The sequence below is a fragment of the Chinchilla lanigera genome, unplaced genomic scaffold (genome assembly GCF_000276665.1).
Source record: "Chinchilla lanigera isolate Chin_1 unplaced genomic scaffold, ChiLan1.0 scaffold00005, whole genome shotgun sequence".
Classification (NCBI taxonomy): domain Eukaryota; kingdom Metazoa; phylum Chordata; class Mammalia; order Rodentia; family Chinchillidae; genus Chinchilla; species Chinchilla lanigera.
In genome coordinates, this window is record NW_004955406.1 from 41,489,569 (window position 1) to 41,556,039 (window position 66,471).

A 66,471-nucleotide genomic window follows, 5' to 3' on the forward strand; every position below is an offset into this window, starting at 1 on the left:
AATACATGTATGAAACGCCCCCAGGACCCCTGGCCCTGGTGCTGGCATGGGTCTGAAATCAGTACTTAGCCTCTCCTCTGTAAGATCACATGTTAGGACAAACTGTTCATACTAAATGATTAAGAGCATAGAAAAACATCCTTGCACATCTGCAAAATGACCACTGTTCCTTGCAGTTCTACCCTAGAGTCCACCCAAGCCACTCCTGGTGGCCTCAGTCTCACTCAGTTCCAAGTAGAGTCCCCAGCTGATGCCCGAGAGCAGTGCCAAGGTGATGAGGTCGCCCAGGCTGGCAGCAATGGGTGTGGCCACATTGTCTGGGTTGATCCCAATCTTCCGAGAGCCAATGATGACTCCAATCATGATCATACCTGGTGAGAAGAGAAGCGATCAAGGGGCACCTACAAACAAAAGCAGAGAGCAAAGGGGCCAGGCACGGCCCACACCTTCGGGGTATCCCTCCTTACTGTAGTGCCCTTTCCCTCCTTACCCAGCACCAGGGAGGCAATGAAGGCTGTGGCCACACTGCTGGCACACAGCAGGAAGGCATGTGGGATACTGAAGTGGCCATCGGGTATCCAGCCAAAGATGACGGCGGCAATGGATGCCAAGAAGCCCACAACCGTGGCCTGCACCTGAGGAGAGGCGTGGTGATGTGCAGAGCCCGGGAGCAGAGAGCTTCCTAGCTGAGGTCACTGAGCCCTCGGCAGCCCCAGGAGACACGCTGGATAGGGCTGTCCAGTTCTCTCAGGCTGGAAGGATGTCTTTATTTATTTAGTTTCACACCAGACACTAGTACTGGGCAGTACACCCTGCAGGAGCCCAAGACATATTACTGGCTGAATGAGCAGTCCTCTGGGGATGGGGGTCAGAGTCATGACCTGGGACTCTTGTGGAAAGATGCCGAATCTGGGACTTGTGTGGCCTCCTGGGGAGATGGGGCAATAGTTAAAGACACTTCAGCACTCTGCTCCTATTGCGGGGATCTATGAGGGCTCAAAGGCCTCCCCCCACATGGGACCTAGAATGGGCCATCTTAGCCATTACCTTGGTTACCTCCCAGAGCTGCTTTGCAGGATGCAAGAGATTCACTCAGCCCTGCACCAGCCTTTTAGAGATCCTGACTAAGAGGGAAGCTTAGTCTACCCCTGTCCTTGCTATCTTACCTGGATGAGGGCCATGTTCCCAGTGATCATCCGCCAGAGCTCCTTGGGTGTATCCATTTGTCCAATGTTGGCCTGGGAAAGGGAGTGAGGGGGCTGTAGCTCCAGGCTGGAAAAGGCCTGGGGCGAAACTGTTAGATCTCTGCCTGGATTAAGAGGCAGTACAAGTGCCTAAAACTCAGGAACCAGGACACAAAAGTTCCAAAGGAGTGAAGTAGGATCAGGGGCTCGGGGTGGGAGGGAAGGAGCTAAAAAGTCTGAGCTCCTGCATCTGGAAGGGGCTCAGAAGGGGGCTCCTAAGGCAGCTGCGTCTCTCTTCCTCCCAGGATGGAGGGGAAGCACCAGGTTCCATCCTTTGTCTTACTTGTCTGGCCAGCCCACCTCTGCATGGGTCAGATCAACTCAACCTCTGGCCCTGAACCCTGCTTGCCATCCTAGGGAAGGAGAAATCAGTGGCTCGTTCATGTGTGAGAGTGTTTGGGGAGGCTGGCTGGCATGGGCAGGAACAGGGTAGAGCATGTTGGGGTGAGTGAGGCTGGTTGCCCTTTCTCCAGACTCTTGGCCAGGCAGGGATATCTTTGTCCTCTTGAGTTTTACCGCCTCCCATCTCCCACTCCACGGCCCTAGATCTGGGTCAGTCCTTGCAAGGTCATGGACGGTCTGAGTTGTGGGGGTTGGGACTGGCGAGCAGCACCTCCCCGTCTATTCCCTTAGGGAACAAGCTTCCACAGGACAGAACAGCTGGGAGGGGGCTGGGAGGGCCTGGCTCTGCTCCTACCCAGCTGCAGAGTAGGGCTGGAGATCAGAGAAGGCCCCCACCTGTGCTGGTGGAGGGACCAGCATGAAGCCTGCCTGTCAAAGCTGCACAAACAGTCACGAGGCAGGTTTCGAAGCAGGGGATGGGGCAGGCATCCAGGGATGGCTGGGACATCCAGAAACGGAGCCTGGGAACCACTTTGGGCAGGGAGCTCCTGCCCACAAGCAGGACGCTCAGTCTGGGATCTCCCTACACCTGCCCAGCGGGGGCTCTCCCCTCTCTCTGGCCCTATGCTCCAGGTCTGAGCAGCTGAGTAACCATCTCCCAGTTTTGGCTCTGTGCTAAGCCCTAAGTCTGCTCTGTGGCCCCTCCCCCCAGCCAGGACACTCACTGCGGTGGACAGCCTTGACGCCAGAGTCATTTCCAGATTTCCCTTGAGCCCCAGGAGCGCCGGCACCAGGATGAAGACCTCTGTCACCTTCTGGAAGACCTCCCAGTGCTACGAGGTGAAAATAAAGCCCAGGAATTTCAGTGCCCCAAAGGGCTGGCATTGGGACTGCTTGGACAGTGCAGGGTCAGGGGCTCAAGGAGGAAACAGATCAGCAGGGAGTGAGCACACCAGCCTCCTCTCCTCCAGGGGCCTTGGAAGCAATGCAAGACCATAGTTTCCAAACACAGTCCTCCTTCCTGGCCCTGGCATAGCAGAGACCCCTAGCCTCGCTCATGCTGAGCCACCCAACCTGGCTGAGAACTCCTTTACGATTCCCCTTCAAATCACACCCCCAGCAGCCCCTTTGCCTTTAGTCCAGGTTCTCTGTGGCCTCGGCCTTGGGTGGTGTTGTCTCAGCTGTGGAGAGCTGGGCTCCACAGGGCTGGGACTGGGAGATTAGAGCATTTGTTTGGTTTCTATCTGCACAGGCTTTGGGCCTCAGCCATAGCGACTCTCCTGAGCAAGTTCTGAGTTCAGACCGTGTCCCAGGCTGGAGAAGGCCTGGTCCGCAAGGGGTTTTTTGTTCCTCCTCTGCATTCCCTCTCACCCCACATCCTTCCCAACCCCTAAGCAAGCACAAGAAAGTACACCCCTGCAGGAAAATCCCTGGCCTGTAGTCATAGGCTCTAGTCTCTGTATGCGAGGAGATGGAGACACTGGTTAATGCTAAGAGGGAAAAAGGCAGGAGCCAGGATTGGTAATTTAAAAGCCCCTCTGGTCAAAATGGAAACTGAGGACTTAAAAGAAAAAGCTGGGGTTGTGTAGTTTCCCTGGCCCTGTTAGGCAATGTGGCTTCCTTTTTTTGTTCCTTTGTTTTAAGAATGGAAAACCTCCAGGTTCCAAGAGGAAGGAGGGGCCGGGAGCAGGGCAGAGGCAGGCAGCTCGTTCTGGAGGCAAAGTGCTATAAGGAGCCCGGGCACTGGACTGAGATGGGAGACAGGGCCTCATACTATTCCTAACAGACCTCTTCACATAGAACAGCTGGGACCCCGGACAAGTTACCAAGCTCTCACACTGCTGGCCAAAACCGTCATCCTGGGGTCACAGAGTCTCTAACGGCAATTCCAGCACTGCTGTTCTATTGCTAAAGATGAGCAAGGGTGCAAACCAAAGCTACCATGAGATGTCACCTCACACCCATTAGAATGGCTATTAGAAAATAAGCAAACAAGCAAACAAATAGAAAACAAGTGTTGGCGAGGGGTATGGAGACAAGAGCCCTTGTGCAGTGCACTGTGAGTGGGACTGTAAGTGTTGTAACTACTATGAAAAACAGTATGGAATTCCCTCAAAAAGTAAAAATAGAATTGCCACATGACCTAGTAATCCTACCTTTGGGTACCCACCCAAAAGAACCGAAGGCAAGGTCTTGAAGAGATGTTTGAACTCCAATGTTTATAGTGGCACTATTCACAATAACGAAGGAGTGGAAGCAACCTAGGTGCCCATCAGCTGATGAACAGATAAATAAAATGTGGTCTATCTATACAATGGAATATTACTCAGCCTTAAAAGTGAAAGACATCTTGTCATATGCAATGACATGGATGAATCTTAAGGGCATACTGGTTAATGTGGAGTCAGTCATGCCAGTCACAAAAAGACAAGCATTGTATTGTGTGATTTCATACATATGAATTATGTTTATGTAGTCCAATTCTGGGACCTGGGAGGGGAAAGAGGTCAGTGTTTCATGGGTATAGCTTCTGCTGGGGAAGATGACAAAGTTCTCAAGATTTGTTGTATAATACTATGAAGATACTTAACACACAATAAAACTTTTTTAATGGGAAATTTTGTTATGCATGTGTGGTTTTTTTTTTTACTACAATTAAAGAGACAGATAAACAAGACCATTCAAGGGGGCCTGAGCAAGGGCCAAGGATGCAAGAAGGCTAGACACTGGGTAGTACCATAAGGAAAGGGCCTTCTTTTCTCACCCAAGTTTCTGGTGTGTGCATAGGCACATATGCTTGTGCAGCAGGCCCTAACATGACCCCAGGGAAGGGCTCATTTCATCAAGGCTGCAGCATATACTTGTCTCAGCTCCTGGACTTAGAATCCTTCTTAGGATCCCTACACCATCTAGAACTTCCCTTGGAGACGCCTCTCTGGTAACTGCGGAGAGGAGGATGTGCCCCCTCCAAAGCAGTGCCAGAGCTTTCAGGCAGCCCCAGTAAGAGCCTGCCCCTCCTAACCTCTACAGCAGCCCCACTGAGCCCGTGGGCCTTGCGGGAGTGTGGAGACATCCACTCAGACACTGATGCCTACCCCAGGGCTCCAGCTCCCAGCAGTCTCAGCCGCTTTTGGCTTTGTCTTGTCCTTCCTCCCAAACTGGACTGGAGCTCCAGACAAGTGGAGCGTCCCTTCCTCTCTCCAACTGATGGGGATGCCAACCGTGAGGTCCTGAAGGTCCCGAGAGCACAGTGCATAGCCAGCCCAAACTGTATGTCCCAGATGCTCCAAGCTACAGCCCTGTGCAAGCAAACCTGGCTCTCCAGGCAGGTGAATGTAATGGGCATGTGCTGACAGAGACAGAGCCCAAAGAAAACATTCCAAGTGTATGCAATGAATTTTCTAAATTGTTTTTAAGGACTATTGCTTGTTTCTATTATTAAGGGGAAAAAAAAATATCAAGCTCAGCTAAGCCCCTCTGGCTGCCACTATAAGCACACCCGAATCACTCCATCTCCCAGCACACACGCACACTCTATTTTTTAATGGCAGGAGGACTGGGGTGTAGGGGTTTCTGGGGGATGAGCTGAGACAGACAGGTGAGGGAGTGAGCAGGCTCACTGTGACCCCTGGGTCCCTGAGCAAGCCTTCTGGAACCTGAGAATACAGCCCAAACTCACAATGCCTGACCTCAGCCCAGCAAAGCCCCAGCTGGCACTTGGGCCACAGCAGTTGATTCCTATACTCATTTTTCCTTCACTCACAAAATGGTCTCAAAGATGCAGCCCAGGCAAGGAGGCTGACACGCAGGGCCTCACAGGGCTCTGGAAGGAGGTCTCGGGAGGCTGGTGACAGGAAGACAGGGTGATCCTGAGATCAGGAGTGGGGAGGATGAGGCAGGGGTAGACAGTGAGTACGTCTTTTTTCTTCTTTGGACACATTCAGGCCCATCCTGTTCATCCTGGCTGGGAGTGTCTTTCCCTGAAGTCAAACCAGTCAGCCAAGCCACTGGCCTAGCTGCCACCCACAACTTCCTGCTCTGCTGGGATAGAAAAGGGTCCAGGAAGCCCTACACTGCACCCAGTGTGTGTGTTTACAGATTTTCACTGCTTCTCAGAATTGCAGTCCTTCTTTCTTTCTTTTTGGAGTGCGTGGCTCATTAGTTCCTGATATTCTGAAGCGAGGGATAAAACTGTTCCCTTCACACTCAAAACACACCCTAATTCACAGTAATCACCCTAAGTTTCAGACCTCAGTGGTCCTTCTGGTACCTCTTGCCTGTATATCCAACCCCCTCTTCCATCCTGCACCTCTGGTGGCCTCATACACTGATTCCCACCTGCCTTCAGGCTGAGCCTTCTGTTCCAGGAGGGAAGTGGCAGGGAAGAAAGTGACACCCAGGAAAAGACAGTAAATTCCCAGGTGCAAGCTCTAGACAACAGGCTCTGAGCAGTCCTGGGAAGCACGGCTGGAGTGGACTTTTCAGGGTGAGCCTGTGTCAGATCAGATCACAGATCACAGTACCCTGGCCTGCATCTGTGAGCTTTCCCCAGAGGCAACACCTGAGTGTACAGGGCTGTACAAAATCTGAGAAAAGCAAATGGGATCCTAAGAACACATGGGAGGCAGCAATGGTCAAAGCAGAAGGGTGGTCAAGGGAGACAGGATCTGAGTGTCCTGCTCAGGAATGGAGCGGCTGCAAGAGCAGGCCAGTAGCAAAAGGACTGCTTCTGCAAGGCCACGCTGCCTCAGTAGCTCTTCTGTATACACAGAGAAAGGGGGTCTGAGGAGAAAGCCTACTTAGTGAGGACCTGGGAGACCCCCTATCCTAATGCAGCAGGGGATTTTTATGGGGGTTGTACCTCCTGCCACCCCCATTACTCACAAAGGCTGGCCATAGAAGGGAGTGAGATGTCAGGGATCAGGCACAAAGCATCATGGTGTGGGGTCTTCATTCGACCCCCTATCCACTTTCAGTACTGGGGATTGAAGCCAGGGCCTTCACGTTGAACCAGTCTCTCTCTCTTTTTTTTTTCTTGGAGATAGGGTCTTACTAAGTTTCTTAAGTTACCCAGGCCGAGCTCAAACTTACGATCCTCCTGCCTCAGCCTCCCAGAGCATCCCCTTCTGAAGCCAACATTAGGTCCAAGGCTGTTTCTCTCCCAAATGCCAGAGGAAATTTGGCCATGATGGGCAAGCCAGAGCCAATGGAGCCCATTTATCCTTCTGCTACTCTGGTGAGCACCCCAGCTCCTTATTTCACTGCAGAGGCTCCTGTGCACGTGGAAAGGAGAGGACATAAGAAGAGACAGAAATAGGTCTTCCAGGAAGAGACTAGGTTTTCAGTGCAGCTTCAGACACCTGAACTGGGCCCACACAGACATGCTCAGCTGCTCTGACACAAGGGCCTCTATGGCTACCTCCTCCAGGTGGCTCCTGTCTCTTAGGAACTTTCAGCCTCTGTCTCACTGAAGGCCATTTTAAAGGAAGCATACCGGTATGAATCCTTAGAAATCACCCTGCGCCTCCTGCATCTGAGGTCATTGGTCACTCTTTTCCCTCTCTTGGATGTGGGATAAGAATCTTCCTGTGGTACATGTTCCAATCCTCCTGCACCCACCCCTACCTGAGATCTTGCTACAGCCATCTGCAGGCCTTGCCCTGCCCAGCTGTGGTAGGAAGGCTGGGGCGGGGGTAATAAGGACAAATCAGCCATTGTCACCCACACTAACTAGATCATTGCTTGGGTGAGCTGAGGTGCTACACTGAGGGCAAATGCCAGCCTCTGTGGGCACACTGGGGACTCAGAGGTGCCCTGCAGCCTAGATCCTCAGTGTCTTAGGCTCACAGGCATGGGGTAAGATGTCGGAAGTCTCTTCAGCTCTGGGGGGGCCTGTGATGTGTAGTAGGGGTGGGAGGGTGGATGGCTTGCTGCCCGCCTCTAGAATTTCTGTTCTTGTTCACCTCAGAAGCTAACTCCACTCGTTCTGTATCTCAGTAATCCTGTTCTTCAGGGAAAGACAAAGACAGCAGGCTTCTCACAGACTTCAACCAACTGGCAAACTATGGGCACGCTGAGGTCATGGAGGTTAGTAGGACAGGCTCTGGGGACAGATGACCAGAGGCAAGTTATCGCATCTGTTTTCCTAACTACAAAATGGAGACGATATGTTTCTTACCTCACAGGCCTACAGAAAAGCCCCCAAAATGCTCCTCAGAAAAGAACTCCCCTCAATTCATCACTGGGCCCTAGCTCTCTACCCTCCCCCCTCTTTTTTGAGGCCTAGGATTTGAACTCTGGGCCTTGTACATGCTAGGCAAGTTCTCTACCACTGAGCCACACCCCCTACCCTGCATCCCCCACCATGGGCACCAATCTAGAACTTAAAAACTTTAAGAATAAGAAAATGAAGGCCACAGGAAAGGGATAGAAGAGGTGGAAAAGGGTAACCCCAGTCTCATTCTCTTCTCTTCCTCCTGCCCTAGGAGAGGGGCAGCCCCTAGGGGAAGAATCCAAAATTAGGCTGGCTTCCTAACCTCCATATAGAAATAACCCTCACAATAACACGTCTGGGGAGAGGGGAGGCAGTATCAGGCACTTTGGCATGACACAAACCCATTCGAATTAGCAAACAAAGGTGCAGGGTCCTCCTGAAAGGCTCAAGGTCTATGTAGGCACCTACAATCAACCACCTACATCCTCCTAGGAAATGGGCACAGGGAGCTCTAATTGCAGTCACTACAATGCCTCATGTATGGTCTGTAGTGTTGCCTTGGCATGGGGAAGGTGATACCAGGCTTCATGTCCTTCTGGGAGATGTCACAGTCAGGGAATACTGGGGGTCCCCAAAGGCATAAGCCAGATCTCATCCTGCTTCTATATTTCCCCGAATACCCAGGACAAAGCTAGCACCTGGAAGGAACTTCATATACACTGCTGATTAACTTAGATAAACCTGGCACCTTCAGAAGACTCTCTGTGCCTTACTACACAGACTTCAAAAAAGTTTACCTAGAAACAAGAGGTTAGCTTCCCAACCTGGAGGTCCCAGTTGGAGAGCCCTAAGTCACAACACGCTCAACAGAGCGTGTTCCTGGCTCTGGACTCCCACGTCCTGCCAGCTCTTACCCTTCTTTCTACCTGGGACCCTCTTTGCCCAGGACAGCTTGATAACAGACAGGTAAGGGGCAAATAGGAGTCATAGTTTTGCCTTCTGCCCAGGCCTGCTTGCATTTTGTTCCCATTTATGGCCATAATCAGCTCTTTTAGGTCTTATTACGCCAACTCCCCACATCATGCATCAGACAGCATGTGCCCACCCCTACTCCCCAAGTAGACTGTGCCAAGACTTCAAGAAGATAAGCAACACAAAATGCCTTTAAAAGCTTTTTCACTTCATCTGAGACCCTCTTGGCAGAGGAACAAATTCCTGCCCAGCAGGGGAATGGAGGAGAGACTTGAAACCGAACTTTCTACCGTGGGTATCCTTGAAACCCCATGTAAAGGGGAAGAACAAAGGCAGGAGGAGACCAATATAGAAGTCTCCTACTGAGTGCAACACTGAGGAAGCACGGTGAGCCACAGCCTCATCCCCTCTCCTCCTCTAGCCCGAACTCTGGGGCCAATTCTGTTAATGTTAAGCAATACCACTGCTCCATCACCTCCCTGGGGCTACTGGGCTTCTTCGAGGATTCTGTAGAAAGTGATCCAAAGGGAAACAGTATTCTAGGAAGCAGCAGCTGCTTCCGATGGAGTGGGGAGGAAGTTCTGTGGACTGCAGTCCCCCAGGAAGTTCACAGGCCAGCGCCCTCCCCAGGTCCTACCTGCACGATGTCCAGCACCATGCCGGCAGCCACAGTCCCGAAGCCTGCCAGGAGGAAGGGGAACAGCACTTGCAGCCCGATGGAAAAGGAAGTCTCCTTGAGAGGGGAGGGTGGTGCAGGGCCGCGGTCCGTACTGACATCGTCACTTTCATTGCTCTGGCTCCCGTTCTCCAGCAGGGCGTCCTCCTCCCGAACCCCCTTGGCGTTGGCCCGAGACTCAATCACCACCACCTCCTCCCCAGCCCCATCAGGCCCCAGGAACTCTGAGGTCCCAGCCAAGGGCTCGCGCCCGGGGCCATCTGAAGAACAGGGAGAGGGAGTAGGGCCAATCCCGTTCAGCTGGTGGACGTCCTTTGGCTCCAGCTTAGAGGACATGACGGGCAGGGAGGAGAGGAGAGGAGCACTTTCTTTTCCCACTTTCTCCCCTTCTCTCTCTCTTTCTCTAACTCGGGAAAGAACTTAGTCTTGGGGTGAACCCAGGCTTGTCCTGCGGCTCTCCGCTCCTACCAGGCACTGCAAAAATTGATCCACCAACAGGCAGCCCCATCAAGCAATGCAGCCTAAGCCGGAGGGAAACAAGAAACTCCTCACTAGACGCGGACACCTGCCACTAGTGGTGCAGATTCCTGCCTGGGGTTGTCCTAGGTTGTGCTTGGGGAAATCGGCCTGTTCTCTTATCTTCTTTGGTTCTCAGCAGCAGGCTCCACAGAGCAAGAGGCATCCAGAGAAGGGCCCAACCCAAGTTTGGAGTGACCCCTGAGGCGGGCCCTCTCTGGTGAAAAGTAGACTGAGTTCAGATCTTTTGGAACTGGAGCTGGGGCTCCTTCCCACTCCTCTTGCTGGGTTCTGTCAGCAGCGCCTCAAGCTCGGCTGGTCCCAGGGCTGTGTCTGCTGTCTTTCCCCTCTCTTCCCAAGATCTCCTCCCTTCCTGGGAAGACCTGGTACCTCCCCAATTGCCTGGTCCTTAAAGTCAGGAGAATCTGTGTGGAACACCTGATGTGGGAAGAAGAAAAAAGAGAGAATGTTACTGTTACCATACTGCAAGGAACAACTGCTGCTGACATAATTCTTCCCCAGGGCAGTTAGCAGTTAGTTACAGAATTTGCTATCTGACTCCTTCTTTTCCCTAAAATTACTTATCCTGCACTGCTACCTGTATACTGGAGGCTGAGCAGGTGCTATTCACACAGTCTTCCCAACCAGCAACCCACTGCACCCCAGGAAAATCCTAAGAGCCCCCCACCCCAGCACCGTCTTCCCTGCAGCAAGGGGTGGGCAGGGCTGTCTTCAGAGAAGGCTGTTCTTGAACCCCACTAAGAGCTCAGGATTATTTAAGTGTGAACTCTACTTTTTTGTTGGTGTTTGTTTTTTTTTTCCGGTACCAGGAATTGAACTCATGACCTTGCACTTGCCAGACAGGTGCTGTGCCTCTCAGCTAAATCCCCAGCCCCTAAGTGTGAACTCTAAACGGGGGTACGTTACAAGTGCAGTTGCAAACTCCCCACACAGCCACTCCACCACAGAAAGTGACTGTTTAATCATCCCAGGACAGCAACAGCATGACAGCTGCACAGGGCAAATAAACAGGGAGGCTCTGGCCACTGAGTGAAGACCCCCAGACCCCCAAACACCCTAGCCCTGGAGAAGAAGGAAACTAAGAGGACTCCCAGGCAGTGGGGCAAGCCTGCCAAACCAAGGCCAAGAGCCAGAGGCCTGCCCACTCCTGCCCTTGAGAGTCAACAGTGCTACAAAAAGCTCAGACGCTGACTTGGGCCCAGGACTCCCTCTACTTCTCTCTCCCTGTGCTTGGCCTTGCCAGTTGTCAGATAGGACGAGGCAGTTATCTCCATTTGAAAGGACAGAGGGTTAAACTCTCGGTTATTACCCACACATTTCAGTAGCCTCGGTTCCTCCTGTCCCCAGGGTTACTGAGCATTGGATATAGTGGAATTCTTAAGAACAAAAACAAAAAACTGAAAGTATCAAGGAAAGAGAGAGAGACAGAGAGTAAGAGAGAGAGAGAGAGGAACAAAGCAAAACAAAACCCTCAAGCATCCTAAGGTAATATGCACTTGCCCCCAAATCATCTCTCTGGCTGTCACGGACCCCCTTTTCTTTGCCTAAAGGAACCCCCAGGCCTCCATCCCACCTTGTTCCTTTTTACCAGAATGGCTCTCACAAGAAAAAAAATTTTTTTTAAGAAGAGGGTTTCTGCAGGTAATGAACAAGCCTTTAAGTATTCCAAACACTCAATTAGTCAACTGCAGTTCGGGAAAGGTTGAATCAAATCCCAGGAATTGGCCCAAGGGAACTGTTTCTTTTTCCTGTCAACTCGGTTACCAGCCACGATCCTCTCCCATCTCCTCGCGGCACCGTGGTTCTCTTAAAGATCCTCGCCACAGGGTCAGGAGGAAAGCCCCGAGTCCAGTGCCCGTATGCCAGAAAAGTTTCTGAGTCTGCTAAAACCTGACACCCCCGCTCTCTTCGGTCCTCCGGCAGCCACTTAACCTGAAAGGGGGCTCCCGGGACCGACGGCCGGCGGCGCACCCACTCCCCCAGCGCGGACACTTCCGATGGGCCTCAAGGCCTTGGGGCACCCCATCCCCGCCTCCCAGGCGGGGACAGAGAAGCCCCCTTTCGTCACCCCACTGGCGGAGGGGGAGAAGTAACTGGGTGGCCTCGGCCGTCTCTCCACGCTCAGATTCAGCAAATGCGCAGCGCGCCAGGTCCCCCGCCCCCAGGCCCACCCCACTGACCTGCCCCTCGCGTGGGAGGAAGGGGGCGCCTGGCGAGCGGCAGCAGGGGCCCGTGGTCTCGGGAGGTGACGGGTACCCCCTCTTCTCATCACTCCTCCTCCTCGGCAGTCGTCCTCGGCCCCCGCGTGCCCCCCACACCCCCCAGCCGAGGCGAGCGTCCAGCCGCAACACCCGGCTCGCTACATCTCGCTGGAACGTTACAGCGAGGCCGCAGCCCGGCTTTCACGAGTGCGAGGCGGCCGGGAAGGCAGGATATAGCGCCCCGGGCGGTGGGGGGTACTCGGACGAGGGACCCGGAGCCGAGCTCACTCGCCCCCAATCGCTTCTTGCCGGCGGACTTGGGCCCGACTGGTTGGCTGCCGGTGGCAAACGTGATCTGGGGCAGACTGGGTGGTACCCCCCCTTCCCTCAAAAATAGATTCCGGATGGACAGCTACGGCAGCCAATCGGGAGCCAGGGAGGGGCGAGCCCTGCCTCTGCCCCCGCCCCTTTCCTTCGCTTTGTGCGCTGAAGGCGGGGCGCCGGGGAGACGCAGGACTAGGAGTGCCGGGAACTGGAGCCCGCTCTGTGGGTCGAGGGCTCGCGGGTCCCAGCGCCCATCGGTCGGCGGATGGCCCCAAATGCCCTCCGCCCTCGCTCTTGCTCCGCCGCGCCTGGGCTTCCGTGGCCTTTGAGAGGCCCGCGCTCCGGTGCTCTCGTACTCCGCATCTTGAGCGTGTCTTCTGCGCCTCTGGCCCTCCGAGAGACCGGCGAGCATCGCAGCTCCGCGGCCGGCCAGCTGGAGCCTGCGCTCGGTACCTGGACCCGACCCTGCCTACCTTGTCCTCGGACCCGGTTCCGTGTTCTTTCCGTCGCTCGACGCTTCACGCTTCCGCCAGGTCCCGAGTTCCTCTAAGCAAATGGCTCAGCCCTGAACCGATCCGGCCTTAATAAAGTCTCAGCCTCTATAGGAGTGCGGATGGGCGGGAGGGAGGCAAGAGAGATAAGGTTCACGGCTGGGGTCCTGCTCATCTCCTCTGAGGCGAGGGCGGAGGGGAGCCTTGTGGCCAAATGGGGCGGGGGTCCGCATCCCGGGCGAAATGTAATCCAACTTTCCCTGACGCACCTCGCAGCATCAAAGAGGGGTGTTTCCGCCTCGCCTTTTACCACTTCCTCCCAGGGATCTCTCCACCTCTCCAACGCAAACTCTATACCAGTGCTCTTTGGGATGTTTTTGTGCAGGGGGTGTGATCTCCCCTATAAAGGAACCCCTACTCTCAGCTTTTCCCTTTTGGTCAGTGGAACCTGTGACCAGTGATTCCTTCCTGTCCTTTTCTCCCGGAAAGTGGTTCAGGGGGCACTGGAGCCTGATCCCGGACCCCTGCTTGGGGTGCAGGTCGTTCCTTTGGAGTAGGACCATAAATACAGACACAAAACCCCGCCTCCACCCCGCAATCCAGCACCTCTAGGATTATTCCAGCTCAACTGCTGGGGCATTTGGGAGGGCGTTCAGTCTCACAGGACCCAGCAAAGCAAATGTCAGTGATTTAGAACCCCAGTTTTAGCTTTTGAGACTGAGCTCTCTGCCAGAACACAGAAATAGCTCCGAGACAGGGTACACTAGGCCTCCTCCTGAGGGATCAGGTTTATGAATAGGGGGTGTAGGATTGGGTGGGGAGTTAAAACTGACGTATCTAGAGACTTCAGTCAGGGGCTGGGGATAACTTCTGCCCTTCTCTATTCAACAGAGCCCACTCCTTTAATCTTGCCATAGCTCAGCTACCTATGTATAAAATCTTAATCTCCCTCCTCTTTCTTCCTATCTTCTATATTTTACCCACTTGAAAAGTTCTACTGTCCCACAGGTGCTTTTCATTTTTAATTGAAGTGTACCAGACATATGGGAGTGTGCTTCAGTGTTCATATTAACAGGCTATAGCCAGGCGTGGTGGTACACACCTGTAATCCCAACACTCAGGAGGCCGAGGCAGGAGGATTGCTATGGTTCGAGGCCAGCCTGGACTACAAAAAGTTCAACACCAGCCTGGACTACAAAAAGCCAACAAACAAACAAACAAACAGATTAACAGGTTATAACACAGTGAACAAACCCATGTAGCCACCGTCCAGATCAAGATAGATCATTATCAGCACCCCAAAAGCCCTCCTAGCTCTTCCTGTCTCTACCTCATCCCCATTCCCAAAGATGACCTTTGTATAACACCATAGAGGGGTTTTGTCTTCCTGCTTTATGAATTTTATATAAATGAAATGATTCAGTATGTATTATTTCATGTCTGGTTTCTTTTACTCAATATTATATTTGTGAAACTCATCCATAATGTGTGGTAGCAGTTCATTCATTTTTCCATTATTGCATACTATGCCATTAAGTGGATATACCACAATTTATTTGTTGTTCTTTTGACAGGCATTTGGGTTGTTCCCAACTTGGGGTTGTCACATGAAGTGTGTGCAGCTACTGTAACATTGTTTTTTTCTTTTTTTTTTTTTGTTTTGAGACAGGGTCTTACTACATAGTTCAGGCTGGCTTTGAACTCACAGCAATCCTCTTGCCTCAGCCTCCTGAATGCTGGGATTACAGGTGTGTGCCACCATACGGACCTTTTAATTTATGTGTGTGTGTGTGTGTGTGTGTGTGTGTGTATAACATTTTTACTCCTGCCTTTTGGTGCACTGTTTTTTAAGTACTGAGGATTGAACCCAGAACCTTTCAACTGAGCTATTTCCTCAGCTGTTTTTATTTTTTTGTTTGTTTGTTTTTGTTTTTCTTCTGGTACTGGGAATCAAACTCATGACCTTGGGCTTGCCAGGCAAGTGCTGTGCCACTGAGCTAAATCCCCAGCCCCTGTTTTTATTTTTTATTTTGAGACAGGGTCTTGCTAAATTGCCCAGGCTGGACTAGAACTGGGGATCTTCCCACCTCATCCTGCCTGGTTTATACTTCTATTGGAAATATACGTGGGACTCTGAGTGTGGTGGTGCATGCCTGTAATTCCAGCACCTGGGAGGCTGGGGCAGGAGATTACTGTGAATTTGAGGCCAGCCTATGCTGAATAGTGAATTCAAGGCCAGGTAGCGAGACCTTGTCTCTGAAACAAAGACAAAATAAAAAAATAAAAGGTAACTACCTGTGGGAACAGAATGACTAGGTCATAGTGTAGGCAAATGTTTATCTGTGGTAAATGTCATTAAACAATTTTCCAGTGTGCTTGCATTAATTTACACCCTCGCCAGCAGAGTCTTAGAGCTCCAGTTGCTTCATATCCTTATCAACACTCAGTGCCTTGTATTATCATTCTGAAAGAGTAAAAATTGAGCCATTGTAGTGGATGCATAGTAGTAGTTCATTGTGGTTGAGCACATTTTCATATGTTTGTTTGCTGCTCTATTTAAATATTGTGTCAAGTTTCTCTTAGACTTTCTGTCTTACTGCTTTGTGGTAGTTCTTTATATATTTCAGATAGTTCTTTGTAAATTACAGGTATTACAAACATTTCTGTGAGTGTATAAATGTGGAAAATCTTTTTCCTTTTGTTTTTTTTGAGACAAGGTCTTGCTATGCAGTTCAGGCTAGTCTTGAACTCATTTTGTAGCCCAGGCTGGCCTTGAACTTGCAATTTTGTTTCAGCCTCCCCAGTGCTGGGATTGCAGACATGTACCACCATGCCTGGCTCTAATCTGTATATTTTGATCACTGGTGTGTCCCTGGCTCCTGACACATAGTGGGTGCTTAGTAAATGTGTTAAATGAATGATGAATGAGATAAATGAGACTCATGTAGGTAGTATGTCCTATGTTGTGTTGATCCCTAGAGTCAAACACCAAGAGGTTCTGGAGGAAGCAGATTTCCTTCTGGCTGACTCAGCTGTAACCTTGGGAAGTGGAAGGCATCCCAGTCTTTTTCTACTGAGAGAGTAGAAATAGCTACAGTTTGAACAGAACAGCACAGATGTGGGGAGCAGAGGTCACAGATAAAAAGAGGAACCAGCAGCAGGTATTAGGCAGCCTGACATTTCAGAAGGAAGGTCTTGGGTGGGGGTGTCTAGGTCTGTGAGCATCGTGTGCACCTGTGTATGACAAGAACATCCAATGGTCTCGTGGTCCTCATCCTGCCTCAAGAGATGTCCCACACTTAAAGTTCCTTAGCTGGAGCTCTTCGACACTTAGAAACGTTTCCCTTTTTTGGGGTCCTCCTGATACTTTGGTCACAAGGTCTTGTTTCTACCTTTCACTGGGACACGATTTTTCTTTTTTTCTCCAGATGTAGTTAAATTTCTCCTAGCCTGTAGTGTCCATCCTGAAGATGCAAGGCCATGAGATCACTGTCAGTATCTTCTCCGTGAAGACTCTGCATGGGTCTGTTGCATTCTATAGCACCTTTTGCTTGTTGTCTTTCTGTGTGGTGTCCTCTCTCCCTGCTTCAGTTCTAGTGCTGAGAACAGGTTGGATCAGGAGTCTCTGGCTTATTCTCATTGCTATGGGGGAGAGATTTCCCTCTTGCAACACTCTATCAAACTCACAGCATCCTCTCCCCTGGTCTTCCAGAAGGCAGTGTGGCATTTACTCAGAGGCTAACCATTGCTCTGTAAATTTCTAAATAAAATGAGGTTGGGCTAGCAGTCTAGTTGGAGAAAAGCTGGATGACTTGTTATCAGGTGATGTTTGAATAGCAAGTCCAGAATTTTCATTTAGAATATCAATCTTTTGCAGTTGGGAAGGTGATTGTGCGTAAAGGAGAACTGTTGATCATTACCCGGGGCCTTGAGGGGCTGATGAGGGGAGGGCTTCCAGGAGCAGTCTTCTTCAGTCTTCCTTAACACTGTCCTGATACATGGCACATTTAACATCTATCTTGAGGTTCTCTGGTGCCATGGCCTTCCCTTCTTCAAGGACAGCTGCTCTGCACCAAGGACTTCTCCAGGGATGACCTAAAGCTCCATAAAATTCCAGAGCCGCACAGACCCTAGGCATCCTCACTAGCATTGTGGAGTCACAAGACTAGTGCGATATGGCTGGAAACTTTTCTGCCTTTTGTTTTCCTAGGAAAAGTACCCCCTCCCATTTTTCCCCTTGCTGTAACCCCTCCCCTGCAATGTCCCTCCCGGAGGTCAACTTCTTTCCGCTGCCCAGAGTGAGGTGATATCCCCTTCTGGCTTTGTTCGGTTCTAGGAGGATGTAGTGATGTGTGTGTGTGGGGGGTGACAGGGAAGTGCGATCATCTAGGCTAGGAGCTAGTTGCTGTCATCATCCCCTTGGCTTCCCTCTCACTGAGCTCCTGTTTCCCAGTGCTCCCTGCACACCCACCCTGGGATTCCTGTAGGCAAGGTGATTCCAGGTATTTTGGAGCTATAGTTCTTAAATTACTGAGTAGTGCTGGGAAGATTTAGCAGCAAGTAAGGAATCTGGCGAATTGTAACCTGGGATAGAGAAGTAATCTTTGAGAGGCAGTGCTGCAAGTGGAATGTGTCACAGCTGTATAATCACAGAGCTGAATTCATGCTCAGCCATGTATTAGGTATGTGACCTTGGGCGAGCTTTGGTCTCTGATGTCTCAGAACTACGTTTATAAAGGGGAGATATAAAAAAATAAAGGGGAGATATTTATAAAGGGGAGATATAAAAAAATAAAATATCCCTTTTAGAAATGCTGGGAGGATTAGTGGTAAAATAACACTGTACACAGTAGGACTATTGTGACTTCGCCAAAGAGGAACAGCCACAACAGGGCTTAGGCATCTGAAGGGGCAGCTCCGGCTTGAGTGTGGTCAGGCCTAACTGGAAGGGGTTAAAGAAGGACAGTCTCAGCAGTGAATGCGGGTGGGAAGTTAATCAGGACAGCATCTCTGCAGTGGGTCACAAGCTGAAGATGAGTAAGCTTTATCTTGCGAGAGCCAGGATGCAAGAAGACTGTATCTTACCAACCAGATTATCTAGTTTCAAACTACTCTCTCTATTGCCCTTTGATTATTTTCTATTCTGGGGTTTCCTAAACCAGCCTGGAACTAGGAATCACCTGTGGGCACTTCATTTAAAGTATAGATTTCCAGGTCTCTTTCCTGGAAATTCTGTTTCCAAAAGTCTGATGTTGTGCCAGAAAATCTATCCTTTTTTATTGTATGAAAAAACAAGTGTACACCTATAATCCCAGCACTCAGGAGGCTGAAGCAGGAGGATTGACGCAAGTTCGAGGCCAGCTTGGGCTAGAGAGAGAACTTGTCTCAAAAAAAATTCATAATCAAATAGTAAGAGAGTAAAATTAGTTATTATACCGTGCATTCTTATCTTCAAAGTAGTTACTCGGAGTACAAGACCTAGGCTTAAAAGATTCTTACAAAAAAAAAAACAAAACAAACCAGATAACACAAATCTTTCTTTTCAATGAACTAAGATAAACTAGTAGTACAAATGAAACCAATTAGCACATATATTGAAATATTTTTAAAGCAGTGGAATTTATCATTTGGGAAGTATTTCAATTTCTCCCTACTTCTTATTTATTTATTTTTCATTTTATTTCTGTATATATCTATATCTCTGTATATACATTAGATATTCTATTTCCCTGAAAATAAGATCTACATGGAATGCAAACTTCAGCTGTAATTAATAGCTGGTCATTACCATGGGGATGGCCAGTGTCATGCAGAAGATTATGCCTCAATATTCTATTTTGCTCAGTGGCCACTCTGTAATGACAGATAGCCTGTAATGACAGGCTGATTAAGCTGCTATTTTGAATCTCTAGTTAGGACTTATTTTCAGGTAAACATGGGATATATATATGTATATATATGTAATATATATGTATACATATATACATATATATTACACAATATGTATATATTAGTACATGTTTACAGTACATAATGATCATATTTATCATGGGGAAATTATACATGTACATAAAGCATTTTAATGCTTTTTTTGTCCCCTTCCCCTCCTCTCCTTTCAACTCTTCTTCTCCACTCCATTTTCAAAAGCTCTGTTTCCATTTTTTCCTTCAATTATGCAATATTCAATTTATGCAGTATTTGAGCTTGTGTGTCTGACTTGACATTACCTTCTCAAGTTGCATCCATTTACCTACACATGCCTCAAATATATCTTTCTTTATGGCAGTACTACTTCATTATATATAATATCACATTTTTCTTGTCCATCTGTTAATAGACATATATGCTAAGATCTAGCAATTATAAATTTTGTTGTGACAAACATGGATATGCACGTATTCCTGTAATATGATTTTAACTCTTTTGGAAATATAGAAGGAGGATAGCTGGGTGAAATGGAGTTTCCATTTTTAGTTTTTTGAGGAGTCTCTACTCTGATTTCCACGGTGGTTGTACTACTTTACATTCCACCAACAATGTAGTAGAGTTCCTTTCCCCCACATCCTAGCTAGCATTTGTTATAATTAGATTTTTTGATGATAGCCATTCTTTTTGTGGTAAGATGGTATCTCAGTGTAGTTTTAATTTGCATTTCTTTGTTGGCCAGCAAGGATGAGCATTTTTTCATACATTTATTGACCATTTATTTGGCCACTATTTCTGAGAAGTGTCTGTTCATCTTGGTTGGATATTTATTGATTGGGTCTTTTATTTTGGAGGATCTAATATTGTTTAGTTCTTTATATATTTTTAATGTTAGGCCTCTGCCCATGGAATAGTCAGCAACATTTTTCCCATTCTGCATATTGTTTCTTTACTCTGTTGGTTATTTCCTTTGCTGGGCAGGAGGTTTTTAACTTGATATGATCACATTTGTTGACTCTTGGTATTATTTGTTGTGCCACTGGGTTCTGTTCAGAAAATCTTTGCCTATGCCCATGGCTTCAAGAGCTGTATCTATTTTATCTTCCAGTAGATAAAGTGTTTTTTGTGTTAACATTTAGATCTTTGATCCATTTTGGTTTTAGTCTAGTACATGGTGAGATATATGAGTCTAGACTCAATCTTCTGCATATGGATATCTAATTTTGCCAGCACCATTTATTAAAGGGGCTATCTTCCCTTCAGTGCATATTTTTGGCTTTTTTGTCAAAGATCAAATGGTTATATGTGCCTAGGGTTCTTTCTGTTTCTTTTATTCTGTTCTATTGATCTGCATGTCTGTTTTTGTGCTGGTACTATGCTGTTTTAATCACTGTAACTTTATAATATAACTTCAAATCTGGAATTGTGATGTCACCTGCTTTGTTTTTGTTACCCAGGCTTGCTTTTGCTATTCTGGGTCTCTTCTGATTCCATATAAATTTTAGAATTGTTTTCTCTAGCTCTGTGAGAGATGATGCTGGTATTTTGATTGGAATTGCATTAAATCTGTATATTAGTTTTAGGAGTATAGCTATTTCGATTATGTTGGTACTGCCTAACCAGGAACAGGATATTTTTTCCATTTTCTGATGTCCTCCTTGATTTTCTTTTTCAGTGTGATGTAATTTTCATTGTAGAGGTCTTTCATTTCTTAGTTAGGTTAATACCTAAGTATTTCATTTTTCTGACACTATTGTGAATGGTATTGTTTTCCTAATTTTTTTTTCAGTGAGTTTATTAGTAGTGTATAGGAAAGCTATTAGTTTTTTTTTTTTTTTTTTTTTTTTTTTTTTTTTTTTTTGTTTCGTTTTTTGGTTTTTCTCCGGTACCGGGAACCGAACTCACGACCTTGCGCTTGCCAGGCAGGCGCTTTGCCGCTGAGCTAAATCCCCAGCCCCAAAGCTATTAGTTTTTATGTGTTTATTTTGTATCCTTCTACACCATTGAATTTGGTTATCAGTTCTAGGAATCCTTTTGGTGGAGTTTTTTGAGCCTTGTAAGTAAAGGATCATGTCATCTGCAAATAATGATATTTTGACTTTGTTCTTTCCCGTATGTATCTTTTTAATTTATTTTTCTTGCCTGATTGCTCTGGCTAATGTTTCAAGCACTGTGTTGAACAGAAGTGGTGATAGTGGATGTCCTTGTCCTGTTTCTGATGTTAAAGGGAAGGCTTTCAGCTTTTCCCAATTTAAAATGATGTTGGCTGTAGGTTGTTTATAAATGGCTTTTATCATGTTGAGATAAGGACTTTCTCTACCTATTTTCTTCAGGTTTTTTTTTCAATCATGAATGGGTATTAGATTTTGTCAAAGGCCTTTTCTGCATCTCTTGAGATGATAATGTGATTTATCTTTGCTTCTGTTTATGTGATGAATTACATTTATTGATTTGTGTGTGTTAAGCCATCCTTGTATCCCTGGGGTGAAGCCTACTTGGTTATGATGTATGATCTTTTTGATAATTTGATGTATTCTGTTTGTCAGAATCTTGTTAAGGATTTTTGCATCTATATTCATTAGAGAAATTGACCTGTAGTCCTCTTTTATGACGTGATCTTTGTCTGGTTTTGGGACGAGGATAGTGTTAGCTTCTGAGAATGATTTTGGAAGTACTCCTTTCCTCTCTATCTCTTTAAAAAGTTTGAGAAGTATTGGTGTTAGGTCTTCCCTGAAGTCCTTGTAAAATTAGGTTGTGATCCATCAGGTCCTGGGCTTTTCTTATTTGGTAGCTTTTTGTAGTTGTTCCTCTTTCAAAATTTTTAAATTCTTTATTCAGTTTTGGTAATTCATATGTATCTAGGAATCTTTCCATTTCTTCTGAGATCGACAACTGTTTGGCATCTGTGTTTGTGAAGTAGTTGCTAATAATCTTCTGGATTTCGACAGGGTCTGTTGTGATTTCACTTTTATTGCATTAATTTGCATCTTTTCTTTCCTTTTTGGATGGTAAGATTGACTGAGTTTATTTTGTTTATTCTTTCAAAGAATCAGCTCTTTGATTCATTGATCTTTGTATTTTTTTTTAGTTTTCATTTCATTAATTTATGCTCTGATCTTTATAATTTCCTTCCTGTACAAGGAAGTTTGGATTAGTTTTCTTTTTTAATACCTTTAGATGCATCATTAGGCTATTTATTTGGGCTTAGTCTATTTTTCTGATGTGGGTATTCATTGCTATAAATTTTCCTTGTAGGACTTCTTTCATTGTGTCCTATAAGTTCTGGTATGTTGTACTGGTATTATCATTTCTTCCTTAATTTCTTCTGTGACCTATTGTTATTTAAGAGTATGTTGTTTAATGGAAATGTTTGCATGGTTTCTTTTGGTATTAATTTCTAGTTTTATTGCACTGTGATCTGATAATATGCATGGTAAAATTTTGATTCTTTTGCATTTACTTAGGCATGCTTAATTTACTAGTATGTACTTTATTTTGCACTTGATTTTAGAAAAAGTCCCAGAAGCAATATGTAGTCCATTTTGGAGAAAGTGCCATGTGGGGCCAAAAAGAATGTGTATTCTGTTGTTGGGTGGAGCAGTCCATATACAGTGGTACTTCGGTTCACAATCTTAATTTGTTCTACAATTTTGCAAAAGATGGCCATGTTTTTGTGGGAAAGATGGCTGGGATTGTTTTTGTCACCTGATACAAAGTTTGCTAATGAAAACAAAATTTTGCCAAATGTTTCTGTCTGTGAACCAAATTGTTTGTGAACAAAAGTGTTTGTGAACCAAGGTACCACTGTATATCTATTAAATCAATTTATTCAAAGGTTTGGTTCAACTCTAATATGTCTTGTCAATTTTTTTTGTTTAGCTGTTCTACCCATTTATGATAATACTGAGATTCCTCACTGTAACTGTATTGATGTTTATTTGATCTTTTAGGTCTATTAGAGTTTGTTTTATGAAGTTGCATGCACCATGGTGTGGTGCATATATGTTTGTAATTGTTATCTCTTTCTGTTGAATAATATTTCTGTTAGCCAATATATAATGTCATTCTTTGCCTCTTTTGATCAGTTTTGGCTTGAAATCCACTTTTCTAAAAATAGGATAGCTACTCCTGCTTGTTTTGGGGTTCCTGTTTTGTGGAATATTTTGTGGAATATTCCATTCTTTGATTTTTAGTCTGTGAAGTTCTATCTGTGTTAAATGTGTTTCTTGTATACAGAATGCCATTGAATTTTGTTCCTTGATCCATTCTGCTAATCTATGTCTTTTGATGATTGAGTTAAGTCCATTTATATTGATAGCTACAATTGATAGATATTGACTTATTCCTGTCATTGAATTAATTTCCTGTGGCTGTTTTGCTTACTTTCCCTTTTACTGAATTATTATCACTATCTGTCGTTAATTTTATTGGACTTTTTGTCATTGTTAGCATCATTATTTCCTTCTAGGATATTCTTGAGGGGTTTTTGAAGTGTTAATTTGCTGGTAATGAAGTTCTTTAAGTTTTCTTTAGTGTGGTAATATCTTATTTCTCCATCAATTTTGGAAGATAATTTTGCAGGCTATAACACTCTGGATTGGATGTTGTATTTTTTTAAGAGCTTGAAACACTTTATTTCAATGCTCCTTTTATCTTTAGGTTTGTGTTGAAAAATCTGTTTTCTGATGGATTTTCCTTTTTTTTTTTTTTTTTTGGTCTTTTTGAGACAAGGTCTTTCTACACAGTACAGGCTGGCCTTGAGCTCATTTTGTAGCCCAGGCTGGTCTTGAATTTGCAACAATCCTCCTGCCTTAGCCTCCTGGGTGGTGGGATTACAGACATGTACCACCACGCCTGGCTTAGGTTTTCCTTTATAAGTAATCTGTTGTTTTTCTGTAGTCACCATTAGGATTTTGTTTTTGTGTTATATTCAGATATTTTAATTATGTGGTGTAGGTGGTCTTTTTCTGATCATGGCTATTAAGAGTTTTATATGTTTCACATATCTGTATGTTAAATTCTTTTTTCAGGCCTGGAAAGTTTTCTGCTATTACTTATGTGAATAGGCTTTTTATACCCTTTGTGCTGTTTTCTGATTTTTCACTAATTCCAATTACTCTTATAGTACACCTCTTTGAGTAATCTAGAAGCTGTTGGATCCATTTTTCATTTTCCCTTGTTATTTTAAAGATATCTCTCATTTTTTTTAATGGTGCCAAACATTTACTTGAAAAGTGCAGGGTAAATGAGTTTAGGAGAAACCAGCTTGCAGAGTAAACTTGGGCCAAATAAAGAGAAAAAGAGGATACAAGCAAAGATAAAAGTACAGCCACATCTGAGAAACATGGCGTGGGCTACTGTGCGAACTCATGCATGATAGCCAAGATGTCTCTCATTAGTTGATCCTTGACCATAGCCCTGTCTGCTATGTCTGACACTGCTTTTGCATTGGTGGCTTCTGCTACCCATTCTTTCAATCATGTTTTTAATCTCCTGGACTTCTGTTTGTGACTTTTGTGTGGATTCCCATTCTTTTTCTATGATGGGCATTCATGTGTTTCATCTTTCTTTTTTTTTTTTTAAACTCCACTAGTTGTTTATTAGTGTCTTCTCTTGACTTGCTAATGATTTGTTTCATTACAGTCATTATGTTATTAGTTATATCTTCGTTAAATTCATCAAGCACTGTATAGAACTGTTTTACCTCCTTTGGTACCCTTTCAGACTTATCTGCTCTGCAGTTTGTGATTTCCTCCCCTGTCACTGCTGCCTATACCAGTCTTGGGGGTTGAGAGTTTTTGGAGGCACTGTGTTGCCTTACCTTTTCATGTTTCTGGTTTTTGTTTGTTTGCTTTTTGTGCTGGGGTTTGCAAGTTCTTTGGCCCCATTTCCATTCTTCAGCATGAGCTACGCTATTGTTTAGGATGCCCCAGGAAACCCAGGAATTGGCATAGAAAGGAAACCAATTGCCAGCCACTACTGTGTTACCTTGTCTATGGTAGTAAATTCAACAACAACAATGGCATCAAATGTCAATTGGATATGGACCATCCCTAGGAACCACTCATGAACCAAAACAAAGAGGACTCTGATTTTAGTGAAGACTATTAAGCTCCCCTTATATTGAACTGTAGTAATTCAGAACTCTGATTTCTGCTGGATGTTGGCAGCAGTGCCAGAGATCAAACACATCACTCGGTTAAATGCCTTCTTCTTCAGGCCTGCCCCCTCTAACAACCATGCCCACCGAGCCTGGCCTCCCACAGCAGAATACAGGATCTGTGATCTTCCTGGGCTGAGCCCTGGCCTCAGGGGATCCCAGGAGATCCCCACTTAGCTCCTGTCCTCTCCAAACCTGTCTCCCAAGGCTATCTCTGACCCAGTCTCTGTGGAAGGGATTACTTCAGCCCTGAAGTGAGACTCTCCTGCGTGTGACTCTCCTCTTCTTCAGTCAGGTCAGTCTATTGGTTGTCGACTCTGTTGCTCTTTGCTTGGAGAAACCAGGGGCTGGAGGTGGGGCACTCAGTTCCTGAGTCTCTGGGCTCCAGTCTCCCCTTTCAGTAATGCCCCACATGATTCCCATGACCTTACTAGCTTGGGGAAGTGTGCCCCACCCTGGTGGCTCTCAATCCTGCTTCCATATTAGAACCTCTAGAGAAGCTTTAATAAAAATACACCTTTGTTACAAGAGGAGACATTGATCTTTATCTGAGAAGGTGCAGGAAGTCTTGAATGGTTCTCTCTTTACCTTTTGTTTTGTACTGGGGATTGAACATAAGGCTTCCACAGAGTTACACCCCCAGCTCCCAGGGTCGCAATGTGAAGTTCAGTCTGGACTTAGACTCACTATATAGCCTAGGCTGCCCTCAACATTGAGACAATCCTCCTGCCTCAGCTTCTGGAGTGCCACTACTGTGGCATTTCCTACTACATCCTGTGCCCTAGCCCTTTTTAATATTTATTTTGAGACCAAATGCTAAGCTTCCTCAGGTTGGGCTTAAATTTGTGATCCTCTTGCCTCAGCTTCTCAGAGTGCTGGTATAGACATGTGCCACTACGCCTGGCTAGTGGTGCTTAAAGTGACTCGGACTGTGTGGCTTTATATGGAAACTCATTTGCTCCTAGTAATTACCCTGTGAGAGAGTGTGTTAGCAATTCAACAAGTGGAAAATGGAGTCAGTGGATTGGAAAGAAGATAGGTAGATTAAAAAGTTACTTAAGTTATTCATTAGGGAAATACAAATCACAACCATTTCACATCCATTAAGCGAGTCTTCTTTTAAAAAAAGCAAAAATAAAACAGAAAATAAGTGCTGGTGAGGGTGTGGATAAATTAGAACCATTGTCCATTTGCTGGAAGGAATGTAAAATACTGCTGCTGCAGAAAGCAGTCTGGTGTTTCTTCAAAAAGTTAAGTACAGAATTACCGTATCACTGTAAAATTCCAGTCCTAAATACGTGCCTGAAAGAATAGAAAATTGGAGAAAATCATTCTGGCTAGAGAGAATAGAGTGAAATGGCAAGCAGGCAAGGAAAAATGTGGTATTTTCAGGGGACAGCAGGTTATTGGAGGTGTGGCTAGATGAATGTAGAGAAGTGTAAGGTGACTGTCACCCCTCCCCATTTTCTGTCCCCTCTTGGAATTGTGAATCAAACCCAATGCCTCTCAAAGGTTAGCAAGCACTGTACCACTGAGTCACATCCCCACCCCAAATAGTAGGTTTTTTTTGTTTTGTTTTGTTTTGTTTTTTTTTGTTTTGTTTTTCTCCAGCACCGGGAACCGAACTCACGACCTTGCGCTTGCCAGGCAGGCGCTTTGCCGCTGAGCTAAATCCCCAGCCCCGAGTAGGTTTTGATGATATGTTTATTCAGCGCAAGATTTCTTTTATGTGAACTTCTGTTTTCTCTCTCTCCCCTCATCCCAGGGCTTCCCTTAAGCATGCTAGTGCTTTACCACTGAGCTATACTCCCAAAACAGTAGGCTTTGACATGTTACACTGTTTAAGACTTCCTTCCCATGTTTCTTTATTTATTTAGGTGCTGGGGAGCAAACCCAGAGCCTTGAGCATGCTAGGCAAGTGCTCATTCTACTAGAGTTCTGGGCTATACCCTTGCCCTATGAATTCTTATTTGGTATGTTAGTTTTGTTTTCCCAGTGAGGTTATAAGGTCCTTCAGCATAGAGATTTATATTTTAAAATTTATGTTAATTTCATTTTTTTATGTGTTTGTTTGAGGCAGGGTCTCACTATGTAGCTCAGGCCTTAAACTCACAGTGATCCTTCTGCCTCAGCCTCCTGAGTGCTGGGATTACAGGCATGTGCCACCACACGCACTATTAATTTCTTTTATTGCTTTATATTTGAAAATTTCCATGATGATGTTGTTGTCCACATTCATGTACAACCCTTCCTTTTCATTTATTTGACCATATACCTAGGAGTGGAATTGCTAGGTAATATGGCAATTCTATGTTTAACTTTTTGAGGATACACCAAACTATTTTGCACAGCTGCTGCACTATTTTACATTCCCACCAGCAAATGGGACAAGGCTTCCAGTTTCTCCAACTCTTTGACAACGTTTGTTATTCTCCATTTTTGATCATGGCCAACCTAGTGGATGTGAAGTGGTATCTCGCTGTGATTTTAATATGCATTTCTCCAATGCATAACCTAAATAACATTTAAATTTACCTACTTTTTCCTATACTGCCTCTGTTTTCCACCTGTTATATTGCAACAGCCCCTTCATAGTATAATTATTAGGATTAAATGATTCTTATATAAAGTGTCTTTTTTTTTTTCAGTATTGGTGATTGAAACCAGGGCCTTGCATTGAGCTATATTCCCAGCCTTTGTACACACACAGACATACTTTTAAAAATTTTTCAGACAAGGTTCCATGAAGTTGACCAGGTTAGGCTTAAACTTTTGATCCTCCTGCTTCATCTTCCCAAGTGCCAGGATTATAGACATGTGCCTTCACACCCAGGTATGAGATCTTAAAAATATAATTTATATAAATAAGTATCTTTATACAAAGGAGTATATGCTTATATAAATAAGTTTATATCTAATGAATATCACATATCACTTAGAATAGTGCTTGGCATATAGTAAATACCATATAAGGCTTAGAAATAATGAGTAAAAGAAAGGAAGGAATGAACTTCTTAACTTTACTTCACTTTCCTTCTCCTAACTCACAAGGCCCAAGCTGGACTCCTTTTGGTTTCCTGAGGGTCTCACCTCTCATCTGCCTCACTATTGCTGAAAACTCTATTTGATCTGGCACACTTTCCCCTCAGCTCTTTGCCTAATTAACTCTTATTCAACTTAGAAGTGTCAACTTAAATCCTGAGCTCTTTACCATGCGGCCTTGGTGAGCTGAGGTGTACAAAAGAAGAACTCATCTTAGACCTGGGCAAGAGAGCCACTGCCTTGGGCTCTTTCCTTTAGAAGATGCATACATTCTAACCACAGAAATAAATGTGTCAAAAACATGGGGATGTCTATCACCTGGGATTCAGCACTCAGTGCTGACACAGAGTAACCGGTTATTCTGAACACACAGTCCTGAGACTCGTTCAGTTTATGCCCCCGGGAAACACATCTCTCTACATCTTGCCCTATGTCTTATTTATTTAAATGGGTAAATTAAAATTGCACGTATTTCTGTGCACACCATGATGTTTGGAAATATGTATACACTGAAAATAGAGCACGCTTCACAGATGTTCCTGCCCTCCCTGCACAGGGGCCATGCCAATGTCTGCCAGTCGTTCTCTGCATCATTCCAACTCTCAAATATCTGCTGTGAAAACAAGCATGCCTTGTGTCCTTGAATTGACCATGTCTGCATGCTTCAAAGATGTGCTGGTTTTTGTCACTATGAACTTTGGAAACAGAGATGGCTTTGGAGTTCAGGCAAGAACTGAGCTGTGTGAATGCCTAACCAAGAGAAAAGAAAATTAAATTGTTGAATCCTTCCTTTCTGAAAGCATGGCTGCAGTACATTCTTACATGATGTGTTATTTACCAGTAGTGCTGAGAGTCCATTTTCTTACTTCTCTTTGAGTTTGGATTTCTGGTTCTGTAGGGACTCATTAATCAGTGTAAAACAAGCAGTGACACAACAGGTGGGGTGATCAAAATATATGGTGAATGTTAAAACACATGTTACCATTAATCCTCATTTCAAACACACTCCAAGGGTCTTTTTTTTTTTTTTTGCTTTGTTTTTTTGAGACAGAATCTCCTTATATAGTTCAGGCTGGCCTTGAATTCAGAAGCAATCCTCCTGCCTCAGCCTCCTGAGTGCTAGGATTATAGGTGTGTACCACCATACCCTTATGAAGTATGGCAACAAATCGGTGAATGCAGCTGCCAAGTGGCACCCAGTGGAAAGAGAGGCTTATAAAAACATTACAGTGTGTCCACATCCACCTTATCCACTGGACCTGGCACCATACAACTTCTGGCTTTTCCCTAAAGTGAAAATGACCATGAAAATAAACGTTTTAAATCCATTCAGGACACAGAGACAGCCACAACAGCACAACTAAAGACACTCATGAAAGAGGACTTCCAGAACTGCTTCGGAAAGTGGTAAGAACAACAGGATAAGTGTGTTCAATGTGTATGGGGGGTACTTTGTGGGAGATTAATGGCAACATGTTTTTTACTTTAATATATTAAAAATATAAACATTCACTGTGACATTTTAGTCTGTCTGTGGGTCAGTAGGGCCACTTGGTCCACATGGTCAAAAGTAGGAGGGCTGCTTCTTTGTGGATCCCTGGGAAATATACCTTCCTCATCATTCAAAAGGCTCAGGGGCTCTAGGGCTCCTCCTAAATTCTAGAATGGTACAGTAGTCTGGTCACAGCGTTAACAGTCCAGCACTGTGTCATTTTCCCCAACAGCAGGTTTTAAAGAGACCAAACTGGATATGATCTTCCACTGAAGAAGACAAACTGGATGAGGGAGGAAGAAGTGGAAAAAGTCTCTCTAGAGGAAATCTGAGACGATAGTGAGCAGATAAGAGAGACACCAAGACTTTGGAGGCAAGCTGCATCCATCTCCAATAAAGAGACTGGAGAAAAAACGGTGAATATAAGAAAATTGGAAAAACCCTTGTTTTGCTCACAGACCTTATTTCTGTTAAGCCAATGCCTTTTTGAAATTTCGAGTTTAAAAGACAGAGTTAATTATGAGGGAAGCTGTGTAGAAAAGAATCATCAATTTTATTAGTTTGGAAATCCTCTACCAGCACTTACTCCTTGTGGTAGCATCCCTTTGTAAATCTGTGTGGAAGTGCTTTTGTACTCTGATAGCAGAGCATTCACCACTGGAGAAAAACCCTATGAATTTACTGAATGTGGTAAACATTCACTCACATGATACATCTCATTCAACTGAGAAGTCATGCTGAAGAAAAATTCTGTGCTTCTAAGGAATATAAAAAGCCAATGCCTAGATGACAGAGCTCATTGAGCAGCAGAAAATTCATGCTGGAGAGAAACCAGTGAATATAGTATACCTTCATTGAGTATTAGAATTTATGCTGGAGAGAAAGCTGTGAGTGTACTGCATACGATAAAATTGTCTCTTAAATTTTATCCCTTTTTCTGCATTTGAAAGGTCATACACAGAGAAGCTTTCTAAATGTAAGAAATGTGGACATATCTTCAGCCAAAAGTAAATTTTCATTCATCAGAAAATTTATATGGGAGAGAAATCTTGTGAATGTGGAGAGCTTCCATTTTGATGTCACATCTCAGTCAGCACAGAAATTGTACTGGGGAGAACACCTTTGCCTGTAAGGTATGTGGGAAAATCTTCAGCCACAACTCCAATCTCACCGAACATGACCATTTTCACACTAGAGAGAGATCTTTTGAATGTAATGAATGTGGGAAACCCTTTAGACAGAAGCAGTATGTCATTAAACATTAGAGTACCCATACTGGAGAGAAACTTTTTGACTGTAATGATTGTGGAAAATCCTGTAGCCAGAAGGAAAACCTCCTAACCCATTAGAAAATTCACACTACAGAAAAACCTTTCGAGTGCAAAGATTGTGGGAAATCTTTCATTCAGAAGTCAAACGTCATCAGACACTAGAGAACTCACATGGGAGAGAAACCCTTCCTATGTAGTGTGGAAAAACCTTTAGGTGGCAAATCAAATCTTACTGAGCATGAGAAAATTCATAATAAATATAATGAATGTGGAACAGTTTTTGGCCAGAAGTACCTCATAAAGCAGCAAGACATTCACAGTGGAGAAAACCCTAAATGTAATGAATGTGGAAAAGCCTTCCTTCAACAAACATCGCTTATTGCATATCTGAAGATTCATTCAAGTGATAAACTTTATGAATGAAATGTATATGGAAAAGTCACCTTTCAGAGTTCATCTCTCACTGTGCACATGGGAAGCCATTCAGGTGAAAGACCCTATGTTTACAACAAATGTGGGAAAGCTTTCTCCCATTCTCGAACCTAGCGGTGCATTTGAGAATACACACAGAGAAGAAGCCTTATCAGTGTAGTGGATGTGGGACAGCTTTCAGCCAGAAGTGCCCCCACATTAGACACCAGAAAATAAATACTCATTAAAAAACCTGTGACTATCTTCAAAATGGGAAAACATGCACCAGGAATTTGCATCTCACAGTACATGAGAAATATTTTGAAGCAAAGCACTGCAAATGAGGTGAACTTTAACAAATGCTAAAACTTAGAGGCCATCAACAGTTCATACTGAAGAAAAAGACATTTGTCTGATGAAAAGACTGTGTACAGACAAAACCAACCAAACCAACCAACCGAAAAACACAGTAGAAGGAACACTGTAACTTTAGGTGCATTTCCCTAAAATTGGGAACATAAAATAGAGGCATGTTTCTGCTGCACTCAGAATAAATTTGGAGATGTTCACCAGTATAAGAAAAAAAAAAAAGGCTGGCAAGCATGAGGTTATGAGTTCGATTCCCGGTACCTCCCCCCAAAAAGAAAAAAAACTGTGTTAGAAAGAAACAAAAACATGTATGATCACCTACAAATAATAAGCCTTTGTGATGGTGACTCAGCAGAGCAGAAGAGACCCCTGAAAGACACCTATGAGTTTATTTGAATTTGGAATATTAAGAGATAGCATTAAGCATTCATTATTTGGAGGTAATTTGTTCTCCAAGGGTGGAGCATGGACCATGAATTATAAAGAAAAGTAAAACCCCCAGGGACTGAAGACAGAATTATGAAAAGCCTATGTACTAAAAATGTTTATGACCTTGGGAGTGGGAAAACTTCCTTGTAACAAATTCAAAAATAGGTATTAGTTTCACTTGTATGCTCAGGAAATACCAGGAACTCCTCTGTGGTTTGATTTATAGTAGACAGATATTGGAAACAATTTCAGTGTCCATCTGGAACAAAATGGAAAGTTCTTATGATGGAATACTATACATATATCTATAAAAATGTAATAGATAATAATCACATGTTAATGGAAATATCTAAAAAATGTGGAGAGGGAAAAAAGTTGCAGAATGATGCATATAGTACAATGACTTTTTGTAAATTCAAATTATAAAAGCTTTCTTGATGAAGTTCAATACTTTATATTGCTAATGGATACATATATGTACGTAAATGTTTTGTAAATCAATTGGAAGGATACAGGCCAAACTCTTGATGGTGGCTTGGGAAGAGGGCAGAAGGGAAGGGAGGAGTGTAGGAGGTGGGGAGGGAAGTGCTTCAGCTTTTTATATAGATATTCATTTCTCTTAAACACTGTGAGTAATTGTATGAAGACACTAATTTTGGATTGTGGTATATGGGTATCTTGTCTTTTCTTTTGTTCTTTCTTTCTTTTTTTTTTTTTTTTTTGGTTTTTCTCCGGTACCGGGAACCGAACTCACGACCTTGCGCTTGCCAGGCAGGCGCTTTTGCCGCTGAGCTAAATCCCCAGCCCCCTCTTTTTTTGTCTTTTAGAGACAGGGTCTTGCTTTGCAGTTCAGGATGGCCTTGCGCTCACTTTGTAGCCCAGGCTGGTCTCGAGCTTGCAACGATCTTCCTGAGTGCTGGGATTACAGGCGTGCGTCACCATGCCTGGCGGGTATCTTGTCTTATTTATTGTACTTTTCTGTATTTTTAAAATTTTTCTAAATTAAAACAAAGAATTAAGAGTACCTGTAGGAGTCATGATACCATGGATTAATTCCAAAATCAAATACTAAACATTTTACAGAAATTATTTCTAAAATTTTATGAACAACAAGTGGATGGACTTACTCTCTATGTAATGAAATTGTCTATTTTATTTAACATTAAAAATGTCACACAAAAAATAAACATTCATTGTATTTTTAGATCACATCTCATATTCACAACAATAAATGATGGCAGAGGAACATTCGGTAGAATTAGTATATACTATTCTTAAATTTTTATGTTTGTAGGTCCAGATATATGTGAAACATGATATTGATTCTCTTTATTGACTGCTCTATGGACAGTGAACACTAGAATTACAAATAGCTTAATTTTATAAATATATTTTACTTAAGTTTTCAATACTTAATGAACTCAGCACTTTCATAGAAACTTTCTCTCCTGTTGTCTCCCCTGGAAGAAAAGAATACTGTATGACCACATCTTTAGAAACTCTGGCTTGAAGTCAAGGGGTCCCAGCCCAACTTTACTCCCTTTCTTTCCCACTCTATTTGCTTATGAATATTTTGTCTTCCTTCCTATCTTAGGTGGTGAGGTGGAAGTTAAGAAAGTTGAGCTAAGTTCTTGATGGGGGTTGGGGGGCCTTGTGTAAGCCTTTATTTGCTGGAGGTTTTGTTTTGTTTTGTTTTAGGCAGGCTCTCACTATGTATTTCAAACACATCAGCACTTGGGAGGCTGAGGCAGGAGGAACACCAGAAGTTCCAGAAGTTCAACGCCAGCCTGAATTACATAGTGAGACCCTCTCTAAAACAAAAATGAACAAACAGAAACCGTATCTTCTCAAGCCCTATTCTTAGAAAGCCACTAGTAAGTCAGTCATGGGCTCTGCTCTGTGACCTTATCTAAAGCTGATCATCTTCCAAAGGCCCCACCCGTAAAGATCACGCTCTGATTAAGTTTCCACCCTTTTAATACCACTGACACATAACTCTGGGAATCAGGTCTCCCACACGTGAACTCTGGGGGACACAAACCACAGCAGTTGTTATGAGGATTAAATAAGATGATTGGTGGGTGCTAGATTTCACGGTCAGTTAGGCCAAGGAATGGCGGTGAGTTTGGACAAACTGCCCCCGGCCTGAGGTGTAGCCACTCTGAGAATCAAGTCCTCCCTGGCAGCAAGGGGTAGCAGCTCCTTCCTCACAGGGCTCTGAGGGGTTCTGCTGAGATAAGGTGAATGAAGCTGCCTTGAAGGGCTCTGCACAAATGCGAAGGATTATTTCTGGGCTTCAGTCTGCCCTCCAACAAAGGCTGAATAAGTCCTGAACTGGCCAAAAAGGGAGGTGGAGGGGAGGAATGTGACTCTCAGAAGGAGTAGCAAAAAAGCTGGAATAATCCCTGCATTGTGTTTCTCCCACCGACAAGGAAGCCAGAGCTCCAAGAAACAGCTCACATCCACGGGAGGGAGGTGAGGAACGGGAAGCGTGAGGGGACAGGGCTGTACGAGGAGAAGGCAAAGGAGCCCCACTGCTCTCAAATCCAGGAGGGCACGGCAGGGCCTTTCCTGGTAAAGAGAAGAGAGGAAGCCTCTCAAGTCCTGGCTCCTGTGTCTCCCTCTGTGATCCTGACTCCCTTGGAATCCACAAAGCACAACTCCTGGCCTTGAGTCAAAGCAACGCTGGTTTCCAATGCCCTCACCTGGCAGCGACTGGGCAGTCAAGTGTGCTCAGGACTGGAGTCCAGAGCAAGAGGACAGGGGCTTGCTGTCCCCTGATGGAGGCTACTTGTAGCTCTCCGTGTCTCACTATCCCAGGGCACAGCCTCCCCCTCTTGCTTTGTACCCTCCACCTCCCCTTGACCGGCCTGAACCAGACACAGTGCCAGGCCCAGGGCTCTACTAGTCCTGTGCTCCACTCAGAGCCTGGCTCACGAGTGTCCTTCCCTTGGGAATGCAGCCCATAGGATGTGCCAGGAAATGTTCCCACAGATTAGGGCCTCCTGGGGTGGACAGTGGCAGCAGGTGGCAGGAACAGGGCAGGGGAGGGAGCAAAGCCCAGGCAGCCCTTGGGAAAAGCCCAAAGACAGAGGCTTTCTTTTCTAGGCCCCAGCCTTCAGAGTGAGGAGGTCCGGCATTGCCCAAGGTCCCTGCCACAGGCTCACCCCTCCACTTCACCACTTGGTGCTGCTTAGATCCCTTTACTGACCAACTGTGGAGGCAATTACAGTAGCATCAGTGTCAGGAAGTCCTGCTTCAGATGTAGAATAACTTTTAGGGTAGGGAGAGGGAAGCAGGGGCAGGTGATGAGAGATAAAGATGCCACCTGTGAGTTCCAGAAGAGTGAGGCTGAGCCAGGTTTGGCGGTGTATGCCTGTAATCCTGGCACTGAGAGAGGTTGAGGCAGAAGGGTTGTAAGTTCAAGTCCCAACTGGGCAACTTTCTCAACATAAAAAATAAAAGTGGATGAGTTCAGTGCTCAGTGTGAAGGCCATGGGAGAGAAGAGAGGACAGAGGAGGGCAGAGGAAGGGGGAAGTTCCAGCAAGAAGCAATATATAAGGCTTGAAAAGGCACTGAAGCACCCTAAATTAACACTTTTATCAGGAAAAATCTGGTTGAGGATTTTAAACTCGGCATTTGTTGTCAGGCTCAAACAGGTGGAACAGTTCAATAATTAGTGGAAGACAGATGACACCTTCCTCAGGGGAGGAACAAGAAGGCATTAGGTGCAGGCAGTTGGTGGTGCAGATGGTGGGCAGGAAGAAGCCAGAGTTCCGTTGGTCTTCCTTCTCTGGGCCTTGTTTTTGGATGAGTTTAGGAGTAAACTAGGCAGGTCAGCAATGTATTAAAATGTGGTTTGGGCCCAAACTTCTACCAGCATTGGCTTTCCCATTGGGTAGTCCTGGCCCAGAGTAGGGCACCCCTAACCTAGCTGGCTCCTCGACCTCACAGATCATGCAGGTGAGGAACTGGCTTCTTGTATGTGTCAGCATTCTGGATGAACTCAAAGATGAATTTCACCTGCGTCTCGTAGGCTTGGATTGAGATCTTCTCATTGACTCCGTGAATGCTGAGGCAAAGAGAGATGCATTAGGGGGAGTGGAGAAGGGACAACAGCTACAGCATGAGTGTTATACAGAGCAGACTCCTGACCTGCTCCCTGTCTCTGACAACCACTGGCCTTCGATTTTCCAGGGCAGGAAGTGGTCAAAATGGGAGAAGCCATATTTGAGACATCATGTGACTTGTTAGTTATCTCTCAAGGGTTTATGCTCATGGCAAAGTATAGCAAGGAGGGTAATGAATACACTCCAATGGAGTTCAAAATCTTCTGCCCCAAAGTCCATTTAATAATTTCCCCTCTAGGAGAACCATTTCCTAACTCTCTTTTTGTTACTACCAGCTAGACTTCCCTCCAAGCCAGTTGCTTGGCCCTCAGCTTCCTAAGGGTAAGAGAGTGCAGGGAGGACAACTGCTTAGGGCACCTGTTCTCTCCTTTCCTCAACCTAAGGCTTTGCTACCGATCTCATCCCCACTGACCTGACCTGTTTTCCACAACACAGTGAATCAAACTACACTTGTGACCTCAAAGATGATAGGAAATGGATCAACTACTTGCCTCTCTATACAGTTTGAAAAACAAGAACAAAAACATTACAATTATCCTTAAGCTCATATCCAAAAATTTTCTTTGTCTTGTACAATGGACCTATCATAGGGAAATCAGGTCTAGATATGATAAATAGTAGAAAGGTAAAAGGAACTTACCTTCTCATACCTGGGACTCACATTTGCTGAGGAACCCACAAGATAGTAAACCACAGCTAAAATTGGTGCTCGTGTTTGGGCTTTCCATAGTGTTTCTTCAGAAAAGTCAAAGCACATGCCCACTTCTCAACTTATTGTGTGTGCATTTCAGAGTGCTGAGGGGTCTTATTTTGTAATGAGAAAATGAGGTCCCTGGAGAGAAACAACTCTCCCATAGGCAGGAAGAGCACCCAAGGTCCTAATTCCACCAGGTTTTTACCAATCACTTGATTATGTCTGATTATGTCTGTCCTTGTGAAAGAGGAGCAGTTTCTGTAAATTCTGGGGAATGGCAAGCCTCTGGCCACAGGGGCAGTTGGCTTCCATAGTGTCTCCATGCTAGTCTGCCAACCCCTGGCTTTGCCTTGTTCCATGGACTGTTGGGGTGGGAAAGGACAGGTCACATGTGCCTCCTGTCTCCCCTGCTGCTCAGAGCTGGTCCACTCACCTACTGAAGTCTGAAGGCTGGAAGAGGACAGGATTGAACAGGTAGATGCTGCTGGTGAGGTTCGCATACTGCCGGCTGTCTGTATTGCCGATACAAGTTCCTAGAGAGGGAAGATGAAGAGAACTTTGTATGAGTAACCAAGCCAAGTAAGTGTTAGGAGGTGGGGTGGTTGGAAGATTAGGACCCCTGGGTCTCCATAGGGCAACTGCCTAGGGTCTTGGTAGGAGCCTATGGCTATGGCATTTTTGTCTTCTGAGCTACCCTTTCTTAGAACCTGACAAAAACATAATTTCAGACAGGAACATGGAATCAAGGGCATTGGTGAGATATTCCCGGAATGATCTAAACCTAGGTGTCCTCTCTCCATGATGGCCAAGGAGGACAATACCTTCCTTTCATCACCATCACCAGGGCTATTTGCTATTTTAGAAACCAGAAGTCTAGATATAACTTTGTTATCACCTGACCTCTATTCGCTATTGCCCTTGGTCAGAAATAAACACCATGTATGCATAGGCCTCTTCAAGTGGAACATAACTTTCTGTTATTCTCATCCTGAGGGGCGATTCCCTTCTCGAGTCAAACCTCAGGTGTGGAAAGATTCTCTCTTTTCTGAAGATTCCCTCTTTCCAGTCTCCTACTGTTCCGAAGGCAGAGTAGGGTACCCATGTGGGGCCGGGATTTGTCCCGATAGGTATGTTCTTTGGAAAAGATACCACAGAGTGGGAAGACAAGTGAAATGATTTGAAGTGGTAGTTTGTGTTTTGTTATATTTTTCTCTCCTGGTTTCAAATGGGTAGTTAGCCCCTTCACAATTCTGTGTTTTGGATTTCTGCCAATATTTTTTCCTTTCACAACTCAATCTCACTGATGAGGATTACAGTAAATGTCCCAGGTCTTCTTGAAACAAGATTTTGCTATGGAATTAAGGCTGGCCTTGAACTCACTTTGAAGCCCAGGATGGCGTTGAACTCACAGTGATCCTCCTGCCCCAACCTCCCAAGTGCTAAGATTACCAGCATGTGCCTCCACGCCCAATGGGACACAGTCTTTGGGGGCCAGGAGAAGAGGGTCTGGGACTATGAGGGCCAGGGCTCCTGGATGTTTGGAGAAATCCATGATTAAATCCAGGTAGAAGGACACAGGCCTTCACACTGGAACTTCTCTTCCCTATTCCATGGACCAAGAACTTCTCAAACCATGGCCAACTATCACTTTTGTCAGAATCCTCTGTGGATGTCAAAAGGTACACTGCAGGGTTCCATCCAGAAGTGGCTGACTTGAACCTTTGAGAGTGGGTCCAGGTGGTCTGCATTTTAAGAAGCTCCCTGGGTAATCCTCATCCACTCTTGGTTGGAAACCACTGTCATGGGCAGATTTGGACAGTACAATGAAGACTGGGGCGGAGGCCCAGAAAAAGCTACTGGAATTGGACTGCGCTAGAGGGCTGAAAGGGGTTCATGCAAATGTTATGGGCCAGGACAGTCTTCTGGGTTGATGCGTTTGAGTCCTGCTTCTGAGTTGTTATTCTAGAGAAAATCAGAACCAGAACCTGGGTGTGGGGAGAATCTTGGCTGCCTCTGTGGCTCCTCCAGAGAGAAAAGGGGATTCTAAGCCAACCCTCCTCTCTAGACCAGCGGTACAGGTCCTTGTTGGCCTAGGTTAAGCAAGGACCCAGGCTTGACTCACTGAATTTATTGTTTCTGCTCCTTTCCTGTTTGTTTTCTCACTTCCACCCTGAGGGGAAAATACAGTTCTAGTCCCATCAGCAGGGGAAGCAGCCAGCTGTTTCCCGGATGAACAGCTGGGGTGGGTGCAGGGCAGTAGACACTGGATAGGAAGCAGTTCCAGCCCCACCTCCCTCTAACCACAGTGGATGAAGTCATTACCAGGGACAACAATATTGACTTCTGGGAAGATGGACTGTATGGTCTGGCGGAGCAGCTGGTAGCCCATCGCCTGGTCGTCAGAGGGACTGATGGGCAGAGGGTCAAAGGCTCTCAGCACTTGGAACTGCACTCGGTCATCAGCCACAATGTTCTTGGCAAGTTCTAGGACCTCCAGGTTGGAAAAAAGGTGGTTAGATTTCACAATGATCTGGTATTCAACTGCCATTTGAATTTTACATGGTCCCTAAAGAAGGATAGGCTTGAAGCATTTCTAGGTAAATGGAGGCACCTTGAGACCATACTCTTAAGTGAAATAAATCAGACACACGTTTAAATATTGCATTGTTTCTCTGGTGTGAGAAACGGAAAGGGTAAATAAGGTCTAAAATGTATAATAGATACTGTGAAATAGGAAGAAAATGTTCAGATGGGAAGGGGAACTAGGGAGTGGGGAGGGGGAAAGGAAAGAAGGGAAAAGAAAACAGAATGAATGGAAGGAAAAATGGAAACAAAGCTTTTGTAAATAAGGAGGGAAAGAGGGGTTAAAGGGAGGGGAGAGGTATGGGGAAAAACGAAGAAAGATATATCACATACAGGCGCAAATTCCCTATGATCAATGTGATCATTATATATATGTAAAATGTCTTAATAAAACTAAAAAAAAAAAAAAAAATGGTCCTAATTTCTCTTCAGCAAGGCAGAGCCCTGGGGAAAGGACCTCAATTTCAACTGACCTTGGTGACGTAAGAGGTGAGCCTTCCCACAAAGCAATTACAGCATGGCAAATTTAGACTAAATGTGTGGGAGGCTTGTCTCATTGCCAGGAGTTGGTTGGGGAATTGGACAATCAGGAAATTATGTGTTGTCTTCCTGGGGATGAGAGTCACGTGCTGGTTGAAGGTGTAAACGAGACAGTACATCTGGAATCTCAACCATCTCAAGGCAATGGGAGGATCCTGCTTCAAACTGAGTCTCAGACAGGTGACGAAAGGGCCATCCCCTCTTTTTTTCTCTCTCCAGGCATTCCTGCTTCCTGTTTGCAACCAGCTGTACCAGAGGCAGGAAGATGAGCTCAGCACAGACAAAAAGTCAGAAGTTGAGATACTGGTATTCAAGTTTTCTCTCTTTGCTGCCTTTCCTCAGGAAGGAACCTGAGGAAACTACTAGGAAATTCAGCCTGAAATGACTAGAGGGGATCTGGCAAAATCCCTGACCCCAAAAAAGGATGCCAATGTGACCCGAGCAGTAGGTCATATGTGGGAATGGACCCAAACCCACGCAGACACCCAAAGACAGGCCCAGCACCAGTCTGGACTCATATGATTGGGAGTTGCTTGAAAAAGTTCTCTGCAATTACTGGTCATTTCAAAGGGGGGTGTCCTATTGTCAGGACTACCTGAATGGGGGCATGGCCTCAAGAACATACTGATCTGGAGTAGAAGTGAGGGTTTCCACTTCTGGTTTACAAATTACTATTTGAGTCAAAGCAATTCCCTGTTGCTGGGTAGGTGAGGGAGTCATAGAGCTTATTTTCAGCTTAGTTTCATTCAAGTGCTTATGGCCCAAACATTCTAGTCTAACATAAGAATTAATGTAGCCTTTTTTTTTTTTTTTAAAAAAAAACCTTTGCAGTGCTGGAGATCGAACCCAGGTTTTGAACATGCTAGGCAAGGGCTTTACCACTGAGTGACCCTTTTTAAACTTATTTTGAGACAGGTTATTTTAAAGTTGCCCACGCTGGCCTTGAATTTGTGATCTTCCTGCCTCTATGCCTTCCCAGCCTCTATGCCTGACTAATGTACGGTCTTGATACATTCTTTACCCACTGAAAGGTTCCTGAAGTCTTCTCCTATGAGGTTGGATTGCACTGTATGTACTCTCCCCTGCCCCAAACCATTTAGAGGTTCCTATTTCCAGAAATCAAAGAAAGTAGACAGGCTGTCTCCCTTCAGTAAGAGGGCAGGCTTCCCACTAGCTCAGGGACATGTCCATGTTCCCAATATTAAGCACATGAAAGGCCTGCAATAAATGTCGTATACTTGAGACATAAAAGATGGGACCTGTTAAAAGCAATCCTAGGAGCTGTCTCAGTAACTAACTTGCCAGGGTCATCCAGGAAGTTAATACTGCCACACTGGGCATTCCCCTCTGCTCACAAGGATGATGCGTCTCTGCTTCCTGAGTACATAATAGGTGGAGGAGGTGAGAAGAAGGATCCTGCACATCCTTTAAGTGAGAAGGAAGCCTTTGTGGTATGAATTCTAAGCTCAAGTTTGAAGGAAGGTCATGAAACTAATGGGAAAGAGGCAACAGCCATTCTGGGCATGGAGAGGTGCATGACAGACAGTCACCCGGAACTACATGACCTTGGCAAAGTCCTTGAGCTCTCTATGCTTCATCTTGCTTATCTGTTAACACGCAGTGAGATTCAGCTGAGTGTTCATGTGTATCTATCAGCATGCTAGATCCTGTGGAGTATAGTATATGCAATGTGAAAAAAGTCAGGAGGGGTGCTGAGTGTTATAGAAAGTCATGTCTCAGCTCAGTATAAGGAAGACACTCATAATCAAGTTGCTGAAGAATGGGATGATATATTTTAAAATAACAGCTTGTCCTGGTCTTCTAGTGAGCAGCTGTACAACAGAGTGGAATCTGGATTGCTAAACTCTGAAGGCCGAACCCTCTTTTATATGTCTACTATCTTTACCTTCAACACATCTGCCATTCACTTGAGCGGAATGTCAGTACACATAACACAACACAACACTGTGGGACAACACAACGCTGTGGAGTGTTCCAGAAGGACTGCAGATAGAGAAGTGAAAGGTCAATGTGTTCTCAAGTAACTCTGAAGTCTCCCTCACCATTGATGAGTCCCTTCTCCTACTCCCAGCCTTGTATCTCTGGTTATTTCTCAGGAAAGGTCCCTCTATTCTAAACAAACAAATACCAGCTAGTGTTCATTGAGTGCCTGCAATGTGCCAGGCGCTGGCCTAACCACTTACCCATACTAACCCCGGTGATGGTCACAGTTATCCTAGGAAGTGGGTGCTATTGTTATCCATATGTTGAAGAAGGGGTGCTAGTACTGCTCCCCCAGTGGGGGCTCTTGCTGTCTGGATGCATTCCCAGGTCTAGCTCCTCTCCTGATCTCAATGGAAATACCTCCTCAGAGAGAGAACATCATTGACTGCTGGACTTGGCACAGTTCACCCCATGCCCCCATCACTCTGGATGTGGTGTCTATTATCTTCTCCATGGTACTTCCCACTGAAAAATCCCCTTGTTCTTTTATCTGGTCACTTGCTTACTGCTGTCTCTTCCTACTAATGCACGAGTGCCCTTAGAATGAAAATTTTGTTTCTCATGTTCACCACTACCCCAACTGCTTAGAAGAATACTGGCCCACAGTGAGCAACCCTCAGTAGACTCTTAGTGACCGAGTGAATGCAGGAGAGAATCTTCTCCATGATACCCTGATTGAGCCCTGTGAGGGATGAGAACATCATTACTGCCAAAAATGGCATATTCCAGAATGTTCCCTTAAGTGGAGGCTCCCTGAAACCTCACCCAGTGGCCATTTCTACTCTTAAAGGCCCATTCAAAATGAACTTTCCTTTCCACTGGTAGTCTGGTAAACTTCTGAAGAGTCTTGGTTTCTCAGAGGTAGGTGCTGGAGTCTACATACATCAGGGACATGGCAGAGACCAGGTGAAGATGGAGAAAGGATTCTGGAGGCTGCCTGTTTTTCTCCTTCTATCTCCAGCATGGGAGTCTGTGCATGCAGCCCTCAGGCCATGTCCTTGGAAAATGGACTGGGGGAGTTGGGAGGGAAAGGACCAGGACCAATGGGGCTTGTGAGTTTTCTGACTGGTGGAAGCTTTCCATTCCTCACTGGTGCAGGTGGGCAGGATGGACCTAGGAATTCAGGGGTGGGAAAAAGAGGAGGGAAGAGTGCCAGGACCTAGGGAGATGAAAGTCCTGGCTGGGTGGAAAACAGCCCCTGGGAAGGGCATGGAATTGGAACAAGGCCGGAAAAAAACTGGTGGAAAGAAGCTCAATGGGGGAATTCAGTGATTTCCTGGCCTCATGATCCCCCAGGGGAGGACAAAGGTTGGCATCTGATGAAAAGCAGCATGGTCCAGTATTTCACACTGGTTCTAGCTCCCCCTTCCCCTAATGCTGGGTGGCTCTAGGCAGGCTATAAATCTACTCCCCATCCGTGGTGAGGAGTGCGGTTCCCTCCATGCTTGAGCACAGATTAACTCCTTCACAGGAAGATCTTAGGAGAGAGATCTCTTAGGAGAGAGACCCACAGGAGTCTAAGTGTAGCTGACCCTCCATGATCTGTGCCAGAGACCTGCCTCTAAGTTTATGTATTCTAGAATATTTAATTCATCTGATAGTTGTTGGATTGCTATTTTGGTTAAAGTTTGAAGGGTCAGGTTAACCTTTTGAATTTTTTTCGTTCAACCCGATGTTTGGTTAAGCTGGCATTTCCTCTAGATATTAAGCATACAGTGGAACTTCTGCTCACCCTTGAGCTCTAAGCTCAAATGCCCCTGCCTCAGGGAAGCCTTGCCTGGCCCCAGAAGAGGTCTCATTCCTTCTTATTTTTTCCCCAAAGCACCAGGTTCCTTTCCATCATGGCACCCATTGTTGACTTTGCAGGTTCCAATTATGTTAATAACACTCCACTTTGTACCTCGAGTTCGTTTCTCTCCAAATTGGAGGTAGTATTTAAAATTGCCTATTAATTTATATGATACACTTGTCAAACTCTGAAGCCATTATATTTCTCCTTGAATTTGTTCTTCTTCCCAAATTCTAAGTCTTGGACATAGGCACTGGTTCTTGGCCAACTACTGTACTTGGGTTGACATCTTGGAGCAGTTCTGCCTTTCCCTTGCTGCACACCCGTACACATCCTGTCAAACCCCTCTCTTGCAGGTGAGTTCCCTGTCTCTACCCCATGACCACAGCCTCAGTACAGACCTTCACATGTACCGCCTGAGCTGCTGCAATGCTTCCTGTCTCCTTCTACCCCAGCACTTCCCCTGAGTGATTCTGATGTCATTAACAGTCAATCTGAGCCTATCCTGGCACTCTTTGAAGAACTCTGAGAGTTCATTCCTGTCCTCAGTGTGGAATACTAGACCTTGGTCCCCAAGCTAAGACTCTTACCTCCTATCAATTTTTATCTCCTGTTAATTCTCCCCAATTTCTCCTCTTTAGCCACATGAATGTCTTATTTCTATTAAGTTCTGGTGATCCTTTAACACCCAACTCACATTTCTAGGGGTCAGAAATGATTTTTTTTTTGTCCCTTCAAGGTAGCATCAGCTCTCCATTGCAGTGGTCATATGTGGTTTGCTCATCCCTGGTTGTTATCTTTGTAGTGTAGAGCACAGACTCAGAAGCTAGAGTGCTAGATGCACAATCATGAACATGCTGTTTAATTGCTCTGTTGCTCTGTGCCTCCATTTTTACTGGCTTGGAGAAAGAGCAATGCAGTGCCTACCTCATAGCATAGCTGTAAAGACTAAATGAGTGGTATGAAATGTGTGAACATCTAGCTATGGCGCCAAACATACAGCAAGCTCACTATTTACTACTTTTGATATCATTTCTTCATCTATGTCTCTCACTTCCTACCAAAAACACAAAATTCCTCCAAACCAGAGATCGTATCCTAGCCGTGTAGCCATAGAATGCCTTCGAAAAAAGTACACTGAACAAAGGACACTGGCCCAGCCCTACGTTGAACCCATTTTCTGGAATATATGGGACGTACCTCATGGACCGTCTGTGCAGGGTGAATCCGGAAGTTGACTATGGCCTGGGCCACTGGGGGGATGACATTTACCTAGGGAGGGAATCAGAAAGCTTGGCCTGAGCCAACCTCAAGTCTCCCACAGCTGATCCCTGCCTAGAAAATACCAATTACCAGTGGTAGCAGGAGCAGAGGAAGCCGATGTGATTTAAGGAACCAGGGCTTACTACTCTTAATCTGCCCTTGTCTTTGCTGGGTCCTTGGCATGTAGTTATATCCAGGGCAGGGGGGTTGCTGCGTTCTGCTAGGTCCTCTGCTTCCTGGTCCCTGAGGTTGTCACAGAGTGCTCAGAGAACACAGCTTTCTCAGCGACAGCCTAGACATTTGTATTCTGGCCCTGCGCTGTACACTGGGAACCTTCTGTGTGCAATTTTTCAGGGCTACCTGGACATTTCTGTTAATGTCAGTGCTTACATTAACATGAGAGCAAGCAGAGCCTCCTGGGCCACCTCATTGCCTGCTTTATCCCTGAGGGAAGGATGGTGGTGGTGTTGGTTTCTCACACTCATTTGCAAAATCTGACTCTTCTTCACCTGACAGTAAGCAGCCAGGACCAACAGGAGAAGACAGTCGAGCTGTGGAGAGCTTCTCCTTGGGGGCTGAGAGAGAACAGCTTCCTGGACTGTATGTCTTTCTTTGAACTGGTGTGGTACAAGAAAGCACTAGACCAGGGACCTGGGCTGTTACAAACTGCCTGTGGGATTTTGAGCCATTGCAATGTCACTGTGCCTCTGTTTTATCAACTGGCAAGTGGGGCAATGATCATCATACGGGTCTTAGAAGGATCAAATGATGTTGGCAAATGTGAAGCATTCTAGGTGAGAATATCATTCAAGTACAAGGACACAGTGCTGTTTTTTTGGTGAGGGCTCTGGGCCGCTGGTGGGAAAACCTCAGGTCAGGCTCCAAACTGCACACACCAATGAGCTACGCCGGGAAATAACTCAGAGGCATTATTTACTTAACCCAGTGCAGGCTCCAGACTGCCAGACCGCCTCAAAGTCACGTTGTTATCGTTGTTTTGCAGTGCTGGAGACTGAACCAAGGGCTTCTACCATGGAGCTACAGCCAGCCCTTTTTTATTTATTTGTTTGTTTTGTTTTTTGAAACAGGGTCCCATTATGTAATTCAGGCTGGCTTTGAACTCACTACTACATAGTGCATGTTGGCCTCAAACTTGCAGTGATCTTCCATCTCAGCCGTCCAACTAGCTAGGATAACAGGCATGTGCTACCACACTGGGCTCTACAGGTCACATTGATCTTTAGGTGAATGGTGTCCTCTTAAACTGTGGTGGTGGCACACTTCCAGGAGTGATCAAATTCTCTGCAAGATTTCAGAAAGGCCTATGCCTTTGTGTGGCTAGCCTTGGTTTTTTTTTTTTTTTTTTTTTGAGACAGGGTCTCACTATGCAGTTCAGGCTGACCTTGAGCTTACTTTGTAGCCCAAACTGGTCTCGAACTTGCAGCAATCCTCCTGCCTCAGCCTCCCAAGCGCTGGGATTACAAGCTTAGGCTTGGTCTTTTAAAGAGAGACGTCTTGTAGTGGCCAATCCACAAAGCAGACTAATTCACTGTAAAGTAATTCTTGGAACAAAAATTTATCAAAGTATTGATTTACCTGAAATTTATTTCTAGAAAAGTAAACCTCATATAGAAATTGTCTGTTAAGGCCACCCAATATTTAGTAGATTTTGGGAAATGATGAATTTTATTCATTTTTTCCTTAATTTTATATGTGGCAATTGAATTCCCCCACCACCTTCCTTTCTCTCTCCTTTCTCTCTCTCTCTCTCTCCCTCCCTCTCTCTCTCCTTTTGACAGAGTCTCACTGTGTAATTCAGGCTAGCCTTGAATTTGCTGTCTAGCCCAGGTTGGCCTTGAACTGATGGCAAACCTCCTGCCTCAGCCTCTTGAGCTCTGGGATTACAGGTATGCACCACCATGCCAGGCTGGTTTCCCTTCTTCAATTTAGGATTAACACTGGATAAAACGCATTAATTACTTACTAACTAGTTAAGTGGATAAATCTTTTAAAACATGAGGACCTTTAAAAAGATCCTTGGTGGTAGAAAGGTTGGAAACCTTTAGTCTGCATGACCAAAGTGTGAGGTGAATATAAAATACGTTGAGTTATAGCCTGATCATAGGTCACAAAAGTGAACTCCCCAATGACCCTTCTTCACAGCAGTATAATGGCTGCCTTTGGGGAAGATCAGACCTAAGGACTTTGAGAGGGTCCTGGGTATCTTCCACTAAAATAAGCACATATATAATGTGGCCAACAACTTTAGAGAGTTGGTCGGCCCTGGCTAGATCCCTGCTCTGGGCGTGTACCCATCACGACTCAGGCCCGTTTGGCTCTGTCCCTTCCTAGTGCTCAACCTGCAGTTAGAGAAGGACGATAAAGCCACAGGACAGAGAGGACGGAGAGGGGAGTGGGCAGCAAAAAGGTCATTGCAGAACCAGATGACATTACCTTGACCCCGGCATGGAACATGGTGACTGCTGTGGTGGTCCTGACCAGTGCATTGGTCATGGGATTTCTATCCATTAACCTAAAGCAAAAGGACACCAAGTTAGACTTTAAGAAGAACCATCCAAGGGGGAAAAAGAAAGGGCTGGAAGTTCACCCACTTTCCTGAAGCTTGGAGACCCTCAAGACCAACAGAGACGTCCTACACCTGAATTAGATGTGGTGTCTGTGCGGGGTAAGGGATGATTGGTCAGGCCCAGGCAGGCCAATGAAGGGGACTGTGGTGAGGGTAGGCTTAGGACAGGGGATGGAGGGGAAGGAAAGATAATACTTTACCTGCTTACGAGGGGCCGAAATAACCACAGGTTGCTCAAGACTATATTGGTAGGGAAGGGAAACTGAAAGGGAAAGAACGTTAGCAGGATCAGTGAGGACAGCGCAGTGTCTACTGCCTTGGGGTCCTCCCTGAGTTCAGTTGGTTCCACCCGTCCTAGAGGGCAAGGCAGTTTCTACCTGGCGGGGCTTAGCTGAATTGCTCAGCAACCTCAGTGATGAGTGGGAACTAACTCTCCAAGGGTGCCTGGTGTGTTAGGCCTTAGGGTTTCAGCTAAGTACCAGCAGCCCAGGGAACAAGCCCGCCCCTTCGGTAGGGCTGAGCCACTGGCTGTGAAAGGTGAGATCAGGCAGAGCTGGGGGTGGCTCTCTAAAACTGCCCACTCCGCCACCCTCTTGTTCCTCTTCCACAGCTGCATAAGAGCGGTGTGCTGCTCCTTCCCGCACCTCACTTGCCAGTTGCTGCAACATCGTCTTCAACTGCCCGCTTCCAAACATGTTCGGCATTGGGGTCTGCTCCAGTCTGTAAGAGAAACAGAGTCCTCAAGACTTGGCAGTTTTGACCAGCCTGGTCAGGAACTCTGCCATTCACCTGTGCGTGACTTCCAGCAACTCAAGCTCTCAAAGCACCAGCAGGATGATTTCCACCCTACCAGCAGCAGCTTTTCCTATCCATCAAGTCCAAGTTAGTCCTGCTCCTGCCCTCCCTCTGCTCCTCTCTGACATCCTGTGTGTTCAGTCTCAAGACCCTGAAATGCTGCAGCCAAACTGTCAGCCTCCTTCACCAACTCTGAGTGCCCTGAGAACAGGGCTGCTTCATTCCTGGTATGCCTATCCCCTGGCACACAGCCTTGACCATGGCAGCTATGCATTCAGTATTTGCATGAATACTGCGTTCCTTCCCACTTTGTGATGAAAACCTAGCCACTGTTGAGCGCTGCTATTACAGACCATGCTGTTCTCACCTCATAAACAGCCTTTGTTTATCTCTGTCCAACGGCCTGGGCAAAAGAAGAATTTAATGGATGATTTAGCCATATGACAACTTGTGAATGTTAACTGCTTAGCTGGACTCTGGATCAACTGTCCAACTGGCCTGTCTCTTGTCTCCTGGCACTGCATGCCGTAGTGATGTACTGATCCACCCTCTGCTGACCCCAGTACTTGCCTACTGCAGGTAGTTCTGTCCCTATGGGGCTGTACCATCGCTTCCCAGCCCACTTCAGGGCAGTTAGTCTTGTCTCCTCAAACACACAGATGGACAGTGCCAAGCCTTCTACCCTGAGCGAGCACAGGCGTTACTTACCGGCTAACGGCAGCTGCTAGGATGCCGATGCTTGTCTCCTTTGGAGGAGCTGAAGAGTGGCCTGGAGTCATGTTTACCCGCAGCATGAGGTCAATTGCACCCTTTTCTGAGACCGAAATCCTGTGGAAGGGGATCAGGGATGGTCCTCTTGACCTCTTCCCACCCTGAGTTATCCCACAGGCCAAAAGCCATCTATGGGATGCTCAGTTGACCTAGAGGTCAGTTTCAAGCTGCTTTAAAAAAAAAAATCTATGCTAGAGGAAGAAGGGAAGGGGAAGATGAGTGTGACTAAGGCAACAGGGCTGATATGGAGCAGCCTCAGTGTGGCTCAGACACCGGGCTGGGGTCCTCACAGACCAGGTGGGGCAGCTCCCTTCCAGGTGGAGCAGGGATGCTTTACTCACATGGCAAAGGGCTTCTCGAGGCTGGGAATAAATCCATCCAAGATGCCGCTGCCTTCATCCACAACGAAAGCCACCTGGACACCTCTGGCCTGTAGCAGCGCTGAGATTTTCTGAGCCCCATTGGTTCCTGATACCTGCAGACATGGCCCCAAAATCTTCCTCCTTAGTTACTTCCTGAGGGGGAGGGGGGAGGGCTGAGACATTTCTGCCTCACGGCTTCCTGGAATGTCACAGCTGGAAGAGTCCAGCTCCCTTCATCTCACAAACAAAGAAACTGGGACCCAGAGCGTGAAGTGATTTGCCCAGGGTCAAAATAGCTAGCTTTACTGCAAATAAGTCATTGATCTCCCTGTTCAGTTCTCGATCACACCATTTTTTCTCAGGGTGTAGGTGACAGACTACCTGCCTGCTTCAGATATTACTAGGGAGTTTGTTAAAAATTAGGTCTTTGCTGGGCATGGTGGCCAGCCTAGTTCGAGGCCATCCTGGGCCACGTAGTGAGTCCAGGCCAGCCTGAACTACATAGTGAGATCCTGTTTTTTTAAAAAACAAACAAACAAATGAACAAACAATTCAGGTCTTTTACAAAGAATTTTGGTCATGGCCCTTACACAGTTCTGGCACACAGAACAGACACCCAGAGAAGTTGGCAAATCACTACACCACTTCATGAGTCCTTGTAGCTGAGGGGCACAGTGAACTATGGTGAAGCACCTGGATCCCACCCTCAACAAGGGTCCCAGAGATAGGTATAGTGTCTCTACCTCCTCATCATGACCCAGAGCAATGAAAAAAGATCTCTGTGGGACGTAGTTTCTGATCAGCAGGAGCTCCAAGGCCTGCAGGATCGCCTGGGGTTTAGAAAAACAATGGAAGAGGAGAGAGTGAGGTTATCTAAGTAGGATATCAGAGATATCCAGCTGTTTCCATCAGGGCTGGTGGAGCTAGGATCTGATAGACTCTCTTTAAAGAGAACAAATTCAAATGCTCCCAGGGGACCAGATGTGGGGAAGTAGAATGTTTCATAAAACATTTGCCACCTGGAGAAAAGCATATATTTATTAATGTCAGAGCTGAGAAGGTCCGTGGGGATTTTCTAGTTCAATCCTTACACATTTGAGACATCAAGGTCCAGCAAAAGGAAGCGACAAACTGATGGCTGGAACCCAGGTCTCTTGCAGCCAAGATTGTTTCTACCATAACCTCCTTCCTCCCAGAAGTCAGCCAAATATACCCATCCTGGATTATCTCTAGGGCCCCAAGGCAGAAGAAAGAGCATCTCAGACCATCACAGAGTTCTTGTTGTCCAGTGTGCCCCGACCATGGATGAAGCCATCACGCTCCAGCCCAGAGAACGGGGGCACCTCCCAGCCTTCTTCAGGGGCAGGCACAACGTCAAAGTGAGCCAAGAGCATGTAGGGCTGCAAGCTGGGGTCTGAGCCTCGCACAGTGAGTAGGTGGCTGTACTTTCCCACAACTTCATGCTGGATAAAGCTGGTGCTGAACACCGTAGGAAAGACTAGAGGCAAAGGGGTAAAAGTGGGAGAGAAAACCAAGTTTAATAGCATCCTTTGGTCTTCCTACCATTTAGGGCTCCCTAGCATTTTTTTTTTTTTTTAGCATGCATTTTCCTTTAGGAAACCTTCTGAGACAAAACTTCTGTCTGCTCAATTTCCAAATCTTCTCTTTCTCTTATTTATATATTTATTTATTTATAGACAGGATCTCACTATGTAGTTCAGGCTAGCCTTGAACTCACTTTGTAGCTCAGGCTGGCCTCGAACTCATGGTGATCCTCCTGTCTCAGCCTCCTGAGTGCTGGGACAGGCGTGTACCACCACTCCTGGCCTCACTCTACTTTTTAAAAATCAACTATATGAAAAAAAAAAAAATAAAATCAACTATATGATAAAGACTTTCTGCTTGGCCTCCCAGTTTGATGGCTAGACATTAATGTCAGATTCATTTGTCCCAGAGTGTTAGGGGTAGGGGCTACTCGCTGTTCCCAGGCCAGCCTTTCCCACTTCTGAAAACTTTGGAGGAGCTGATTTTTATGTATTTTAGAAGAGTGCCTCCCTGTTCTCCATTACATTTTCACAAGGGGACAGGGGCTCCAAGATTCTTTCCCTCTCTGACCATCCTTCCTTGTTCTGTGCTCCATGGTGGTCGGGAGGAGAGAGGACAGCTCAAAGTCATTAACTGCCTAGAGCAGGGGTGGCAAACCTATGGCATGCCTTTTGTTTTGCTTTTAAAACAAAAGATGTTAATATGAGTTTTTTTTTTCTAAACTAAAGCTCAGTATTCAGGCTTAATTGCAATGTTGGCATTTTGTGATAAATAAGTGGGTTTGGGGTTGCAATCTGGGTACTCAGTTTCTAAAAGGTTTGCCATCACTGGCCTAGGGGCTTAGAAAATAGTCAATCTGAGTAGGCCTCCAGAGGTGGGATGGGTGTACAGGATACAGTTGTGTGTGTGGAGACAGGGGTGTGCAATGCATGGACATAGTTCTGGATATTTGCCCAGGTAGAAGGAATTCCTAGCTGTACTTTTAATTATATTTATGGATTGACACATATTTAGGGCAAAGACTGGGAGAGTTCAATTCCAACCCACTGGCTATGTTCTTCAAAGGACAAATCTATAGTACTACTCTGCCTCCACCAGTAACTGAGATTCTCTCTTTCATACCTCCCCACTATGTACTCAAAAGAAACTCTCAAGAATTAGTCTGTCCTCTGATCAGTTGCAAAACAAACTTCTTTATCACCTTGTAAGAGGATTATGTTCCCCGTGTTGTCTCTAACACCCTTTGCCCACAGTTTGCAGCTGACCTTTATGAATGTATTCTCCAAACTCAGCTAGGGCTGTGGTATTGGACTCCTCATGGCTAAAAGACACTGTTGGAATCTGGATGGCACCTGTCAGAGTTAAAAAATCAGAAGCAGAAGATTAAAAATAATACAGGTTGAGCATTCCTAATTGAAAAATCTGAAATCCAAAGTCGTCTGAAACCTGAAACTCTGAGTGTCCACACAATACTCAAAGGATTTTGGATTTGGGGGCATCTCAGATTTTGGATTTTCAGATTAGGGATGCTCAACTGGTAAAGTCAATTCAAACATTGCAAAATCTGAAACACTTCTCTGGTCCCCTTCTGACGAGAGGTACTCAACTTGTAACCCCCAACCCCCAGTCCTTTGTACATAAAAAGTTGTCTTTGCATTTATTATCTTATTGTAGAAGGCAAAATAATTTTGTGGGGTCATCATTGTTATTCTCCCTAATTTGGAGAAAGTCTAGAGAGGTTAGATGAGCCTCCTAAGATCATGCAGCAGCGGGCCGTGCGAGTCAGATTTAAACCCAGATCTTTAGGATTTGTTGTCACTAATAGAGTTCTTAAGGGAAAATAAAATCTCGGACTGGAATTTTGCCCTTTCCTCTGAGGGGAAAGTTTTTATAAACTGTTTCCTAAGGCATCACCGCACCTCTGAAATCACCACTCCCTTTGATGAGTCCCAAGCTTCATCAGTCTCAGGCACCCACTGTCCTGGGCCCCTACATCAGGGACACTTGTGTGCTTGTGTGTGTGGAAGGTGGGCTTCTTCCTCATGGCCTGCTTCTTCAAGTTTCACTAATCTCAACCATGTCAGCTTTCTGGGCAAATAATACCTGGGATTCAACTCTTACTGAATGAGCTCTTCAGCCCTTAAATAAATTCATTCTCCACACCCAGATAACTGTTTCTGAGTTGTCACTAAGTTCATCCCTCTAAATCCTGAAGCCTTTACAGTTCACAAGGGCCCCACTATCAAATGTAAACACCACCTGCCAGAGAAATGCAATGAGTAGTGAAAATATTTGATTAGATAGAGATCTAATAATCCAGAAACACATTCACCAGGAACCTCTAGGGAGCACCTGTGAAAGACAAACTGACTTTTGTGTTCTGTTTTGCTAAGGATCAACTCTATGAATCACAGCTCACCATAAAGATGGAGAATATGAGACCCAAAAAGACTAAACTGCCCACCCAAGCGCAGACCCAAGATCTGAACTCAGGTGTTTTGCAGCTTCCTAAGAATTGTACTACGCTTCTACATGGTCCCTATTGCTTCTGTGCAAATGGATTCTGAGTAGTTAGCTTTATACTGTGCTTTGAGAAAGCCCTTCTCCATCTTCCTAGCCTATCATTTCAGCACACGCGCAATATTTTTGCAACAACAAAAGCTACATTTAGTCCCTGCATCTCTGCCTGCATATGCTGACATAGGCCGTTTTTCTTAATCCACCAGTTAATGAAAGAGAAAAGACTGGAGCTGAGCCTGACAGCCAGGACAGATCTCATTACCCCATAGGATCTAACACTCAACAGAAACTTTCCTTTTTCCTCCTGGAAAACACAAATTCAGAAGATGAATGAGTTGTTAGCCTTGTTAGGTACTTCAATTAAGAAAAGATATTAGGAACATCTCACACCCCAGAACACTCCACACCCTTTCTTACAGCTATTTGGAGTCCAGAGAGTCCGGACATTTGCTGTTGTCACCCAGTGCCCATTCCTTGGTCCCCACCCCGGGGATCACTTTACAGACCTTAACTTTCCACTTCTGGAGATAAGACCAAGATCACCTAGTTTGATCTTAAGATATCGCAGAGATTTAACAGACATAAAACTTTACACAAGTTATAAGCGCTGTACCAATAGCAGCCCTTGTAATATTGGAGGCAAGTAAAGGGGTAGGGTGGGCAGAGGCCAGGCCAACAGGGTAAAGTTGGGGCTTCCAGACTGGGCAGCGAACCTAAATCGGGGCCTGTTGCAGGGTACCGGGACCGGGCCGGGCGGGGTGTGTGGCTGAGCTCCAGCTTGAGTACAGGACCCTCTGCGGAGTCCCGAGGACCGAGGGACCCACGTTATGTGTTCCGGTGGGCAGGCGGAGGGGACCCAGGTTCACCTTTCAGCGCCTCTTTCATAGCAGTGCGCTCCTCTCGGCTGAAGTAAGAAGGGATTCGCGATGTAGCCCGTAGCTCCCTGCCCCCCAGGCCCTTAAACCTGGAGACAGTGGCGAAAATTAGCAGTATCGTGCAAAGGTAACGCTGAGCCATGCTTCGCTGGAGTTTCGCTACCAGTCGGTCACTGAACTTGGACCTGAGCTCTCAAATCGCCTGTCTCGCGGGGTCACGCCTCTGGTTCCCACTGACCAATTATCGCTTGGTTGGGGCTGCAAAACAACCAATCATCGGGATTGCAAGGACTTGTGGGAGTTGTGGTTTTTCTACCTTTGGCAGACCGGAGTAGAGCAAAAGCGAGGCCTCAGGCCTGGTAGGTCTCGCCACACTTGATCTTCTGCTTGGGGTAGGGTAAAGCTTTTGATGTGTGACAACGAACCTAGTTAAAGGCGAAAAGGATCTTATAAAATCTTAATCTGTTTGAGAATCTTCTGATGTTTAGGGCTTGAGTGCTACTCCGTAGGTTTCCAAGGAACATGAGCTCTGCAGGCTCTGGGTTTGATTTGAATTGCAATAGAATTGCTCTGTATCTAGACACTGCTTTGAAATACAAGTTCAGAGGGTTTGCTCTTGTTTAGGACTTTCATTAAAAGTGAGGTTTTCTTTTTTTTTTTTTTATTCTCACTTTTTGGCAGTGCAGGGGATTGAACCCAGGGCCTTGCAATGTTAGGCCACCATTACCCCAGAGCTATATCCTTAACTTATGAAGGTGTTTTGATATTAATGTTATGATTGTATTAAATTTTTGTTGTAACATTGCATTTTTGACGGTCCAGGAAAATTACTTTAAAACTAAAGGCTTTATAGGTTACTATAAACATATTTATCTATGGCTTCAGTTTCCATGGTTTCATTTACCCTTGGTTAACTGTGGCCTGAAAATATTACATGGCAAATTCCAGAGGTAAACAATTTGTAAGTTTGAAATTGCTTGTTGTTCTGAGTAGTGTGAAGCTTGCCCTGGATGAGAATCGTACCTTTATTCAGGGGACCCATGCTGTATACATTACCTGTCCATTTGAGACAGGGTGTGGCAAAACTGGTTTGGGGAAGTAGATGTGACCTGGTAATTACAAAATCCCACATCTGGGCATGGTGGCACACGCCTGTAACCTCAGCACTTAGGTGAGGCAGAAGGATCACCATGAATTTAAGGCTAGCCTAACTATGCAGTGAGACTATCTCAAAAAGCCAAAGAGGGGGTGAAATCCCAGGGCAGGGCTAGGAGTGTAGCTCAGTGGCACAACGCCTGCCTGGCAAGTGCAAGGTCCTGAGTTGAATACCTGGTAATAAAAAAAAAAAAAAAATCCCAGGACACAAGCATAGAACAGCTCCCAAAGCCTCACGTGTGGACTTTTCCTGAGAACTGGAGCAGGTTTTCCATAGGATGATGGCGTGGACCTGACCTCAGTCTGAGGTGTGGATGATACAAAAAAGACGGTCACTACTATATTCTCTCTTGCACATGGCCCATCTTCACGCTGTAGGGTGTACTTATTTTCCTACTTTTTCTTGGTCCAAACTTGCTCTGTCGAGCCTGTTTCTCTTCCTATCTTTAATAAAATTTTGGTACCATTTGTGCTTGTCTTGACCAATTCTTGCTCAGGAGAGAAAGAACCTAGAAACCACCTCCAAGAGGAGGTCTTAGCACCGAAAAACCTGGTGACATATTGTCACCTAGTAGCAGTCTCAGTCATTAGATTTACTGTTCTTGATTTTGTAGTGCCTAAGTTCAGGTAACCCTAATTTTACTTCAGAATGACCTTGAAGTACAAGAGTAGTGATGCTGGCAATTCAGATATCCCAAAGAGAAGACCCAAAGTGCTTCCTTTAACTGAAAACCAACAATTCTCCACAAAGAAAGGAAAAGAAAAAATTGCTGACATTTGTAAGATCTATAGTAAGCCTGAATCTTCTCTCTGTGAAGTTGTGATGAAGGGAAAAGAAGCCAGGAATGGTGCCAAGTGACTATAATCCTAGCACTGAGGGAGTCTGAGACAGGAGGAATGCAAGTTTGAATCCCACCTGGGCAATTTAGGGAGATCCTGGGTCTCACTCTAAAGGGCTGGGGATGTAGTTCAATGGTAGAGTGCTGCTGGGCTTAATCCCCATATCTCCACATTCCCCCAAAACAAGAAGGAGAAAGAAATTCATGCTATTTTTGCAGCCAGGGCCCAAACTGAGAATTCAAAAACACTCCTAATCCAAAATGCTTCAGGGGCTGGGGAAATAGCTCAGTGGCATAAGCGCCTGAGTGTCAAGCACAAGGTCAGGAATTCGATCCCCGGTACTGCAAAAAAAAAACCAAAAAACAAAAAAAAAAACAAAAAAAGACAAATCAAAATGCTTCAAAGTCCAAAACCTCTTGAGTGCCCGCATATTGCCACAGCTGGAAAACTCCATACTTGAGTTCACGTGATGGGTGGCAGTCAAAATATAGGCGCACCATGAATATTGTATAAAATTACATTTGGGCTCTGTGTTTAAGGTATACATGGAATGCAAATAAATTTTGTGTGTAGACTTAAGTTGCATCCCCAGAATATCTCATTATGAATATGCAGATATTCCAAAATCTGAAATGCTTCTGATACCAAGCTTTTTTTTGTTGTCCATTTAGTGACTTCAAGCTATCTCCTTCTGATATTAATTTGTACTTCTGGGCCTGGGATATAGCTCAGCAGCACAGACTGTGCCTGGCAATCATGAGGTTCTAAGTTCGATTCCCAGTACCAGAAAAAAAATTGAGCTTCTGTCTTAGTTATTTTCTCATTGCTGGGACACAACATCCACAACTCTAAGGAGGAAAAGCATACTTTAGCTTAGAGTTTCTAGGGGTTTCAGTCCATCATCAGCTGGCTCCAATGTAGGGCAGCACGGCAGAGGGGCAGACGAGTTTTGCAGACAGGAAGCAGAGAAGGGGTGAAGGGAGTGTCAGGAAAAAGATCAACCCTCCCAGGCTATGCCCCAGTAACCCACCTCTTCAGACCAGACCAGAACCACCTCCTAACAGTAAGTCAGCAGTAAATTCATGGGTGGATTAGTCCCCCGATGAACAACACACCCATCCTATCACCAATCACCTCCCCAAATCTCCACTATCAGTGTATGAGGCTTTGGGGGGCCAACTAGATATAAAGTGTAACAACTTCCAGTTGATTAAGGTGCTTACATATCATTTAATATGCTTATCTGCTGTTCATGCTTCTGTTCACAAAATGTCTGTTAATATCTTTTGCCCATTTTTGTTTTAGACTTTAATATATTGATATACTAATAGTGGGATTGGTATGCTCATAGTGCTAATATGTCTTTCCAGTTCTGACTTGTACTTTCTTTTGCTAAACGTGTGGAGACATTTCTAGTTCAGTTGGCCTTGAACTCACTATGTAGCCCAGGCTGGCCTGCAACTTGTGATCCTCTTACTTCAGCCTCAGTGTTGGGCTTACAGGTGTCTTCTGCCACTCCTGGTAATCTTCACTTTTTAAATAGCCTTTTGATGAACTGAAATCTTCATTTGAATGTAGTTGAATTTATCATTATTTTCGTTTATGATTAATGCTTTTTGTTTTCTTGCTTAATAAATCGTCTTTCTTTTTTTTTCTTTTTGAGACAGGGTCTTGCTATGCACATCAGCTTGGCCTTGAGCTCACTTTGTAACCCAGGCTGGTCTCGAACTTGCAATGATCCTCCTGCATCAGCCTCCCAAGTGCTGGGATTACAGACGTGAGCCACCACGCCCGGCTAAGAAATCCTATTTCTTGCTTAACATATCTACATAAGAAATAAATCTTAAGAACCCTTGTTTCTTGCTTAACATATCTATATATAAATATAGATATGTTTTGATATGCTATCTTTAAAAAGTGTTAAACTTTTGCCTTTTACATCAAAATTCTTGATCCATCTGGGACTGATTTTTTTGCATATGGCGGAATGCTAGAGTCCTATTTATTATTATTACTTGTGGTGTTGAGCCCAGGACTTAGTGGGTGTGGTGCATGCACGCTTGTAATCCTAGCACTTGGGAGGTGGAGGCAGGGGAATTGCTGCTAGTTTGAGGCCAGCCTGGGCTACATAGTGAGTTCAAGGCCAGGTTGAATTACATAACCCTATCTCAAAAAAACACAAAAGTAAGAACCGGGGATATAGCTCAGTGGCACAGCATCTGCCTAGCAAGTGTGAGGTCCTGAGTTCGATTCCCTGGTATTAAAAAAAAAAACAAAAACCCAGGACCTTACTAACACTGGACTTTATAATGAGTTATATCCTCAGCTCAACTTACTTCTATTTTTCCAACTAAACAACAAATTTTGCTAGCATCATTCATTAATCTGTCCCTTCCCTAGTGCTTTGCAATGACAATGCTATAATTTACTAGCTTTCATGTATAAGCAGAACTATTACTGGGCTATTTCAGTGGTTGGTCTGTTCATTCCTATATTATAATTACTAAAGCTTTAATTTTTTTTTTTTTTTTAAGGCAGGGTCACACTATGTAGTGCAGGCTGGCCTTGAACTCATGTAGCCCAAACTGGCCTCAAACTTGCTGCAATCCTCCTGCCTCAGTCTCCCAACTGCTGGAATTACAGGCATGCGCCACCATGCCTGGCTTAAAATATGTTTTACTATCTAGTACAGCATGTTTCTTTTTTCTTTTTTGTAGTACTAGTAATGGAAACAACCAAATGTTTCTTTCACACTGAGCTACATCCCTGGACCTTTTTATTTTTTGTTTGGAGACAGGTTCTTGTTAAATTGCCCAGGCTGGGCTCAAATTTGCCACCCTCCAGCTTCAGCTTCCCAGAGTACTGGGATTACAAACATGCAGCACCATGCCCAATGCATGTTTCTTTTTTAATTTATTAATGTAGTCAGTTAGATTAATAAGTTAAACGATGTAAGTCACCCTTATAGTCCTAAGATAAACTATATTTGGGTAAACTCATGCTGGATTTTCCTTAAGAATTTTTACAACTTTGCTTATGAACTTGATTGGCCTATAGTTTTTCTTTTTTGTAATATCTCATTTGGATTTAGTACCAAGTATGTAGAAGCTTCAGAAATCTAGTTAGGAAACAGAGATTTCTAGTTGCCTTTAATAGTCACTTCCCCGCATTTCTAAATAACAGGAATCCAGTTTTAGATCAACACAATGATAACCACATTCCCTGGACCCTTGTAGCTGGGTTTGCCATATGACTGCATTTGAAGAATGAAAGGTAAGAGATGTGCACGTGTGGATAGGGTGTATCCTTAAGGACACACTCTTTATAAATCCCTTTCTCCATTTTCAGATGTAATTGCTGCAGCTCTAGCAGCTGTGCTGAGCCAGAGAGGTGAGCCGGAAGGAGCTGAGTCCTTGGAAGTTTCCTGGAATGCTGTACCACCTCTGAGCTTCCTACCTCTGGACAGCTTCCACAGAGAAAAGGTAAGCTCCTACCAAGTTTAAACCATGCATCTTAGCTTCTTCACTCACAAAATAAATAATCTTGGGACACATAACCTCTCTGACCTCAGTTTCCTCCTATTTTCTATGCTATGAGAAAAAGACCTGAGGTGTCTTGATTACTTTTCTCTCATTGCTGAGACAAAATACCCAACACCCAGAACTAACAAAGGGAAGGTTTATTTAGCTTACAGTTTGTGGAAGTTTCAGCCTATAATCAGCTGGCTCCAAGGCAGAGTGGCACATGGCAGAAGGCAATAGTTCACGATGGGTAGCAGAAAACAGCAAAAGCAACAAGAGCAAAAAGGGAGGAGCGGCAGCAAGCAGTCTCTTTCGCTCCCTTACCCTGTACGCAAACTACCTGCCCCAGGCGGGTATAGCACTCACACCCATGAATCAATCATAAACTGTAGAGGCCCATCCCATGACTTCACGAGGCTTTCGGGGGACATCCAGACAAAAAATGTAACATGAGGCCAGGTAACTTTATAAAGAAGAGAATTGTTTGTTTGTTTGTTTTTAAGCTCATAGCTCTGGAGGTTTAAGAGGATGGTGTCAGCCAACATCAGCTCAGCTCTTCAAGGCGTTGTGACATATGGCATCACAATAGCAGAAGCACATGCTAGAAGAAGAGGTCACATCACTAAACAAGAAAGCATTGAACTCTAGTGTTGAGCCATACCCCACAATCCTATAATACGTTGTCTTCTGTCACTAGTGCTTTTTACTTAGTATGTTTTTCAAAGTTCACCCATGTTGTATCTTGTATTCATATTTCTTTTTATAGCCAAATAATATTCCATTGTGCGAGTGAATATTTCATTTACCCACTGATGAATGTGTGGGTTGTTTCCACATTTGGTTATTATAAGTGACATTGTTCTAACTGTACATGTACAAGGTTTTATGTGAATATATGCTTTCATTTATCTTGGGTGTGTACCTAGGAGGAGTGAAATTGCTGTGTAATGTAATGTTATGGCTTGTGTTTAAACGTCCACCCAAAACCTCATGTGGTCATAGGTGGGGCTTTTTGGAGGTGGCTGGATCTAAGATGTGTGATGATGGGATTAAAAATGTGATAATGGGATTAATGGTATGATGCTAGGATTAAGGGTACCATATCCTGTCTGTGAGTGCTGCCTACCCTAAGCATGGGTAGCCTGGATAGAATATAAGGGACAGAAGGAGGGCTGCCACTTCGTTGCTTTGCTGCCTTCTGTCTGCTATGAACTGTTTCTCTGCAATTACCCTCTGCCATGTCCCCCTACCTTGGAGCCAGCCAACTATGAACTGAAACCTTGACAAACTGAACTACAATAAACTTTTCCTCTTTTAGCTATGGGGACCAGGTATTTTGTCTTAGTAACAAAAATAGTAACTAAGACCTGTAAGAATTCTAGTGTAATCATTTGAGTTGCTGCTAAGGAATGGCATCACTTTGTGTGCCCATGAGCAGTGTATGAGGGTTCTTCTTCCTCCAGAGCCTTTCCAACTCAAGCTGACACTTGATTCTGGCTGTCCCAGTGGGTATAAAGTGATACTTCATTATGCTTTCGATTTGCATTACCCAGATAACAAATGATTTGAAGATCTTTTCATGGGCTTGCTGACTTCTTGTGTGTCTTTCTTGGAGAAGTGCCTGGTCAAATTTTTTTTTCTTTTAAAAAAAATTGAGTTGTCTTTCTGTTATTGAATTGCAGGAATTTTAAAAAATGTATTCTAGATATAAATTCCTTATCAGTCATATGATTTGCCAATATTTTTTCTTATTCTGTGGGTTGTCTCTTCATTTTCTTGATAGTATCCCTAGAGACACAATGTTTTTAATTTTGATTAAGTCTAATCTGCATGTTTTAAATTTTGTTTTTTCTGCTTCTGGTGCCATAGGTAAGAATTCTTTGTCAAATCCATGGTCATAAAAATTGATTTTTGTTTTTTCCTAATAGATTTATAACTTTTGCTTTTACACTTAGGTCTGATCAATTTGGGTTAATTTTTACATACACCCGGGTGTGGTGGCGCACACCTGTAATCCCAGCACTTGGGAGCTGAAGCAAGAGGATTGTCACAAGTTCAAGACCAACCTGAGCTACAAAGTGAACTCAAGGCCAGCCTGAACTGTATAGCGAGACCCAGGCTCAGAAAGACAAAAAAAAAAAAAAAAATTGTATACAGTGTAGGTAAAGGACAAATTTTTTTTGTAGGTAGGGGCTATCCAGTTGACCCATCACCATTTATTGAAAAGAATATTCTTTCCCCATTGAACAGTCTTGGCAGTCTATGGAAAATCAGTTGACCATAGGCATAATAAATTTATTTCTAAACTCTCAGTTCTATTCTGTTGATCTATAGGTCTATCTTTGTGGTAGTATCATACTGTCTTGATTACTGTTATTGTCTTAATTACCATTACTTTATAGTGAGTTCTGACATTGGTTGTGTGGCTCCTCCTTTTTTTTTTTTTGAAAGTATTTTTGCTATTCTGCATCCCTTGCAATTCCATATAAATTTTATAAACTTACTAGCATATCAATTTCTACAAAGAAGACAGCTAAGATTTCAATAGATATTGGATCTATAGTTCAATAATACTACTATTATAGATAGCTAAGTTATTTAGAAATATTGTTGGTAGTCAGACAGGGCTGACCCCTCAAAAGACAACTGTGGCTGGAGGAGCATTCACTGAGACCAGGCTTCAGGAAAAAAAGGAGCTACTCACCCATACACTTCCCCTAGGGATGAACAGCAGTGATACATACTCTAAATAGACATCAGTCACCTTGGGGTGAAGGACCAAATCTCCTTAACCCACCCCTTCCAAGAAAGTCCTTGTACATCCCATGTATGCTTGCTATATGACTTGCTTCGCAATTTGATCTCATTTAATCAATATTATCTAGGCAACTATGCTTGTTGTAACCTTATTGTTTCATCATAGTCTTGTCCCATCTCACACCCATCCTGTGATTTTCCAATTAGATCAATATTACTTAAGTGACTATACTGGTAATCTTATTGACTGATCATAATTCTGTCCAACCTTGGACCTACCTCATCTTGTGGTTTTGATCTATAAAGCTCCCTTGAAGCAGGGTTCCTGGCAGTCCACTTTCTGGGATGCTTTCTGTCCCTCTTAGATAGAAGCTTTCTTTCTCTCAATAAATTCTTCCTACTCTTAACCTCCATTGTTTCTAGAATTCATTCCTTGATTTTAGAGAATGTGAACTCAGCATTTTGGACAGCTAGCAGATTGGGAATTATAGTACCCTTATATTATTTGGAGTTCCTATATTATATGCTCTATACCACTATCATCTTGGTACTGTTAAATCTTTTAATCTATGAATGTGAGATATTTTTCCACTTATTTATTTATTTATTTTTTGGTACTGGGAATTGAACTCAGGACCTTGCACTTGCCAGGTAGGTGCTTGTGCGGCTGAGCTATGTCTCTGGCCTCTTTTCCACTTATTTAGGTTTTCTTTCATTTCTTTTAGTAATGTTTTAGAATTATCAGAGTATAAGTTTGCACATTTTTGGTCAATTTATTCCTAAATATTTTAGTCTTTATGCTGCTATTATATATATATATATATTTTGGTCGCTTGAGACAAGGTCTTGCTCTGCAGTTCAGGCTGCCCTTGAGTTCACTTTGTAGCCCAGGCTGGCCTTGAACTCACAATGATCCTCCTGTCTCAGCCTTCTGAGTGCTGGGATTACAGGTGTGCACCACCACACCCAGCTTATTTATCTATCTATCTATCATCTATCTATCATATTAATTGATATGGACTCAATTCTTGTTTTTCAGTGGTTTAAGAATCATTGCTATATTGAATTATTTTGGGGTTCAAGCCACTTTAACCTGGTTCCTGTGATCTTGTGGACTGCTCTCCTTGACCTGAGCAGTTCCCTGATTCTGGCATAGAAGATGTTCCAGACTCATCTTGCACCTATGCTGTCTCAGCCTGCAACCAGCCATTTCCCTGATAAGTCCTATTTCCTTTTAGAGAGAAATGGTATTAGAAGCCAAAATCTGGGAACTTTATACATTTTTGCTAAGTATCTTTGCTTCTTGGAACTGTCAGCACTCAATACTGAGAAATATATTCATGAATGTGTGCTGCTACCATGTGAATGCCCCTCCCAAATCTCAGGTTGAGCTGTAATCCCCAGATGAGATGTTGTGAGGTGGGACTAAGTGATTGGGTCTAAGGGAATGGATTAATTCAATGGGTTAGTGCATTTGTGGGAAACTACAAGAGTGGCTTTGCTATAAATGTAAGCTCCTCTGGTTTGTTTGCCATTTTGCTATATGGTGCCTTCCACCATAATCCCGCAGGAAGATCCTTACCAGATGCCAAGCAGATGCTGGAGCTCTGTTCTTGGACTTCCAGAACTATGAGTTAAATTTCTTTTCTTTATAAATTCCCTGATCTGTGGTATTCAGTTACAGCAACAGAGAATGTGCTAAGACTTACATGTACATATATGTGCATGCACATACAAATATGCATACACACATGCATACATGCAGGTATGTTCATATGTATATAATGTGAATATAAACAGATACACACAAAGATACATACACAGTTTTTAAAAACTGTGGACACATGCATGAGAAGTCAGGTATCTTGCTGATAGGTGAGGAGAGCTGACTCATAAATGTAGATTGTAGCCTGGAACTAGAGAATCAACATTTTGCAACTATCATAGAATTGATAGGACTAGACAAGAACCATCGATGGATGCTCAATCTAGGGAGATATTTTAACGAACAGCAGGATATTTGCATCATTTTAAAGTGTTTCCTCAAAATCATCAGTTGTAAGGAGAAAAAACCTCTTTCTGGTGATTACATGGTGAAGAAATCAGGCAATATCCTGACTGTGTGAACTTCACTGTGAGTGACTGAGGAAGAGCTTGTTCTTCTAGATATGACAGGCAGAAGAAGAGAAAGCATTCACTACCTATGGAGTATCCTCAGCAAGAATGCAGTGGAATCATGGGTAGATATCAGACAAATGAGAAGTGAAGGCTAGGAAAACAGGGTGGGTGAACCATAGTCTTAAAAAAATGCCAAATATTGTAAAAGGCAAATCATGGAAATGTTCCAGATTAAAGAATGCTAAAAAGACATAGCAACTAAAATCAGTATTTGACACTAGTGTTTCTTCTCGCCAGTGCTGGGGAGAAAAAAATGCTACAGAGGATGTTAGTAGATTGATTGACAAAACTAGAGTGGTGCTGTGTCCAGGTAAATTTATCAAGCTGATAGCTGTGAAGTGGTTATAAGTTAGAGACAGTCTTTTTTCTTTCTTTCTTTTCTTTTTGAGACAGGATCTCGGTATGCAGTTCAGGCTGGCCTTGAGCTCACTTTGTAGCCCAGGCTGGTAGAGCCAGTCTTTAAGGAAATACATGCTAAAGTATTTGGGATTAAAGGACCTATCCTAAAATGATTCAGGAAAGTTATATATATCCATATAGAGAAAGAAAAAAGGGAGAAAAAGTAATTGTCTCAGTCACTTTCTTTCTACTGGGACAAAATATCCAATGCTGGCAGCCTAAAGGAGAAGTTTATTCTGGCTCATGGTTTTGAGGTTTCAGTCCATGGTTGGCTCTCAGGTGGGACAAAACAGCGCAGGGACTTGATGAAGGCAGAGCTGCTCACACCATGGTGTTCAGGAAGTGGAGAGATGGAAGGGAGAGCTGAGGGATCTACTAACGGCCCAGGCCACGTCCCCAGAGGCTGCCTCTTTTACCAGCCCCTCCCCCAATGGCACGTAAGCTATAACCCTCCGAAATGGAATCACCTCCTAAAAACCCCATCTATGAGCACATATAGCTCTGGGGGATATCTAGATATAAACCAGTGGGTAAGATGTTAACAGTAAACAAAATTGAGTAAAGAGCCTGTGGTGTTTCTTGTGCTCTTTTTAGTTTTTTTGTTTCTTTTTTCCGCTGTGGTAAAGTTTATTCCAGAAAGTAAAAGTGAAGAGGGAGAGAAACTGGCTCTGCAGAGTGAGCTTGGGCTGAGTAAAGTGAAAAAAGATGAAAGTACACGCTGCCTGGGGAGACAGTTATTGTGGAAAGCTGCGATAGCCTATTTTTAGTTTTGTAATCTTTTCTCTTCTTTTCTTTCCTTTCTTTCTTATAGCCTATTTTTAGTTTTGTAATCTTTTCTCTTCTTTTCTTTCCTTTCTTTCGTTTTTTTTTTTTTTGGTCTTTTTAAGCAGGGTTTCACTGTGCAGTTCAGGCTGACCTTGAGCTCACTTTGTAGTCCAGACTGGCCTTGAACTTGCAGTGCTAGGAAGCATGTGCTGCCATTCCTGGCCTATAGACTTTCCTTAGTTTGAATTATTTCCAAATAAAAAGCTTTTTAAAAAATGCCTTCTTTCACTGTTAAAT

At 44.6% G+C, this 66,471-nt stretch overlaps 2 protein-coding genes and 1 pseudogene across 3 annotated transcripts in view; 1 reads left to right on the top strand and 2 right to left on the bottom strand.

Moving 5' to 3' along the window:
* Positions 1–13,424, bottom strand: part of Slc41a1 (solute carrier family 41 (magnesium transporter), member 1) — a 21,162-nt gene extending 7,738 nt beyond the window's left edge. The window contains exons 1-6 of one of the 2 annotated variants that reach the window (XM_005375376.2): positions 12,984–13,424; positions 9,410–10,402; positions 2,312–2,419; positions 1,167–1,238; positions 491–635; positions 225–371 (exon numbers count right to left, since the gene is read on the bottom strand). In XM_005375376.2, the coding sequence (XP_005375433.1) occupies positions 225–371; positions 491–635; positions 1,167–1,238; positions 2,312–2,419; positions 9,410–9,784 (847 nt within the window). In that variant the 5' untranslated portion in view covers positions 9,785–10,402; positions 12,984–13,424. Of the gene's footprint in view, positions 1–224; positions 372–490; positions 636–1,166; positions 1,239–2,311; positions 2,420–9,409; positions 10,403–12,165; positions 12,534–12,983 lie in introns of those variants that run through there. The other variant, XM_005375375.2, reaches the window with a different exon arrangement.
* A 16,071-nt stretch (positions 13,425–29,495) lies between these two features.
* LOC102013904 lies at positions 29,496–32,811 on the top strand (annotated as a pseudogene).
* Positions 32,812–33,231: 420 nt separating this feature from the next.
* Positions 33,232–54,764, bottom strand: Pm20d1 (peptidase M20 domain containing 1). Its single transcript, XM_005375377.2, has 14 exons — positions 54,551–54,764; positions 52,430–52,516; positions 50,885–51,117; positions 50,363–50,449; positions 49,599–49,732; positions 49,195–49,314; positions 48,336–48,411; positions 47,892–47,953; positions 47,559–47,637; positions 45,042–45,113; positions 39,248–39,416; positions 37,359–37,458; positions 36,040–36,173; positions 33,232–33,564 (listed from the first exon to the last, which is right to left on the bottom strand). The coding sequence occupies exons 1-13, from the start codon at positions 54,699–54,701 to the stop codon at positions 36,050–36,052; spliced, it is 1,494 nt and encodes a 497-aa protein (XP_005375434.1). The 5' UTR covers positions 54,702–54,764; the 3' UTR covers positions 33,232–33,564; positions 36,040–36,049.
* Positions 54,765–66,471: the final 11,707 nt, after the last annotated feature.

Excerpts from the sequence above, each read along its gene's own strand:
- Pm20d1 (XM_005375377.2), bottom strand. The coding sequence starts at position 54,701 with ATGGCTCAGCGTTACCTTTGCACGATACTGCTAATTTTCGCCACTGTC. Across the intron at positions 49,315-49,598 it reads CTCGAGAAGCCCTTTGCCAT|GATTTCGGTCTCAGAAAAGG; the intron begins GTGAGTAAAGCA and ends CCCCTTCCACAG. Across the intron at positions 37,459-39,247 it reads AGTCAATATTGTTGTCCCTG|GAACTTGTATCGGCAATACA; the intron begins GTAATGACTTCA and ends TTCCCTCTCTAG.